This window comes from Erinaceus europaeus, chromosome 11 (genome assembly GCF_950295315.1).
Source record: "Erinaceus europaeus chromosome 11, mEriEur2.1, whole genome shotgun sequence".
In the NCBI taxonomy this organism is placed as follows: domain Eukaryota; kingdom Metazoa; phylum Chordata; class Mammalia; order Eulipotyphla; family Erinaceidae; genus Erinaceus; species Erinaceus europaeus.
The window spans coordinates 63,828,652-63,900,740 of record NC_080172.1 but is presented as its reverse complement, the minus strand read 5'-3'; the positions used below and the strand labels follow the sequence as shown (position 1 = coordinate 63,900,740).

Sequence of the window (72,089 nt, the reverse complement as noted above, 5' to 3'; positions counted from 1 at the left end):
CAGTCCCTCATTTATTTATTTATTTATTTATTTTTAGATAGACACAGAGTGAAATTGAAAGGGAAGGAAGAGATAGAGAAGGAGAAAGAGAGAGACACCTGCAATATTGCTTCACCACTTGTGAAACCTTCCTCATGTAGGTGGGGACTGGGGGCTTGAGCCCAGGTCCTTGTGCACTGTAATATGTGCACTCAATTAGGTGCATCACCACTCAGCCCCTCTCTTTTGTTTTTAATTGCTTTTAATGTTATATTTTTATTAGTTATTTAACAGTATTCTATGAGATTATAAGATTTCATGGGTAAGATTTCACAATATGTAAGTCACTGCATCTTCCACCCATCTTATGCCCCACCTTCCAGTTTCCAGATTACAAAGGCTGTATCATTAATCAGTTTCCTAGCTCCAAGTACAACACCTCGTTCCTGGCCTAAGCTCAGTAAACGTTTAGTCAAAGCATGAATGAGTGAATGAATGAATGAATGAATGAATTACTGAGGTCCCCTAGATAAGAAGTAGTTGAGTTCTATGGAAAAAGGGCACTAAAATTTACAGATCGGCCCACTGCACCAGTAAATTTGAGTTTCCACTCCTGGACTAATGGCTGCTAGTCTGTAGTCCTCCCTGCATGCTCCCCTCCACGAGCCCTGATATCCGACTCTGATTGATGAAATGTGGATTATTAAAGACTCCCATTCAGCTTGTCCTGATAAATCTACCTCCCACAGCTGTCTATACTTCTTCAGAGGTGCTTAGGACCTTTTTCTGTGATAGCTGAAGCCATATTTAGAGTGAGGGCTCCATATGGGACCTTGCAAACTGCAGCAGTCTCTCAGCAGACTCATTTCTAGCCCCTCCCACTGCCTTATTTCCAGGCATGAAGACAACAGATGGGAGCCACAGAGGGAGTCAGGTTAAGGGAGGGCCAAAGACTCATTACATCCTTTCAGCAAAAAATTAATTAGACCCTAACTCAAACTTTATTGGAGGGACTAGAGACAGTGGAAGGTATTTAATGTGAAAAGTGAGAGACCACCTAGAAACATGCCTAAAATGAACCTTGGAGCTTTTTTCCAGCCCAAGATCCTAATCTCACCTGCTGTGTTCCTACTTCTTGGTTCCTGTTCATTAACCATTTTGTTTCACTTTATGCCCTGCCACCTTCCAGACACCAAGTTTTAGATGCTACCATGATTCCACCCTGACTTCTCTGGGCAGATGTCCTCACCAATGTATCCTGGAACCTCACCTTTCCAGAGCCCTACCCCACTAAGGAAAGATAGAACAGGCTGGGGGTATGGATTGACTTGCTAAGGCCGAAATCCAGTACAGAAGCAATTACAGAAGCCAGAACTCCTATCTTCTGCACACCAAAAACAACTCTTAAACATACTCCCAGTGGGAGAGAAATGATAAGATGAAGAGGATAAGAGGACTCTGAATTCCAGCTCCATCAGGTCCCAGAGAGGACGAAAACAGGAGAGATATTTGGATGTAGTAATAGGGTTGTGTGTGACTTGGATGGGAAGAAAGGATTGGACCTGGAATAAAAAGGGGACAGTTTATGTACAAATGTAGACAGATAGTTGTAGAGATGACAGTTAACCCATGTCTGCAACCTTGGAAGAACTGCTGTGGTTTATAGTGGAAGGACCTGGGACTCAGAACTCTGGTGCTGGGAACAGTGTAGAATTATACCCCTGTTGACATGTAACTTTGTAAGTCAATATTAAATCGCTAACAAAAAACTTTTTTAAAAAAAAGTGAAGTTTAGGCCTAGAGACTTCCAAGTTTAGTTGTCTAGTGTGTGTACTTTTGTTGCATGAGGGCTTTGCTATATGAGGGTCTGCTGTAGTGTCCAAAGGCTACTTTATATACTCAGAGGCCCAGTTGACTTCCTTTATTCATCTTTTTTTTAAAGATCTATCTATCTATCTATCTATCTATCTATCTATCTATCTATCTATCTATCTATCTACCTACCTACCTACATGTGAGAGAGAACCAGAGCACCACTCTGGCACATGTGAGTACCAGGATCAATCTCTGGATCTCATGCTTGAAAGTCCAATACTTTGGGCAGGGGGTAGATAGCATAATGGTTATGCAAAGAGACTCTCATACTTGAGGCTCCAAAGTCCGAGGTTCATCCCCTGCACCACCATAAACCAGAGATGAACAGTGCTCTGGTAAAAAAAAAAAAAAAAAAAAAAATTGAAAAACTGAAAAAAAAAAAAAAAGAAGAAAGTCCAATATTTTATCCACTGAACCACCTCCTGGACCTGGCCTCCTTTACTCTTTTTCAACTTATTTTTATTCATTTTTCTAGAGACAGAGGAGTTGATATAGCAGGTCAAATGGTGGCACACCAGGTTAAGTGCATGCATTACAGTGTTCAAGGATCCTGGTTCAAGCCCCTGGCCCCTACCTGCAGAGGGAAAGCTTCACAAGTGGAAGTAGAGCTGCAGGTCTCTCTCTCTCTACCTCCCCTCTCAATTTCTCTGTCTCTATCCAATAATAAATAAATAAAAGTTTTAAAAATGATATAAAAAGGGGACCAGGTGGTAGCGCATTGGGTTAAGCGCATGTTGTTGCAAAGTGCAAGAACCAGCAGAAGGATCCCGGTTTGAGTACTGGCTCCCCACCTGCAGGGGAGTCGCTTCACAAGTGGTGAAGCAAGTCTGCAGGTGTCTATCTTTCTCTTCCCTTCTCTGTCTTGCCCTCCTCTCTCTATTTCTCTCTGTCCTATCCAACAGCAACAACATCAATAACAACAATAATAATAACCACAACAAGGATAAAGCACTGAGCCCCAGTAATAACCCTGGAAGCAAAAAAAAAAATATATATATATATATATATATAAAAGAAAAGCTGAGATTGAAGGGAGAAATAAAGAGAAAGAGAAACACCTACATCTTTGCTTCACCACTTGATGAAGCTACTCCCTGCAGCTGGGGACTGGGTCCTTCCTTGCACACTACAACATGTGTGCTCAACCAGGTGCACCATCACTTAGCCCTGACATCCTTTATTCTTCACTCTGGTCAGCTCAGTGATTGGCATAGCATTTGGGTAGATGATGATTTGAAGCCAGGATGGGAACTTCCTGTGGGTTCTGGTTGGGTGGTAACTCTGGGCAAGTCAGCCCTTTTCTCTGGGCACCATTCCAAACTAGAAATCATGAAATGGCCTTCACACAGCATGGTTAAGTGCAGTGTGATCTCAGAAATGACTTGTTTGCATTTCTTTCTTTTTTTTTTAAAATTTATTTCTTTATTGGGGAATTAATGTTTTACATTCAACAGTAAATACAATAGTTTGTACATGCATACCATTCCCCAGTTTCCCATTTAACAATACAACCCCCACTATGTCATTTATCTTCCTTCATTTGTTTGCATTTCTGACATACACACACATACCCTTAATACTCCATGGGGTGGAAATGTGTCTTTTCTGTTCATCATTGTGTTTCTAGCACCTGAAGAGCACTGGTACAGGAGTATAATAAAGCATGCTGACCTGCAGCTGTCAAACACCATCATACAGAATTGTTTTTACTGCTGCTCATCCTGATTTATGGTTTCTTCAGCCACACTGGTGATTTGATGACAAAGAGAAAGGAAGATGAAAATCGTGCTGCCCCTCTCCCATCACTGCTGTCTTTCCCAATAACTAGGTGAGTTCTTCAACCTTCCACATTCCAGAATCTTGTACTTTCTTTTTAAAATGCATTTGTTTATGAGAGAGAGAAGGAGGGAAAGCAAGAACCAATGTTACTCTGGCACATGCAATGCTAGGGATTGAACTCACAGACCTCATGCCTGAGATTTCAACAGTTTATCCACTGTGGCTATACTTTTTTTTTTTTTTATCCCTGGGACTGTACTTACTGTTTGAAAAGATTATTTATTATTTGCTTTAAAATTATAGTTATCATTACTATTATTAATGAGAGAGAGAGACTAGAGTACTACTTATCTCCAGTTTATGGTTGTTCTGGGGACTGAACTTGGGACTTCAGAGTCTCAGGCATGAACTATTTCTTTTTTTTTTTTTTAATTTAGAAAAAGGAAGCATTGACAAAACCATAGGATAAGAGGGGTACAACTCCACACAATTCCCACCACCAGAACTCCATATCCCATCCCATCCCATGCCCTGATAGATTTCCTATTATTTAACCCTCTGGGGGTATGGACCAAGGGACATTATGGGGGTGCAGAAGGTGAAGGTCTGGCTTCTGTAATTGCTTCCCTGCTGAACATGGGCATTGACAGGTTGATCCATACTCCTAGCCAGGCATGAACTATTTCTCACTATCATGCTGTCTCCCCAGCCCTTAAGATTCATTTATTTGTTGACAACAGAGAAAGAAGAACATCACTCTGGCAGATGTGATGTGGTGGCTGAACTTGGACCTCATGCTTTTAAATTCAACACTCCAACCACTATAATACCTTCTGTCAGCTCAAAGTATATTTTACTATAGCATACTAGATATCTTGGTTTATATCACTATATTCTCTTCATCTGCCCTCTTGTGTGTGTTTATTGACTATTGCAGAATGGAGACACTAGGGACTGGGCATTGGACATGTTATTTAAGCCTGTAGAGAAAATGCCAGAGCTTGAGAACCTACCTACAAAGGTAAGTGATGACCACAGTCCCCTTGCTGAAGCTGACTGGGCCAGGTTACTCTCTCTGGGTGCTGCACATCACAGGGCAAGTAATGGATGTTTGGACTGTGACCTGTAGCCTGTATGATTCCTGAGTTTCTCAAACCCTTTTAGCAGAGCAAGGGGAAAGGACACTAATGGCCTGAGGTTTTGCACACTGCACAGTAGTTTCATGTGTGCCTCACTCTACCCAGACCCTGCCTTGTCAGCCCTGGCTATGTCCTATTGGGAGCTCTAGAGAAACCCACCAACCACCATAGCCACTGTAGTCTCAGGAGTTAGCACACTAAAAACTGAAATGGCAGCCAGGGAGGTGGCTTAAAGGATAAAGTGTTGAACTGTCAAGCACGGAGTCCCAAATTTGATCCCTATCATCACATGTATCAGTGATGCTCTGGTTCTCTCTCTCTCTCTCTCTCTCTCTCTCTCTCTCTCTCTCCTTCTCTCTTCATAAATAAATACTAATGTAGTAGTAGTAATAAAAATGGTAAATAATTGGAGTGTCTTGTCTTGGTTTGGGGTTTCTTGAAGCAAGACCTCAAGAGGAATGTGAGTCCAAAGTATTTTGGGAAATGATCCCCCAAAACAACTATTGGGGTGGAAATGTGAGATAGGGAAAGGAAGGAGATCAGTGAAAGAGTTAAATCAAGGAAGGTGTCACTGAAGGCAACTACAGCCCAAGCCTGCTGGGGATTTTAGGAGATGGTGTGGGGAGGGCCATACAGTTAATGCACCTGAGGACCTGGAAGCTATGTATTCATGTTCTGCTCTGCTGTTGTTTGCTGAGGGCTGCTCCTGAGGCCTTTAGCCCTCTGGTACTTCTGCTGTGCTTCATATGCAGTGTCTTGGTGGCAGCCATAGTGTGCAAAGGTGAACACCCAGGGCATAGACAAAGTCCTTGTGGGCTCATCTGGATGGGGTTTCAGCCTGACTTAGTGACTTGTCTGACCTCCAGCCTCTGTGTAGAGAGATAACAGCAGACGCACACACACGCACACGCACACGCACACGCACACGCACACGCACACGCACACACACACACACACACACACACACACACACCAGCTGTGGTGAGGCTAGAGGAGACAAGGTGAATGTTGCCACTTGGTGAAGTGGCGGGAAGTGATGATGACTGGCAGCCATGACTAATAGCGGGTTCTGGCACAGTAAAGAGATTCTGGAGAGAAGGCAGTATGGATGTCTCCAAGGGGCAGTGTCTTTAGATTTAGGTCTTGATTACCTCTCTGAGCCAGCCCTCCCAGGCTGTGCCCAATTACTGATCACTTCATATCCGCTCTACGCCCACAGCTCTGGAAGGGAACCTTGGGTTGTATTATTACTCCCTAGTGAACAGGCACTGGGAAGAGAGGACCAAGCTTCTCAGAGAATGAAGGGCTTCTTGTTATTTGGTAAGAGGGAAGGACAGAGAGGGATACTGTGGGGAACAGATGAAACCCTGCCCCAGCAGGTGCCAATCAGCAGATGAGTGGTGTGTGTGAAAGACAAGCTCTCAGTCCTGCAGAAGTAGAAGTTTCAGTGAGCAGAGAGACTAAAAGAGAATGGAGAAAAAGTTAAAAACAAAACAAAAAACCAAAAAACAGAGATCTCTGTTTGTTCTGCTCTTTCCCGATTACCAGCCAAGATTGCTGGCAACAAGTTCAGCAAACCTGTTTGATACTAAGCTTGTTGGAAGAACTTACTGTAATTTGGTTTACTGGAGGAATAATAAGATTTATGTAAACTTGTATAATAGCCTGGGGAAGGCTTACATCTTGATGGTATTTAAAAATGTCTGTGCTTAGTCTGGGAGGTTGTTCAGTGTTGGATCCTTAAACATGAGGTCCTGATTTTGATCTCTGGCATCAAATTTGCTGGGGTGATACTCTGGTGTTCTCTCTCTCTCTCTCTCTCTCTCTCTCTCTCAAAATAAATAGATCTTTTAGGGAGGGAGATAGCTTACTTATTATGCAAAACGACTTGCATGATTGAGACTCGAAAGTCCCAGGTTCAGTCTCCTATTCAATACATTGAGTATGTACTCAATGCAATTTTTGTACCTAAACAACTAATCACCTAAACAAAGTGAAGAAAAACAAACAAAAATACTATAAGTATAATGACTATAATAAGTATAAGATGGAATTGGGGAGATAGCAGAATAGTTACGCGAAAGACTCATGCCTAAGGCTCCAAAGTCCCAGGTCCAGTCCCCCACATGACCATAAGCCAGAGCCAAGTGGTGCTCTAGGGAAAAAAAATAATCCTGGCCTTTAAACCTGGGAGGTTTGGGAAGTGGTGCAGTGGATAAAGCATTGGACTCAGTAGCATGAGGTCCCAAGTTCAATTCCTGGCAGCACGTGTACTAGAGTGATATCTGGCTGGCTCTTTCTCTCTCTCTCTCTCTCCTATATTTTTCATTAATAAATAAATAAAATCTTAAAAAAGAAAAGAAACCTGGGAGGTGGCACAGAGGCTAGAGCTTTGATCTTAAAAAACACAAGATCTGAATTTGATCCCCAGCATTGCATGTGTCAAACTGATGATCTAGTTCTCTCACTCTTCTATCTCTATAGTGTCAATAAATATTTAAAACAAATAAAAATATTTGTGGTTCTCACATGATCCAGGTTCAAGTCTGGTTTTCACCACAGGGGATAGAAGCTTCAGTGCTTTTTTTTTTTCCTCCTCTTTCTGCCTTTGTATTTTTTTCATTAAAATTTTTTATATTTATTTATTTTTCCTTTTGTTGCCCTTTTTTTATTGTTGTAGTTATTATTGTTGTTGTTACTGATGTCGTTGTTGTTAGATAGGACAGAGAGAAATAGAGGATGGGAAGACAGAGGGGGAGAGAAAGACAGACACCTGCAGACCTGCTTCACCACCTGTGAAGCAACTCCCCTGCAGGTGGGGTTCTAGGGGCCTCAAACTGGGATCCTTCCCCTGGTCCTTGCACTTTGCACCACGTGCACTTAACCCACTGCACTACCGCTCGACTCCCTGCCTTTGTATTTTTAAAATTATCTTATTAGAGAGGGAAATTATGATTTACAGGACAATTATTGTCATGTCAATACAATTTCTTATCTGTCTGTTATGTGTGTCACCACTCCCATCACCACTGTACAGTGTCCCTCACCACTGTCCTTGGCTTTGCAGCAACAGTCCTCCTAGTTTCATCCTGTGTTTTGTCTTTCCTTCCAGTTTAAGTTCTGTCTATGAGTGAGATCATCTATCACTGAGCTTTCTCCTTCTGCCTTAGTTCATGGAACATGATTCTTCTATATTCCATCCAAGATGAGACAGAAGAGGTTCTTCACTTACAGTTGAGTAGTCTTTCTTGTTCATATACTAACATGAAAAATCCATAGGCAAAAGAATGAACGAAAACTGCTGTTGGTGGACTCTCACTTCTACTGTTCCAGTATCCTGAGTGGTGTACTAATTGTAACCAACCTGTTCTCACTTTTATTATCAGCAGCTTGATGGACTCTGTAACCAATCAGCTTATGCCTCACCCAGCTTGAAGAAGGATAAAAGCTGGGTGCTGAGGTACAAACTTGTTCAGGTTTGGTAGAAATCAACCTATAACCCGTTAATGCAAAATTAACATAACTCCCTGCCCTCCTTGTGGCCTTAGTCTTGTTCTTTGGTTACTTTTGAGTTGTAACACTGGAAAGCAATATTATGGAATTTTTTTTTATAACAATACCACAACCTTCTTAACCATTCATCTGTCTTTGAATATCTGGGTTGCTATCTCTCTATCTCTCTCTCTTTTTTTTTTTTTTTTTTGCCTCCAGGGTTATTGCTGGGGCTGGGTGCCTACACTAAGAATTCTCTGCTTTTGGAGGTTACTTTTTCCCTTTTGTTGTCTTTGTTGTTTATCATTGTTGTTGTTATTGCCGTCATTGTTGTTGGATAGGATGAAGAGAAATCAAGAAAAGAAGAGAAGACAGACAGAAAGGGGGAGAGAAAGACAGACACCTGCAGACTTGCTTCACCGCTTGTGAAACGACTCCTCAGCAGGTGGGGATCCAGGGGCTGGGATATTTATGCCGGACCTTGCCCTTGGTGCCATGTGTGCTTAACCTGCTGTGCTACTGCCTGCCCCCCGTCTTTATCTTTCTATTTGAAAAAGTCAGCCCATCTCAGTGAAGTCCCAGTGACAATATAATAATAAAAATTATTATTATTAATATAAAGTAAATGCCTATGTTTTCATCTTAGGACAGAAGAGACTGATTTTGTGAGTAGCGCTCTGGTGAAAAATAAGATCTTTTTTAAAGTCATAGAAATATGTTTCCAGCAGGGATATATGGCATAATGATTATGCAAACAGACTCTCATGCCTGAGGCTCCAAAGTCCCAGGTTCAGTCCCCCATATCACCATAAGCTAGAGCTGAGCAGTGCTCTGGGTAAATAAATAAATAATAAAAATAAAAAGTGAACTTAAAAAAATTTGTATGCCTAAACAACTTTCTACACACACATACAAAAACTACTAACAAATACAATGAGCATGAAAGGTGTGCATGCTATCTCAGAAATAGTAGTTTGTTTGTTTGTTTATAATAAAAACTGAATTATTCGGAGGTCGGGCGGTAGCGCAGCAGGTTAAGTGCAGGTGGCGCAAAGCACAAGAACCATCATAAGGATCCCAGTTCGAACCATGGCTCCCCACCTGCAGGGGAGTTGCTTCACAAGCGGTGAAGCAGGTCTGCAGGTGTCGGTCTTTCTCTGTCTGTTTTCCCCTCCTCTCTCCAATTCTCTCTGTCCTATCCAACAACAACGACAACAATAATAACTACAACAATAAAACAACAAGGGCAACAAAAGGGAATAAATAAATAAAATAAATATTTTTTAAAAACTGAATTATTACAGAAAATGGTAAGAGGTCAGACATGAAAGGCTGAAATCTGTGATTTGGGAGGACAGCTGGGACAAGTGAATCCCTCCTAGCCTGGCAAGGTCTACAGGGCATGAAATCCTATTTGTAATGACATGAAACCACCAGTCTCCTCTTCTTAAATAAACAAAGCATAGACCCTGAGGAATGGGTGGTGGCACACCTGGTTAAGTGCACATGTTACCATGTGCAAGAACCTGGGTTCAAGCCCCTGGTTCCCACCTGCAGGAGCAAAGCTTCACAAGTAATGAAGCAGTACTGCAGGTATCTCTCTGTCTCTTCCTCACTTTCTATCCCCCTTCCCTCTCAATTTTTCTCTGTTTTATCAAAGTAAAGTTAAAAAAATCTTTAAAACACAAAAATAAAAACATGGACCCTATCTCCAATATAACTCAAGTACAAACAAAAAAACTTCTGTGTCATAAAGCGCAATGCTAGGGGCTGGAAGATACCTCACTTTGCCACATATGTGGCTTGGGTTTGAGCCTCAGCACAATATGGTAGCACCAGAGGAAACTCTAGTATTATTTTCTTCCTCTCTGACTCCCGCTCCCCCATCAAACTAAAAAAAAAAAAAAAAAAAAAAAAAAAAAGCAGGGGCTGGGCAGTAGCACAGTGAGGTAAGCACATATGGCATGAAGCACAAAGACCAGGACAAGGATCCTGGTTGGAGCCCACGGCTCCCCACCGGCAGGGTGGTCACTTTGCAAGTGGTGGAGCAGGTCTGCAGGTGTCTGTCTTTCTCAACCCCTCAATCTTCCCCATCTCCTTGTTATTTCTCTGTCCTATCCAACAACAACTATAATAACATTAACGACTACGACAAGGGCAACACAATGGGAAAAACGGCCTCCAGGAGTAGTGGATTTGTAGTGCAGGCACTGGACCCCAGAAATAACCTTGGAGGCAAAAAAAAAAAAAAAGGAAAGAAAAAAGAAAAGAAAAATTTGACTCATGAGTTCATGAGTGCCAATCTGTGTTATGTCCAAGACCCTGGTACCACTAACACACACACATACACACACACAAAACTCTATGATTATATAATCAAACTCTATGACTTTGGGACTGTTGAGGCTAAGGATCTTAAAAGCCAGGGAGAATGTCATTAGGAAGATGGACTCTGAAAGTGAACCCTGCATTGGTCATCAACTTGGGTGAAGAAAGCTAAGGTCAGAGTGACTTCATCCTTGCAGAAAAGATGTAAATCCAAGAATCGATCTGTGTGGGAGCAGAATAGGACACCTCCTGAATACAACACTCTGGTCGTTGGGTTATTTTTATCTTTAGGCTCTTGGGACCTAGCAGACTCAGGAAGGTTATTCTTGACCTCTCCCTTAACTGCCCAAAGTAATTTAGACAGAGACTTTCTCCAGGAAGGGAATTATCGGCAGAGCTAACGACAAAAGAATATAAATAATCTGAATGGAGTAGACTCGGGAAATTAACAACGGTTATTCAAATTTCTCTGCATTCCTTTCAATGGTGTGACAAAGGTTGGTTTATCAACCTCTTTATTCTTTTATTTTATTTTATTGGACAGAGACAGCGAGAAGTAAAGCAGCACTGCTTCATTGCTTGTGTCATTTTCCTCCTGCAAGTGGGAACCAGGAGCTTAAACCTGGGTCCTTGTGCATGGAATGTGTGCACTCAACTGGGGGTGCCATTGCTTGGCCCCCCAAAACATTTGCTTTTGCCATCTTTCTTCTGAAGTCCCAGACTCCAAGCTTAGGGCTAGATAAACCTGACTGCTGGAGAGCTCCTTGTCTTTGTGGAGTTAGCCTACACACAAAATTAAATGCTTTTTCTTCTATTAATCTGTTTTATGTCATTTTAGTTATCATACTGTTGTTATTAAACTTTAAAAAGAAGTTAGGAGTGCTGGTGGCTGCTTGTGGTGTGTAAAAGGATTCACAGCAGGAGCTGGGAACTGGTTTAAACAATACAAGGTTTATTAGGGTGAAACAGGTAAAAGGCAAATTAATCACTTATCATCAAGGATTAAGAATATACTAGGTCCATAAAATATGAATATAGTTATCAAAAGTTTAGTCCCATAAAATAAACAATTATAAGCTCTGGTAAATGTTGCTCATGGCTGTAGAGGGGTCTAAAAGTTTACCAACTAGCAGAGTCACATGTGTTCAGTTCCCAGGAGAAGTAGCCATGGCGCACCTCCGCTGAGATGCTTCTGACCAGGAGAAGAAGTAGCAGCCAAAGAGAGTGAGAGTTCTGACTGGCTGTCCTTTTAAGTCTATTCAGCCTACCCACAATGCTTAGCACACCAGCACAGTCTGGATCCACCTATAGTCCATCATGTGCCTGTGCAGATCACTGCATACTCTGTTACCCTTCTGTCGCCAAGGCTGACGTCAGCACTGTTTCAGGGCTTCCGTCCATGGTCACCAGCATATTGTGTCACCACATCATACCAACTGAAGAGTAGAAAGGTAGAAGTAACAAATTTCCTCTGAGCAACAGCTTCAAAGACTAATGTGATCAAATTTGATGTCAGATTAGGTGTGAGGTTGGGGTGGGAGGAATGATTTGTGCAGAAGACCTGTAGGATTATCATTTTGGGGACTGGGAGATGGTGGTATCTGAAGAGAAATGAGATCACTGGGAAGAAGGATTACTTAAATGGAGAAGATGAGCCCCATGCTGCACATGTTGAGTAGAAGTAGATTTAGGACAACTCGTGAAATGCCCTCTATCAGTGGGATACATAGGACTGAGTGGCACAAGCAGAACACAGATTTGGAAATTATTGACACAGATGTTTATTGGCACGGGAGGAAACTCTTCCTCCTAATTTCTTTCTGTTGACTCAAGGTCAACACCTTGGGTGTTATGGGATAAACACACAGACAATGGGTTAACCCTGTGAGTATGGGTGAATATAAAGCAGAAGAGAGGGGGCCAGGCAGTGGCACACCTGATTAAGCACATACACTACTATGCACAAGGACTTGTGTTCAAGCTCCTGGTCCCCACCTGCAGGGGGAAAGCTTCACAAGTGATGAAGTAGGACAGAGAAGTGTTTCTCTCTCTCCATCTCTATCTCCCCTTCCTCTCAATTTCTTTCTGCCTTTATCCAATAATAAATAAATTAATTAAAAAAATAAAGCAGAAGAGAGGTGATTACTTGGTTATTTACAGTTCTTAAGACTAGTGAAGAGGGACTGGACAGTGGCACACCAGGTTAGGTGCATTTAGTATGAAGCCTAAGGACTCTGGTTCAAGCCCCCAGTTCCCCACCTGCGGGGGGGGGTCACTTCACAAGTGGTAAAGCAGGTCTGCAGGTATCTATCTCTGTCTTGCCCTCCTCTCTCAATTTCTCTGTCCTATCCCCCACCCCCCCAAAAAATTTGGGAATCAGGTGGTAGCACAGCTGGTTAAGAGCACATGGCCCAAAGTATAAGGATCCCGGTTTGAGCCCCCGGCTGCAGGGGGCTCAAACCCTGCAGGGGTGTCGCTTCACAGGCAGTGGAGCAGGTCTGCAGGTGTCTATCTTTCTCTCCCCCTCTCTATCTTCCCCTCCTCTCTCCATTTCTCTCTGTCCTATCTAACAATGATGACACCAACAACAACAATAATAACTACAACAACAATGAAAAACAACAAGGTCAACGAAAGGGAAAATAAATATATAAAAAAAGTTAAAGACTAGTGAAATAATATGCTAAATAAACACAAAAAATAATAATAAAAGAATCTGCTATGTGCTCTGCATTCTTCAGAGCAATGCAAAAACCAACCAAACCAACAAAACAAAGCTTTGTAACAATAATATGACTTCTCTTTCTGCTCCCCTATCTACCTAGCTAGCCTGTGACACTCTCTTATGGCAGCCAGGGTTTTTACATGGAGAAAAGTGTGTGCTGTATAAGGTGAGCCATCTCCCAACACCCCCACTCCTCACCCCACGGTAGGAGCCTGGCCCTATAGCTTTCTGGGTGAGACCTGAGTCTCCCAGTCATTTGTCATGGTGTAAGAAGCAAAATTAGAACAAGACATGGACATCACAGAGTTATTTGAACTTTTTGTCATTTGGACTATTTGTTTTTGTTTCTCCCAGAGAAGGAAGAAAAGGGAAGGGCATCGGGGAAATAGTAATTGTTATGGGATAGATGTAAGTGTGGCTTAGAAAGGAAAAAGAATGTGGGGCCTTAAAAAGTCTCACCTGAAGGACAGGACCAATAGAAGAGTCAGGTCACTTAAACAAACCAATGAGATGTTCGTTCTAGGTAGACAGATTAGATATAAGGAATCAAACTTAAGTCAATTGGTGACCATTTCTGTCTGGATGACCCTTTTGTGTCTGTACATGTGTCTTCATTTTCCTGAATAAAGTATATGATGTCTGATCACAGACTCCCTAATTCTTTGTGAAACCTACAAACCTGAAACTATGGGGGAGCCATTGGGTCTCATTCTCCCACAACAATGGTAGTCACAACAAAGAACTGGGGACTCTGTGAATCTGGCAAAGTGAACTTTATTCAGAGGAGAGAGACACAGCTCCCACACTGACATGCAAGGGTTACTAGAGAAGGTGGCACTCTGCTGGTTTCCACTCACCTCTTATATTTTCCATTCATCTTTTATATTTTGTTCCTCCCACCAGGCGCTTTACTTCCCCCTCCCTGCTAGGTGCTGGTGGGTAACTAGAAACAGCCCAGGAATGTCCGGGGACAAAGACCAGGATCCTGCAGGTAACTTGAAACTGTCCTGATTCTGTCACTGCTATGGAATGTCCATGTGACTGAATCCTGGGCCTTTCTAGCCCCTGTCTAGCCCTAGTCTCTCCCTTACCTCCCTTGGTTCCTTTTCTTTCTGTGTCCTGAATGGTGTTACCAAGGAGAAAATAAAACTGAGGGCCCAGGAATAGGGTGCTGAACATGGAAGCATGAGTTTTTTTTTTTTTTTTTTTTGCCTCCAGGGTTATTGCTGGGGCTCGGTGCCTGCACCATGAATCCACTGCTCCAGGAGGCCAGTTTTTTCCCTTTTGTTACCCTGGTTGTTTTTATTGTTGTTGTGGTTATTATTATCGTTGCTATTGATGTTGTTTTTGATAGGACAGAGAGAAGTGGAGAGAGGAGAGGAAGACAGAGAGGGAGAGAAAGATAGACACCCACAGACTTGCTTCACCACCTGTGAAGCGACTCCCCTGCAGGTTGGGAGCCAGGGGCTTGAACCGGGATCCTTATGCTGATCCCTGCGTGTGCTTAACCCACTGTGCTACCGCCCAACACCACATTTCTTTTATTTTTATAGAACAGAGAGACTGAAAGGAAAGGGGTAGATAGAGAGGAAGAGAGAGACACCTGCAGCACTACTTCATCATTCAGGAAGCATCTACCCCACAACTGGGGACTCAGGGCTTGCACCTGGGTCCTTGAGCATGGTGGCACGTGTGCTCTGCTGGCTATGCCGCCGCCCAACCCCTGAGACCCGTGACTTTGTGTATTTTCCTTTGTACTGCCAAGCACACAATTCCCTCCCTAGACTCATGTTTAGGCTGCAGTGGTAATAACCATAGCTTGTGTACAGTGCTTGACGATGTGCTAGGAAATGGCAAACACACTCTCATCAATCAAACTTTAGTGACTCTCCCTCCAGACTAGGGCCATGTCCTGTATCCTGTTGTGATTTTCCCAGCTCCCTCTTAGCAACAAAAAACAAAAAAAACTCTGCCAAGTCAGTTTGGTGAGAATCCCCTCACCCAGTTAACTGCTCAAGCTGCCCCTACCTCATTTGATATAGAAGTCTTTGATTTGCCTTCAACGAGAGTCATGTTAAATCTGTTTAATAAGAATCATCTTACTCTTAATGTCTCCTTTTAATAATTTTCTACCCAGGGGACCGGGTGGTGGTACACCTGGTTGAGCACACATGTTGCAATGTGCAAGGACCCAGTTTTGAGCCTCCAGTTCCCACCTGCAAGGGGCTTTGCAAGTGGTGAAGTAGTGCTGCAAGTGTCTGTCTCTCTCCCTTCTCTACTACCTCCTTCCCTCTTGAATTCTGGCTGTCTCTATCCAATAAATAAAGATAATTTAAAACAGAAAAATTTAGAAAAATAATTTTCTACCCACAAACACCCCCCTCTCTGTCGGGCTGCGCCACGGAGAAGAGAGAGAGGAGATCCGGAACAAATGGTGTACACAAATCTTTATTATTGGATCAGGAGGGGGTGTCTCAGGCCACGTGGAGTCAGCCAAAAAATATGGCCGTCCCTGCTACCTCACCACTGGGCAAGAGAGAGAGAGTGAGAGAGTGAGAGCGAGAGAGTGAGCGAGAGCGAGAGAGAGAGAGAGAGAGAGAGAGAGGGCGGAAGTGGGAGGGCTTTATTGGGCAACCATCAGGAGTGACGTGTCGGGACAGGAATGGTTGAAAAGGGCACTGTGAGGAATCGCAGGGAGTGGAAAAGCCTGCATCTGTATAATTCTTCAACATCTCCTCCTATTCCTTTATATCTAATGGACACAGTAAGGAAATATAGAATGGAGCAGGCTTAAATGTTTTTAAGGAATGCTGTGCTCAGGTGGGAAGATGTAGGATGTTTCTGTGGGGGAGGGAAGGCTTAAATGGCCACCAACCTTGTGAGATTTATGTGTCCCCCCTGTGCTCAACCCCTCTTTAGAGAGAGAGACTTACCTGGAGGGACTCATCTCATAGGTTAAGTGCTGCCTGCTCAACCATCTCCTCACAATATCTCTACATCTTTTTCTATCTTTCTATCTAGTCATCGCATAAGATGGTTCAATGTCTGTAAAAGACTATCTATGACAGAGGAATAGTAGTGGAGGGGTGAACAGAAACCTTTTGGGCATAAACCTAAATGATATAACAAAACAGGAAGGGACAAGTAGGGGAGTAGTAAAAGCCAGTGTGATGTCAAGGGAAGGATTGGTGCGTAAAGGAACATTCCCTGTTTGGGGGGGGGGCAAGGGTTCGTAATGAGGGGGCGTTTCCTGCCTCAAAAAGGCAGGACCTGTCAGAGGGGCTATTTGGCATTGTATAGTCCTCAAGGCAACAGTCTGTAAAGTCTATGAACTACTCAGGGTCAGTCTATGAAAAACAGCAGCGTGAAGGGAAGGAAGCTGCTTTAAAATTGTGTAAAGTGTCCAAAGGATATACCAGCAAGTCCGATAGATGTCTCAGTCCAAAGTAGATGGCTAGGGGAAGAAATGGCAGGGGATGAAATGCTTCATGAGGAAGGTCAGCTGCTGGAATTCTGCTTTTCTGTAGAGAGCGAGCTGGAACTGCCAAAACGTGACAGTCAAAGCAGAAGTAGAAAGGGCAGACAGGCAGTAAAAACATTCTGTCCTTGGAGTCTGTGAATCAGGTTCTTCAGATCACATCAGGTGACATCTACGGGTTCGGGGGGTGTGCCACTGTAGTCGTGCTGTCTAGTGGGTGACGTCAGGGTGTGCAGGGGTTCAGATGGTTTTTCCCAGGATTCCTGTGAAAGAAACACAAACAATCTGCTTCTCGTGGTTAGCAGGGCATCTGATTTGAATTTTTTTTTTTTTAATATATAGAAAAAGAGGTTTGGTGTCTTAGCCAACTGAGTATTGGGGGATGAGATACATCAGTTAAGTGTAAAAGAATATGTAAATGTTGTTAATTCACATAGGTTGTATATGGAAGAATTTTTATAGTTTAATACCTTACCATATGAACAGATGATTCTTCATATGAAGGTTTGATAGTTGTAATCACTCACTTGTGAAAAAAATAAACTTGTAACAAGTTAGAGGTTTACTATAGTTGATACCTTGATGATTCTAATTGGTTTAAATATCTTTATGATTTTGTTTAAAGGTCATCTAATGTGACCTGTTGTAGTAGTCTCTACAGCAGGATCTTTAGACCAATTTTAGTTAAAATATGTATTTTTATTTTTAAACTATTGTTACTTTGGACTATAAACAGACTCAGATTACTTAGAGAGTTAAGGCATTTTGGTGACAATGGTTTTAACATTTACAGTGCCAGATTGATGCCAGATCTGTTGTGGATTAATTTCCACAAGATAGTTTACAGGGAACTTTTGGGGGCCCTCCAAAAGCGCCCTGTATAGAGAATTTGCATTTTAGTTTTGGGGATATATTGTCACGTTAAATATTTAGACTTTACCTTAAATAGTTAGTTACTTTAGCAATTAACTTTACCTTGCCTGGTAGTAATATAGCTTCAAGGTTACACTTTCAACTGTTAAGTTAATGTTTACCAAACTTGAAACATACATATAAACATTTAGTTATAACACACAGGAGGAAAAAACTTCTGTTATAAAAACATATCATTTTAAAAACAAATTTATATGTGTCATTACTCACACAGTTTAAGACTACACTTACATATACCAAAACTTATATATAAAAATCAAAAGAGGGAGAAAAAAAAATTTTTTTGCAGAAGTACACTAGAGTTTGCAGCGAGTACCCCCCTAACACTTCCTCTCCACTATTCCAAGCTTTGGGTCCATGATTGCTCAACAATTTGTTTGGCTTTGTATGTTAACTCACTTTTCAGTCACCAGGTTCCAGATGCCATCAGGATGCCGGCCAGGCTTCCCTGGATTGAAGACCCCCCCAATGTGCCCTGGAGCTCTGCTTCCCCAGAGACCCCCCCCTACTAGGGAAAGAGAGGCAGACTGGGAGTATGGACCGACCAGTCAACGTCCATGTTCAGCGGGGAAGCAATTACAGAAGCCAGACCTTCCACCTTCTGCAACCCACAACGAGCCTGGGTCCATGTTCCCAGAGGGATAGAGAATGGGAAAGCTATCAGGGGAGGTGGTGGGATATGGAGATTGGGTGGTGGGAATTGTGTGGAGTTGTACCCCTCCTACCCTATGGATTTGTTAATTTATCCTTTCTTAAATAAAAAATAAATTAAAAAACAAAACAAAACAAAACAAAAAAAGCAGAATTTATTTCTTAGTAACTAAAAAGGCAATTTGCTTGGTGTGGGAGATAGCATAGTAATTATGCAAAAGATTTTCATGTCTGAGGTTCAGAGGTCCCAGGTTCAGTCTCTAGCACCACCATAAGCAAGAGCTGAACAATGTTTTGGAAAAAAGGAAAGAAAGAAAGGAAGGAAGGAAGGAAGGAAGGAAGGAAGGAAGGAAGGAAGAAGGGACAGAAGGGAAGGAGGAAGGGAGGAAAGGGAAAGGAAACATGAACAACCAAGGTACCTTATTTCCTTCTCTTGCTTCAGTTACTTTCTTGGTATTAACCAATGACGCTTTTGAAAATGATAATACTGAAGGAAAGCAGAAGACTGGAAATTTCATTGTTCCTTTTTCCCCCAGTTATTTAATTGCCAATAAACTGAAAGTAGAATCTATTGGCAAGGTATGCACATATCAAGATGCAAAGTAAAAACAGCTGAGTTCATTCTGTGCATTTCTACCAAGAAAATATTTTAAAAGTACAAATACAAATTAAGGACTTTGGAGATTCTGCATATGAACTAAATGAGCTCACTGCAGTTGTATACTATAAAAATGAACAGTAAAATTTACCCTAATAATTAAAAATTCACTTGGGATGATGATATATATATATATTTCCATAACATGCCAAAAGCAAAGTTGTGAAAGAAAAGAGGTTTATATTACAGTAACATTAATGGCACAATTGCCTCTTCTTTTTAAAAAAGTCACACCCTTGTTAATGTTAATAGACTGGACTTGAAGGAGTGCCTGAACTTGGCAGGAAGAAGCACAGGGGAGTGACCAGAGCAAGGCTGGGTAAGCAGGCAGATGCAATGTACCAGGGAAATTGTAAGCAGAAGAAATAGTAAAATGTTCCTGGGAAATTATTTCATTTCACCCCCTTTATGGGGGGGTTAATGTTTTACATTTGACAGTAAATACAATAGTTCATAAATGCATAACATTTCTCAGTTTTCCACATAACAATACAATACACTAGGTCCTGTCATCCTTTTCTAGGACCTTTACTCCCCCTACCCCCAACCCACCCTAGAGTCTTTTACTTTGGTGCAATATACCAACTCCAGTTCAGGTTCTGCTTGTGTTTTCTCTTCTGATCTTGTTTATCAACTTTTGCCTATGAGTGAGAACATCCCATATTCATCCTTCTGTTTCTGACTTATTTCACTTAACATGAATTTTTCAAGGTCCATCCAAGATTAGCTGAAAACGGTTTAGCTGAGTAGTATTCCATTGTGTCTGTATACCTCAACTTGCCACTCATCTGTTGTTGGACACCTGGGTTGCTTCCAGGTTTTGTCTATTACAAATTACGGTGCTATGAACATAGGTATACACAAATCTTTTTGGATGGGTGTATTGGGTTCTTTAGGATATATCCCCAGGAGAGGAACTGCAGGATCATACAGTAGGTCGGTCCATTTCTAGCCTTCTGAGAGTTCTCCAGACGGCTCTCCACTGAGGCAGGACCAATTTACATTCACACCATCAGAGCAGGAGTATTTCTTTGACTCCACACCCTCTCCAGCATTTGTTGCTGCTACCTTCTGATGTATGACATTCTTACAGGAGTGAAGTGGTATCTCATCATTGTTTTTATTTACATTTCTCTGACAAAGACTTGTAGCACTTTTTCATGTTTCTCAGCCTTTTGGATCTATTCTGTGGTGAATATTCTGTCCATGTCCTCTCCCCATTTTCGGATGGGGTCATTCGTTTTCTTGTTCTTGATTTGGCAAGCTCTTTATATATTTTAGTTATTAAACTCTTGTCTGATACATGGCAAGATCTTCCATTTTATGAGGGTCTCTTGGATTGGGTAGTGGTTTCTTTTGCTGTGCAGAAGCTTTTTAATTTGATGTAGTCCCATAGGTTTATACTTGCCTTAGTCTTCTTTGTAATTGGATTCATTTCATTGAAGATGTCTTTAAAATTTATGTGGAAAGGAATTCTGGAACTATTCCTCTAAGTATCTGATAGTTTCTGGTCTAACATCCAAGTCCTTGATCCATTTTGAATTTACTTTTGTGTTTAGTGAAATATAGTGATTCAGTTTCATTCTTCTGCATGTTTCAACCCATGTTTTCCATCACCATTTGTTGAAGAGACTGAGCACCTTTGTCAAAGATTAGATGTACATAGGTGTGGGAGCTTAATTCCAGGCTCTCAGTTCTATTCCAGTGGTCAGTGTGTCTATTCATGTCCCAGTACCAAGCAGTTTTGAACACAATGGCTCTATTATACAATTTGAGATCTGGGAGTGTGATGCCTCCAGTTCTGTTCTTTCCGTGTTCAGTGTGATGCCTCCAGTTCTGTTCTTTCTTCTCAAGATTGTTTCAGAAATTCTAGGTCTTACATGATTCCAGATAAACATTTGTAGCATTTGTTCTATTCTCCTAAAAAATGTGGTTGGGATCTTGATGGGTATAACATTAAATTTGTAGATGGTTCTGGGTAGTATATTCATTTTGATGATATTAATTCTTCCAACCCATGAACATGGAATATCTTTCCACTTCTTTGTGTATTTTTCTATTTACTTTAGTAGTGATTTATAATTTTCAGTATACAAGTCTTTCACTACTTTGGTTAGGTTTATTCCTAGATATTTTATTTTTTTTGTTGCTATAGTAAAAGGAATTGATTTATGGATTTTATCTCCTTCTAACTTAGTGTTTGCATAGAGGAATGCCACTGACTTTTGAATGTTAATTTTGTAGCCTGACATCTTACTGTATTGCCTGATGATTTCCAAAAGCTTCTTGCTGGATTCCTTAGGATTTTCTGTGTATAATATGATGTCATCTGCAAATAAGGAGAGTTTGACTTCTTCTCTTCCAATCTGTATCCTTTTAAATCCTTGCTCCTGCCTGATTGCTATGGCAAGAACTTCCAACACTATGTTGAATAGTAATGGTGATAGTGGGCAGCCCTGTCTAGTACCTGATCTGAGGAGAAATGCTTCCAGTTTTTCACCATTGAGTATGATGTTGGCTGCAAGTTTGCTATATATAGACTCCACTATCCTGAGGAATTTTCTATCTATTCCCATTTTTTGTAGCTTTTTGATCATAAAGGGATGTTATATTTTGTCAAAGGTTTTCTCTGCATCTATTGATATAACCATGTGGTTTTTGATTTTGCATTTATTGATGTGGTGGATCACATTGATTGATTTATATATATTAAACCAACCTTGCATGCCTGGGATAAACCCCACTTGTTCATGATGAACAATCTTTTAACATACTGCTGTATCCAGTTGGCTAGAATTTTGTTCAATATTTTCGCATGTATGTTCACCAGAGATATTGGTCTATAGTTTTCTTTTTTGGTTGTGTCTCTGTCTGCTTTTGGTATCAGAGTGATGTTGGCTTCATAGAAGCTGGAAGGGAGTATTCCTGTGTCTTCAATCTTCTGGAAGATTTTTAAAAGCAGAGGTATTCTTTTAATTTAATTTTTTAATTTTTCTCTCTCATATTAATTAGTGACTCATATGACTCAAAATCAATAGAAGTGTACATAAACACCATTACCTTTACCAAAAGACTGTGTCCCATCCCATCCTCACCGCCTGCCCAGCCCTGCCCCATGAAGCCAAGTATCAATTCTTCCTTGAAGGTTTTGTAGAATTCATTTGTAAAACCATCTGGTCCAGGACTTTTATTCTTGGGAAGGTTTTTGATAACTGTTTCAATTTCATTGGCTGTGATAGGCCTGTTCATATTATTTAGTTCCTCTTTATTTAATTTTGGAAGTTTGTAGCTATCTAGGAAATCGTCCATTTCTTCCAGGTTCTCCAGCGTGGTGGCATATAGTTGTTCATAGAAGTCTCCCATGATATGCTGAATTTCTGCAGTGTCTGTTGTGGTATCTCCTCTTTCATTTATGATCTGATTTATCTTGGTCTTCTTCCTTTTTTGCTTTGTGATTCTGGCTAAAGGTTTGTCTATTTTGTTCACTCTTTTGAAGAACCAACATTTACTTTCATTGATCTTTTGTATGGTTTTCTTATTTTCAATGTTACTGATTTCTGCCTAACTTAAGTGATGTCTGTTCTTCTGGTTGCTTTAGGGTTCCTTTGTTCTTGTTCTTCTTTTTCTAAGTCTTTAAGGTGTGCAATCAGTTTGCTTATTTGAGCTTTTTCTTGTTTCCTAGTGTGTGCTTGTATGGCTATGAACTTCCCTCTCAGTACTGCCTTAGCTGTGCCCCAAAAATTTTGATAGCTTGTGTCTTCATTTTCATTGAACTCTTGAAACATTTTGGTTTCTTCCTTTATTTCCTCTTTGACCCAGTAGTTGTGAAGGAGTGTATTGTTGAGCTTCCACATTTTGGGACTATTACTAATCTTTTGTTGATTGTTAAGTGTTAGTTTCATTCCACTGTGGTCTAAGAAGATGCTTGGGATGATTTCAATGCTCTTAAATTTGCTGATGCTGTCTTGGTGGCCTAACATATGGTCTATCCTTGAGAATGACCCATGTGGACTTGATTAAAATGTGTATTCCAGTTTCTTGGGATGAGTGACTCTGAAAATGTCCAATAGATCTAGTTTATCTATCTTCTCTTTTAGTTCCCTCATGTCTTTATTAATTTTCTGCCTAGATGACCTGTCAAGTTGAGAGAGTGGGATGTTGAAGTCCCCTACTGTTACTGTGTTGCTGTCAATATATTGCTATAGCTCTTTCAGTAGACATTTGATGTATTTAGATGGCTTCTCACTGGGTGCATAGATGTTAATAATTGTTAAGTCCTCTTGATTGACTGATACTCTTAAGCATAAGTTGTGTCCATCCCTATCTTTTTAAATTTTATTTACTTTAAAGTATATCATGTGAGATATGAGACTAGCTGTTCCTGCCCTTATTTGTGGGCCACTGGCTTGTATGATAGTTTTCTATCCTGTCACTTTGAGTCTGTGTTTATCTTGTTGAGTTAGGTAGGTTTCCTGTAGACAGCATATTGTTGGGTTGTGTTTTCTGATCCATCTTCCTACTCTGTGCCATTTAATAGGTGAATTCAGGCCATTGACATTTATTGACATCATAGATTGAAGATTTAAAAAAATATTTATTTATTTATTCCCTTTTGTTGCCCTGTTTTATTGTTGTAGTCTTCTTCTAGCGTTTGCCCTTCTTCCGTAGCCAGTCAACAGCATCAGGTTGAGCCTGATGTAAAGTTTTGAGACCTCCTTTGAATCTGGAGAGGTGCAGTCGTTGACTATGTGGGTCATAGTCTGTCTGTAGCTGCAGGGGCAGTTCGGGTAGTCTCTGGCTCCCCAACGATGGAACATAGCGGTGCACCGGCCATGGCCTGTTCGATACCGATTGAGGAGGGCCCAATCATAACGTGCTAGGTCAAAGCCGGGTTGACACTTGCAGGGGTCTGTGATGAGGGGTTTGTTCTTTACCTCAGCTGACTGCCAGCTCTGTTTCCAAGAGACTGGAACAGAGAAGTTCAGTGTAGGCGTAGGGGACCAGATTGGGTGACGAGACGTCAAGCGTTGAACAGGGTGGGCGAAGATATCCGCGTATATTGGCAGGTCGGGTCGAGCGTAGATGTGGGAAATGAACTTAGATGATGCCGCATCCCGACGAATATCTGGCGGGGTGATGTTGCTAAGAACTGGCAGCCATGGAACCGGGGTGGAACAGATGGTTCCAGAAATTATCCTTATGGAGGAATATAATTTGGAATCGACCAAGTGGACATGGGGGCTACAGAACCATACTGGGGCACAGTATTCTGCAGTGGAATAGCATAATGCCAGAGATGATGATCGTAGTGTGGAAGCGCTCGCGCCCCATGAGGAGCTGGCCAGTCTTGCAATGATGCTATTCCTCGCACCCACCTTTGCTGCAGTTTTTATGAGATGTTTGTGAAATGACAGAGTGCGATCCGGAGTAACGCCAAGATAGACTGGCTGGGCTTCATGCCGGATTCTCGTATCGCCAAGCTGCACATTAAGCTCACGCGAGGCCGAGGCATGGTGTAGATGGAAAACAGATGATACCGTTTTTGCAGTGCTAGGGATTAGTCGCCAGTTTTTACAGTAATCAGATATCAGAGACATGTCTTTCGTGAGTGTTTCCTCGAGGATGTCGAACTTGGATGCCTGAGTTGCACAGCAGATGTCATCGGCGTAGATGAACTTCCTTGAAGAAGTTTCTGGGAGGTCATTGATGTAAATATTAAATAGCGTAGGAGCCAGAACAGAGCCCTGGGGGAGGCCACTTGAGACAAGTCTCCATCTGCTAGACTTGTCACCCAGATGTACCCGGAATCTTCTGTTTTGGAGAAGAAATGATATAGTGTTGGCCACCCATGGAGGCAGGCATCTTGAGATCTTGACCAGGAGACCACGGTGCCAGACCGTGTCATATCTGCAAACTCAGTAGCCAGTCACCTAACTCAAGTTGGACGTGGTAAGATTGACCCAGTCTGGAAAAGAGAAATTTCCCATGAGTGGTCATCCCACTTCCGGTTATCTTGTCCATCTCCAAAACTCTCTCCCTTTACACTGTCTGAACTGGAAGACGCTTTGAAGAGGGTTAAACTGGGAACAGCTGCTGGCTATGATAGCATCACCCCAGAACTCATTCTTAACCTGGGCCCCGCGGCAAAGAAGTGGCTCGCTTCATTCCTGTCCCACATCTTGGAATCTGAGTCTATGCCCAAAGTTTGGTGTCGTGTGAAGATTATAGCGGTTTTGAAACCAAAGAAAGACCCAACACTGGCCGCCAGCTATAGACCAATTTCTCTCCTCTCCGTGTGTTACAAACTCCTTGAGAGGCTGCTTCTGTCACGTATTTCTCATCTTACAGAGAAATTCCTATCACCTGCCCAGGCTGGTTTCCGCCCAGGAAGATCTACCTGCGAACAAGCCCTGGCCCTCTCAACTTACATTGAAAATGGATTCCAGAAGAATTTAAAGACGGGTGCTGTCTTTGTTGATCTCACAGCAGCCTATGACATGGTCTGGCACTGTGGTCTCCTGGTCAAGATCTCAAGATGCCTGCCTCCATGGGTGGCCAACACTATATCGTTTCTTCTCCAAAACAGAAGATTCCGGGTACATCTGGGTGACAAGTCTAGCAGATGGAGACTTGTCTCAAGTGGCCTCCCCCAGGGCTCTGTTCTGGCTCCTACGCTATTGTTGTAGTTATTATTGATGTCATCATTGTTGGATAGGACAGAGGGAAATGGAGAGAGGAGGGGAAGTCAGAGAGGGGGAGAGAAAGATAGACACTTGCAGACTACCTTCACTACTTGTGAAGCGACTCACCTGCAGGTGGGGAGCTGGGGGCTTGAACCAGGATCCTTAGGCCAGTCCTTGCGTTTTGTGTTACCTGTGCTTAACCCTCTGCCCTACACCCTGACTCCCATATTGAAGTTATTTTAATGCCACTGTTGTAGATATTTAGAGTGTTCTGTTTTATGGCATTTTTATGGTAGTCTGACTGTTTATAGGATATCTTTCAGACCTTCTCTCAGGGCAGGCTTGGTGATAGTTGATTCTTTCAGCTGTTGCTTGCCTGAGAAGCTTTTCATGCCTCCATCTAATTTGAATGACAGTCTAGTAGGATACAGTAGTCTTGGTTGAAAGACTTTCTCATTGAGTACTCAATAGCTATCTTGCCATTCTCTTCTGGCCTGTAGTGTTTGTGTGGAGAAGTCTGCTGCTAATCTTATGGGTTTTCCTCAATAGGTAACTCTTTGTTTTTCTCTTGCAACCTTCAGGATCCTTTCTTTATCCTTATTTGTTTTCATTCTAACTATGATGTGTCTTGGCGTCTTTAAGTCCAGGTGAATTCTGTTTGGGACTCTCTGGGATTCTTGCATCTTTATGTCTTTTATGTTGTCTAGACTAGAGAAATTCTCAGCTACTATGTCCTATAGAATGCTTTCTTGCCTTCCCTCTCCTTCTTCCTCTGGTAAGCTAATAATGCATATATTCTTTTGAAGTTATTCCAGATGTCTGCATTGTTGTTTTCAGTATCTCTTCATCTCTTCTTGAGATCTCTTACTTCTTTTCAGTTGTCTCTAATCCATCCTCTATCTTGCTAATTCTGTCTTCAGGTTCATTTATTCTATTCCCTCTCCCCTTTACTGTTTTCTGTAGTTCACCTATTTTGTTACCCTGTCCTGATACTGTTGTAGCTTGTTCATCTAGTTGTATTCTTAGCTCAGCTATTTCAGCTTTCAGCTCTCTAATAACCTTGAGATAATTAGTGTTTTCTTCCAGAGTCTCATTTGTTGTTTCTGTATTTCTGATGACAATTCTTTCAAACTCTTTATTCACTCCTGTGACTATTTCCTTAACTAGCATTTGGATACTGACCTCATTATTCTGTGCTTCATCCTTTGGGGCTTTTAGCTGGATTTTTGTCCTGCTTCATTTCTCCAACATTTCTTCCTGGTTTAACCATTCTATATAGTATGTTATATAATATGTTATATAGTGTAGTCTGTTATGAGTTCCCTCTCTCAGTACTTTTCAAATTACTGATAACTCTTGTCTGGATTGGCTTGTGTCTAAGTAAGAGCTCATAGTTGTGGAAATTAACAGTTGTTTCAATATTATTTCAATTCCTGAGTTCGAGCACAGTGGCTGTTAAAGCTTTTGTTCTTTTTCTTCCCTGTAGGCTATGGAAGCCTGAGGGCTTTTAAACTATCTGTAGGCTTCTTAGCTTAATTACTGACTCCTGACCAAGAAATAAATCAAGGTGGGGCAGAGATAATCCAGTGGTTATACAAAGAGACTTCCACATCCCAAGGACCCAAATCTCTGGGCTCAATTCAGCTTCTCTGTCAAGCTAGGCAGCACTGCTGGGCTCTGTAGGATTCTAAACAAGTCCTTTTTATAGTCCATGGGTTCTGTGGCAATTATTCACCATCCTCTCATCAGGAGAATAATGTGGAAAGGCTCCCAGTATACAGCCCCACTGCTAGGCCACCAAGGTGTAGATCTCCTCCTGAGTTTCCTGGTCAGTTCTTGCTCCCCTGATGTCAGAACAGAGCCTGCCCCCTACTGCTCCAACCTCTGAGGGCAGTAGCAGTGTATTTGGTGAGTTTTACTATCTTCAGCAGTATTTTTGTTGTTAAAACAGACTGGAGGTGGTGTCTCAACCGGTAAACTGCTGGACTGTTATCAGCCACTGGGGAATAGAAATGGGCTTTAGCCCCATGAATCTCTCCTTAGGCTACTCTCTGTCTGTGAGCCACATGTGTTTGCACTCACTGATGACTTGGTGGGTTCCCAAAGTTGTTCTAGTCCTGTATTGTTGAGGTCCCAGGTGATCTCCTTTGTTATTTCTAGTTGACCCGGAAGAGGAGAGAAACACAGTTTGCTCCATAGCCCCACCTCTGGAAGTCTGGGAAAATTATTTCTAATTTTTTCCCAGTAGACTTGAAGGGCCATAAACTTATGACTTTTTTTTTAACCAGAGCACTGTTCAGCTCTGGCTTATGGTGGTACAGGGGACTGAACCTGGGACTTTGGAGCCTCAGGCATGAGAGTCTGTTTGCATAACCATTATGCTATCTACCCTCTGCCCAACATTTTTTTTATACAACTAAAATTTTTTTTCTTTTTTTCCAATATGTTTTACATTGATTTGGTTTCAATATTTTCTTTTAAATATAATTTTAAAGATTTCTTTATTAATGAGAGAGAGGGAAAGAGAGAGAGAAGAAATCAACATATCACTCTGGCACATGTTATGCTCTGGATTTAATTCAGGACCTTATATTTGAGAGTACAACACTTTTCCCACTGCATCGCCTCTTGGGCTACAATATTTTCTTTATTTAATAATAAATTAACATCTGCATGACTATAAAATAAAGAAGAGATAACTTGAATTGATAGTTTTAATGGGTCATTTGGGTGAAGGTCTATGAGTTACTTCTGGAGGCTTTGCCTAGAGAACACTCTTCTGGGCCTTGGTGGTGGCACATCTGGTTTACTGCACACATTATAATATTGGCACAAGGCACAAGGACCCCAGTTCAAACCCTTACTCCCCACCTGCGGGGGAAAGCTTTGCTAGTGGTGAAGCAGTGCTGCAGCTGTCCCTCTGTTTCTCTCCCTATCACTCCCTTCCCTCTCTATTTCTGACTGTCTGTATCCAATAAATAAATAAAGATAATTAAAAAACTAAAATAAAGAGAACATGCAGGGCTGAATGGTGGCTTACCTGTTTGAGTGCACATGTTACAATTCGAAAGGACCCGGGTTCAAGCCCCCAATCCCTACCTGCGTAGAGAAGCTTCACAAGTGATGAAGCAGGGATGCAGGTGCCTCTGTGTCTCTCCCTTTCTAGCCCCCCTTTCAATTTCTGTCCATCTCTATTCAATAAATAAAATAATAATAATAATAAATAAAAAAGTGAACACTCTTCTATTTTGTAAGTGCTTAGCACTCTGTATTACATTTCTTTTCCTTTTTTCTACAAGGGTTATCACTGGGACACAATGCCTGCACAACTCCATTGTTCCCTGTGGCCATTTATTTTGATAGAAAGTTAGAGAGAGAGTGAGAGAGAGAGAGAGAGAGAGAGAGAGAGAGGAGAAGAAGGAGGAGGAGGAGGAGGAGGAAAGACACCTACAACACTGTACTATTGCTTATCCCCCCTGCAGGTGGGAACCAGGGGCTTGAACCCTAGCTTTGCACATGATGACATGTGTGCTATACCTAGTGTGCCACCCCCAGCCCCTGTATTACATTTCTTATGACTTAAAAGGGCTACAATGGTAATGATATATCCTGAATGATGAATGAGTTTTAGAGCCCAGGCCAAAGGGAGCAGTGTCAGAGACTCAAGATGATGGAAACAGCAGTCCTGCAAGAGAGAACAGAGCTGCTCATTGCTGCAAGATTTTCATGTCAACCAAGTTCCCCTCTGATCAGTTACTACCACTTACTCCTTTGGTATCTTCTGTACAAAACCAGAAGAGCTAGACATCAGGCTCCATTTCAAACACAGGAGAATTAATATCTGCTGGAGAAAGCTGTGAGTCAGCTTGGTCTGCTGGTGTCTGGGAGAGGGTGGTGAGATGCCCACTCAAATGGTGATTTAAAGGGCCTCCTGAGGAGTCTAGTCTAGTCTTCCAGAGGTTTTGACAGAAGCGAGAGTGAAGGTGGATATCACCACTAGGCCCTACCTTCCATCCATGCAAGATAGATTTCAAAGTACCAAGGAGACCAAAAGCTTCCTTAAAGCTAATTTCCTATTGGCTGACACTGAAGTAAAAGGTATTAATACCCATGATGGGTGATCAGGCTTCAATAAATAATGCTGGTAGTTCTAATGCACCTGGCATGAAATATTCAGAGCTATTAATGCATTTTAGTTTACATAGTCACTGAGGCTTTTGTCCAAATCACTGGTAAGCTTAGATTTAAAAAAATTTTTTTCAAAGCATTTTTTAATTTATTTTCTTTTGTTGCCCTTGTTGTTGTTTTTTTTGTTGTTGTAGTTATTATTGTTATTGATGTCATTGTTTTTGTATAGGACAGAGAGAAATGAAGAAAGGAGGGGAAGACAGAGGGGGGAGAGAAAGATAGATACCTGCAGACCTGCCTCACCAATTGTGAAGTTACTCCCCTGAAGGTGGGGAGAAACACTGAATAAACCATAGGATAAGAGGGGTACAACTCCACACAATTCCCACCACTAGAACTCTGTATCCCCTCCCCTCCCCTGATAGCTTTCCTATTCTTTAACCCTCTGGGAGCAGGGACCCAAAGTCATTGTGGGATGCAGAAGGTGGAAGGTCTGGCTTCTGTAATTGCTTCCTCACTGAACATGGGCATTGACAGGTCGATCCATACTCCCAGCCTGTCTCTCTCTTTCCCTAGTAGGGTGGGTCTCTGGAGAAGTGGAGCTCCAGGACACATTGGTGGAGTTGTCTTTTCAGGGAAGTCCTGCTAGCATCTGGAACCTGGTGGTTGAAAAGAGAGTTAACATACAAAGCCAAACAAATTGTTGACCAAAAGGCTAAAGGCTGAAATAGTGCAGATGAAGTGTTGGTGGGGGGGTCCTCATTTTGTAGATAGCTAGCAGGCATATTTCAGTTATATTCCAAAGGGCCTATGGCTATACTAGGTTTTTTTCCCCTTAGCCTGAAATCTGATATGCAGGTGGATCCAAGTTACTGTCTGGGGAGATGATGTCATGGCTGAAAAAAGGACCAGAAAGCTGGATCAGGGAAGAGAGTAGCTCCCTAATATCGGAAAGGGGTATACATATTGTTGACTGTTGTCCCCATTGATTTGATCTGATCTGGGGCCCATATTCAGCTTAGGAGCCTATGTGACCTCTGCATCCCTGTAGATCTGAGCTCACATTCTGTGGTCATGAGTAGGAACATTCCATACTGCCCCAATATTGACCCATCTTCCTCAGGTGGAGCATAGAGTATGCTGTCCATCCTCCCTTCAGAGGATGGAACATTCTCTACCATTGTTGATTCAAGTTGAGGGCAAGGTCCTATGGGGGCACACAAAGAGGTCTATTGTGTTGTTCCTGATCGAAATGATAGACATCTGCAGACCTAGATTACACTTTATTTTAAACAGGAGCATTTCTCATTTCTGGCTGTAGTGGTCTTGGAATGGAACCTGGGTCTCTCACATTCAGGTCTTTTGAGCTCCTATTGTGGTTTGTGTTGTTGTTTTGCTTATGATGACTGAGTAACAATGGAGAGAGAGATTTATTCAAGGTCTAGGCCCATCATGTCTGTTTAGAAATCTCAGGCTTTGGTGCCGTAGTCTCTTTCATTCTCTCTGCCTCCGTGTTTCTATCAAAAATAAGAAGAGGAGGAGGAGGACAAAGAGGAGGAAAAGAGAATAAAAGAAGGAAGGAAGGAAAGAAGGAAGGAAGGAGGGAGGGAGGGAAGGAGGGAGTAAAAGAGGGAGGGAAGGGAGGAAGAAAGGAAGAGAGGAAGGAAGGAAGGAAGGAAGGAAAGAAGGGAGGAAGGAAGGAAGGAAGGAAGGGAGGAAGGAAGGAAGGAAGGAAAGAAGGGAGGAAGGAAGGAAGGAAGGAAGGAAGGAAGGAAGGAAGGAAGGAAGGAGAAATCACTGACTGGCTGCCCTGTGCAAAAGGCTGTGAACTATAGAAAGATGCAATGGAGGAATGACCAGAACCCTAGCTTGGAGTCCAGGACTCCTGTCCTTAACCTGTCATCAACTAAGTTAATGTCTTGAGGCTTCTCTGATTATGGAAAGCCAGACTGGAGCATAGTGAGTATCTTCCTCAGTCTTTGATTGCAGTGTTTAAAATGCTTCCAGTCTCTCGAGATTGTATTGATAGTGTGTGTGGGTGATAAGGTGGGGGAGGAGTGATCTTGGTGACCTTACATACTGATAATAGGAACTCAAATTACCAAGCCTTAGAGTCTCTTCAAGAAATGCTGGGTTACTGTAAATCTGAGAATGTTAAATGCAGATAGCTTTTCAATATTGACATGACTGATAGGTCTATAAATCATGTTTACTCAGGAGCTGTGCTTCTGACTGACAGGTGATGATGGAAGAATCTGAAAGGTCAGAAGACAGAAGCAAGACCCTTTGGAGCAGCAATGTTTTTTTTAAATTTTATTCATTTTTAAAATATTTATTTTATTTATTTATTCCCTTTTTGTTGCCCTTGTTGTTTTATTGTTGTAGTTATTATTGTTGTTGTCATTGTTGGATAGGACAGAGAGAAATGGAGAGAGGAGGGGAAGACAGAGAGGAGGAGAGAAAGATAGACACCTGCAGACCTGCTTCACCGCCTGTGAAGCAACTCCCCTGCAGGTGGGGAGCCGGGTGGAGCAGCAATGTTTCTCATGCCTTTTGTTAAGGGCATTAAGTTAAAGGTTGGCAGGGAGCAACCCTCCAGATAACAACCAAATTGCCTAGGCTCCATCATCACCATGCCCTAGTAGGGTTCATAAAGAACACAATCCAAAATAATTAGAAAGGGCAGGGAGTGGTCTGGGAGGTGGTGCAGTGGATAAAGTATTGGACTCTCAAGCTTGAGGTCCCAAGTTTGATCTCTGATGCACATGTACCAGAGTGATGTCTGGTTCTTTCTCTCTCCTTTTTTCTTTCTTATTAATTAATAAATAAAATCTTAAAAAAAGGAAGGGCAGAGATAGCTGGACTGTGGTGCACCTGGTAGAGTGCACATGTTATCATACATAAGAACTCAGGTTTAAGTCCCCAGTCTCCACCTGGAAGGGGAAGCTTCATGAGCAGTGAAGCAGTACTACAGGAGTCTCTTTTTTTAATCACCCTTTCTATCTCCTATTTTCTCTCAATCTCTCTATGTCAAAAAATAAACATTAAAAAAGGAAGGAAAAGAAAAGAAGAAAGAAAGGGTTGGTTCTATCAATAACAAGTCTTCTGTGCTTCTTTCTGGTTCTTAACAGAGATAGATGTGGAGAGAAGAGGCTTCAGAGATATAACCAGGCATTTAAGCTTTACTCTCTGCATCCCAGAAGAGAAATATACATATACATATACATATACATATACATATACATATACATATACATATACATATACATATACATATACATATACATATACATATACATATACATATACATATTTAAACTTATATATTTATTAATTAGTAGGAATGGGGAGGAGAGAGATTGAGAGAGAGAGAACCAGAACATCACTCTGGCACATGTGATTCCAGATACTGAACTTGGGACTTCATGCTCAAGAATCCAAAGCTTTATTCACTGTGCCACCTCTTGTATTGCATATATATATATATATATATATATATATATATATATATATATATTTCCTCCAGGGTTATTGCTGGAGCTCAGTGCCTGCACTACAAATCCTCTGCTCCTGGAGGCCATTTTTTCTTTTGTTGCCCTTGCTGCTTATTGTTGTTATTACTATTGTTGCTGTTACTATTGTTGCTATTGCTTTCATTGTTGTTGGATAGGACAGAGAGAAATGGAGAGAGGAAGGGAAGACAGAGAGGAGAAGAGAAAGATAGACACCTGCAGACCTGCTTCACTGCCTGTGAAGCGACTCTCCTGCAGGTGGGGAGCTGGGGGCTCCAACCAGGATCCTTATGCTGGTCCTTGCACCATATACGCTTAACCCGCTGTGCTACTGCTTGGCCCCTAAATATGTATTTCTCAAAGATTTTTTTTTATGAGTTAGGGAGATGGAGGTAGAGATAAAGACAAAGCAAACAAAAAAACAATCAAACAAAAAACAGAGCATTACTGATATATTTATTGCCAGGGGTGAAACTGAGTCTAAGGCCTTATCTACAGCGCCTCCTCCTGGTCAGCTGAAAGCCTAATTATATTCTCTTCCCTGGGAATGCTGACTGCCTCACTGTCCATCTTCCCTTAGCTTAGACCTTTTCTCCTCTGGGTTTCTTATACTGCCAGTTTCCAGCAGTTCCATTTTGACCTCAGTGATAACAGACTGATGTACTTTCTCTCAGATGGCATCTCTCCCAGTCAATGCCTGTATCTCCTAAAATCTTTGCTTTACTACCTTTTAGCCCCCCGAGGCCACAAGTAAGCACAGGAGAAAGCCGTGCTCAGCCACCTTAGGCAGCCAGCAGGCATTTTCATATCACCTCCAGCTTCAGACATACATCTTGCAGTCTGCTTAGTGATACTGGGGTGAGAAATTTGAAAACTACATCTCTGGTCAGCTATTTAGCCATCTTTTTAGTTCTACCAAGAGAGGTAGCTAGAGGCAGACTGGAAGCCTGGAACAAAGGGTGAAGCCTCCTCTGGGTTTCCCTGTTTCCCGTTTCCTGTCAGCATCATGCCACTTGCTTCTTGTCATCAGCAGAAGCAGCTCATTCCGAGAGCTGTAGCTTCCAAATTGCTGTTGGTTCACCCCTGCCCAGCTTACAAACTCTGGATGCTCAAGACCAGGAGCCATTCCTGCATGCTTATCGCTTCACTATTAAACACTGTCTGTAAGTCATTTCAGTCAGTTTGTGTATCTATTGGCCATCTAGCCTGATGCCCCGTCAGGTTAGCGTCACTGGAGAGAGAGGAGACCAGGAACTTGAGACTTAGCAGGAATGCAATATGCCCTCATTTATTAATCAGATACATCACCTTTTATGTATCTCTTCATCGGAAGTGGCCAGGGGAAAGGAAATGACTAGGCGCGCGAACAGAACATAGAAAGCTTCCATCTAACCAGTAGGGATTAAACCAATCCCCTGCAGGCAGGGCGGGTCTCAGGCAAAACATAAGTGATTTACATAAGTGATTATGTAAATAGACCACAACATCAAGCAATGCAGCAGACCTGGCATAATGAACAACAATGCCCCTCAAGTCTCTATTTCTAGTCCTGACCCTTCCCTGTACTCTGTGTCTGAAATCTTAGACAACTGGGGCTAAGAGAGTTATTATCTTCTTCCTTTTAAAAAAATTATTTATGTAGTCCAGGAGGTAGCTCAGTGGATAAAATATTGGACTCTCAAGCATGAGGTCCTGAGTTCCATATCTGGCAGCACATGTACCAGAGTGATGTCTGGTTCTTTTTCTCTATCTCTCTCTCTCCTCCTTTCTTATTAATAATTTTTTTAACCAGAGCTCTAGCTTATGGTGGGGTGAGGGATTGAACCTAGGACCTCAGAGCCTCAGGCATGAGAGCCTATTCGCAAAACCATTCTACTGTCTCCCTCTCCTAATAGCCATCTTCACTTTAACTTGACCTTGCATCATTCTAAATCCCCACTCTTCCATACACACTTCTCCTTTTGTCCCTCCACCTCAAGGAGTGTGGCTACCAGCCTTCCAGAGGCTCAAACTGAAGCTCTTCTAAATCTCTTTCCCCCTCACCACTTCCCCTCCCATGGGCTAGTCCAACCTGACCACATTCACCCTCTGTGCTTCTTCCCCCAAGTCTGAGCATCCAGGGTGAGTTGGATGAGAGAAGGGGAAAGCTCTGTAAGGGAACGAGAACTGAGTACTTCCAGGCAGTCAGCTGCAGAATCCCAGCAAACAAATAACTTCTCCCTTAGCAAAAGGAAACAGGATAAGAAACCTATTGGGGGTGAAACCAGAACTATAAAATAGAGCAGTGGGGTAGGGACTCATGCAAAGGAGCAGGAAGGAAGAGAATTAAAGATGGAAAGTTGCCCTTGGTGGTTGGGGAGATGGTGCAGTGGATAAAGCATTGGATTCTCAACCATAAAGTTCTGAGTTTGATCCCTGGCAGCACAAGAGTGATGTCTAGTTCTTTCCTCTCCTCCTAGCTTTCGCATGAATAAATAAATAAATTCTTTAAAAGAGAAAGAAAGAAAGGAAGAAAGAAAGAAGGAAAGAAAGGAAGGAAAGAAGGAAGGAAGGAAGGAAGGAGGATAGAAGAAAGGAAGGAAGGAGGAAAGAAAGGAAAGAAGGAAAGAAGGAAGGAAGGAAGGAAGGAGGAAAGAAAGGAAAGAAGGAAGGAAAAAGGAAGTTGCCCTTGTATGACGACTTCCACTTCTCTGCCTGGCAAGGCAGCTTGTGCACCCCCTCACTACTTGTTCCTCATTGAGGCTCTGTACTGAGGCAACAGCCCATAATTACTCACAGCGACTTTGTCAGGCTGAGCTCTGCGAGGCGCTCAGACATTTCAAGAGAAAGGCTTTACTTCCCTTTTTGTTCTGAGTGTGTTAGCTCCCTGCATGAACTGAAAGATCCTTATTAACACAAGTACCTTTGATAACTAGGTTGGTCCTGGTTTCCTTAAATACTGATGAGGCTACTGTTTCTGTGTCTAGGCAAGAATAGGAACCAAAAAACTACGTTCTCTTTTATTTTTTGTTTATTTTGGCTTGCCAATTTGTTTTTCTTTATATATTTTAATTTCTATGGGGGATTTTTGACTTACAGTCAACAGTAAATACAGTTGTTGGTACATGTACAATATTTTTCAGTTTTCCATAAAACACTCTAACCCCCCCACCTAGGTCTTCCTCCACCAATGTACCTCACCCCCCAACCCCAGTCCTTTATATTGGTGCAATACACCAAACCCAGCCCAAGTTCTACTTTGTGTTTCCCTTTTCTGTTCTTATCTCTCAACTTCTATGAATGAGATCATCCCATATTCATCTTTCTCTTTCTGACTTATTTCGTTTAACATGATTCCTACAAGTTTCATTCAAGATGAGGTGACAATGGAATATTACTTAGCTGTGAAAAATAATAGATTTACCTTCTTCACCTGGGTTTTCTTTTAAATGAGTCTCTAGGCTATCAAAACATATAGAATTTTGGGTTGTGGGTGGGGAGGCTTCCTTCCTGCTCCTGGATTGAACTGAGGGAAGTGGAAAGGCAAGAGGTGGGGAAGGGGGGCATGAGAAGAGGCCTTTCCCACATTATTGCCACCTGAAAACTGAAACAAACTGAGTTTTTGTTCTTGTTTTGCCACCAGAGCTCCAAGTCAGCTTTTTTTTTTTTTCAGATAGAAAAAGAAAGACAGGGAGCCAGGTGGTGGCGCACCTGATTAAGCACACACACTACAGTGAGTCAGGACCCATGTTCAAGCCCCTGGTCCCCACCTGCAGGGGAAAGCTTCACAAGTGGTGAAATAGTGCTGTGGTGTACCTCTCTCTCTCTCTCTCTCTCTCTCTCTCTCTCCTCTATCTACCTTCCCTCTCAATTTCTCTCTGTCCTATAGAATTAAATAAATAAAGTTAAAAAATGGAAAGAGAAACAGAGACGGAAGGGCAGGCATACAATGAAGCTATAGCTTCCCTCAGTGAGGATCAAACCTAGATCATGCACATGACGAAAACCAATGCACTGTCCAGGTGCACTATCTCGACAGCCATAAACTGAGTCTGGATTTCTTTTCTTTTCTTTTAAAATTATTTTTATTTATTTATTTATAAAAATATTTTTAAATATTTATTTATTCCCTTTTGTTGTCCTTGTTGTTTTATTGTTGTAGTTATTGTTGTCATTGATGTCGTTGTTGGATAGGACAGAGAGAAAGGGGGAGAGGAGGGCAAGACAGAGAAGGAGAGAAAGACACCTGCAGACCTGCTTCACTGCCTGTGAGGTGACTCCCATGAAGGTGGGGAGCTGGGGGCTCAAACCAGGATCCTTCTGCCAGTCTTTGCGCTTTGTGCCACCTGTGCTTAACCCACTGCACTGCCGCCCGACTCCTATTTATTTTTATTTTTAATAGTGAGTTACAAAATTATAAGATAACTGGTGTATAATTCCACACTATCTCTACCACCCAAGTTTTGTGCCCCCATCCTCCTCTAGAAGAAATTGCCACACTGACTATCTATCCCTATCTATCTATCTATCTATCTATCTATCTATCTATCTATCTATATTTTCTCCCTATTTTTATCTACTTCAGCCCTGCCTTCACCTCTTCTCTAAGTCACACTTACATTTGTTACTACTTCTGAGTGCTCTTTCTTTTTCTTCTTCCCTCTCAGATAAGAGAAATAGTACCTGACTTCCTCTGGTGTTTTCCAGATTCTCCTCCCTTTCAGTGATGATGTAAAAACAAAGACTCCTGGTGACAAATGTCTTGGGTCCTGGTGAAATTGGGGTTCAGAGCCCTCTGTTCATCTTCCACTAATATTTCCACCCTCTGGAAGTATGTACTAAAATTCTTTTTTGGGTGCAGCAGAAAAAAGTTCTGGCATAATTAACTTCTTCTCCACTGGGCATGGATATTGACCAGTTGACCCATACTCCCAGCCTGTTTCTATCTTTCCCTAGTAGAGTAGCGCTCTGGAGAGGTGAGGTTCTGAGTCATATTGGTGAGGTTATCTTCCTAGGGAGGTCGGGATGGGATTGTAGTAGCACTTGCAAATTACTGGCTCTCTTAGAATGTGTTAGAAAAATAAAAAGATGAAAGCTATATATATCATCACTATGGCTCATGGGGATTGAATTTGGGAGCCCATGCGTTTAGATCCAGCATTCTAGCCGTTGCCCCACCTCCTGGTTTTTGTTTATTTATTTTGCTTTGTTTTTTAAACCAGAGCACTGATCAGTTCTGTCTTTGTGCTGGGAATTGAACCTGGAAACTCAGAGTTTCAGGTTGTTGTACTACTAATGAAACTATTTCCACTGCCCACCCACCCCCTTGTTTTCGATAGAGGCAGAGAGAGGGAGAGGGAGATCCAAGAAGCCTATTAGGTTGCACTGCAGGCTGGCTTGTGCTCGCTGGCTTGGCTCCCAAGGATGTTGCTCCTAGTTCGCCAGGCATCAGCAACAGCCACTTCTCTACTTGCTTTCTGAATAATTTAACCCCCTCCCCCCCCCATGCCTTCCCAAATAGTAAGCCTTTAAGTAGGCCTGGACCTCAGAGTATAGGCCTGTACATCTTAACTTCCTTGCCACCCTCTCTGTTGTTGGGACCCAGGCATCTGGGAAGCTGAGGAGGTTCAGCTGCATGTAGATAGCCGCCTTGGCCAGGGCTCCCTCCTGGCATTGCAGTCTGCTTGGGTCCTAATTCAGCAAAAGGCCTGACCTTCTGCCCCACCCTGGGCTCAGTCCTTGCCATGGGTTCTTACATCTGTCTGTGCTGAGCACTTGCTGAATATTTAATATCCTTTATCCAGCTAGCCAAGCCAGCCCCAGGGCTAGGGGCTCCCCAGGAGACCATTTGCCCCTCCCCTGATCTCAAGCAGACTGAGATATGGATGTGGATCTGTAGCTCAACCAGTGTAGACAGATGGCAACATCTAAATAGAGTTCTGACTCATACTTCCCCAACTCTTCTGGCCAGAAGGGTTCTTTTCTGAACCTGGAGAAATCGTTTTTTTCTTTCTTTCTTTTTTAATATTTTATTTATTTATTATAATGAGAGAGATAGAGATAAAAATAGAGACCAGATAACTGTTCAGCTCTGGTTTATAGTGGTGCTGAGGATTGAATCCAGGACTTCAGAGACTCAGACATGAAAGTCTTTTGCATAACCATTATGCTTTGCCCCAGCCCAGAAATCTTCTTTCTTTTTTCTGTTCTCTTATTTCTTCTTCTTCTTCTTCTTCTTCTTCTTCTTCTTCTTCTTCTTCTTCTTCTTCTTCTTCTTCTTCTTCTTCTTCTTCTTCTTCTTCTTCTTCTTCTTCCTTCTTTTCCTTCTCTTCCTTCTCCCCTTTCTCATTTTTCTCACCCAGATCCTGGGTGAGGGAAATAGTATAGTGAGTGGTTCTGCAAAAAGACTCTCCTGCCTGAGGCTGTGAGGTCTCAGGTTCAATCTCCAGCACCACCATAAACAAGAGCTTGGTAAATGAACAACAAAAATAAAAACAAAAGTTAAAAATAAATAAAACTGGACGCTGTTAACTCGCTTGCAGATCAGTTTTGTAATGCCATTGGAGTGTTGCAGCAGTGCTAGCCTTCTGCCTCTTTCAGCAACATCCAGACATCAATTAACAAAGACCAGTCAGCCAACCTGACAGAAGAATATGCCCAGCTTTTTGCAGCACTGACTGCAGGAACAGCAAAAGACATCGATGTTTTTTTTTAATACACCTTTTAAAAATATTTATTATTGGATTGAGACAGAAATTGAAAGGAGAGGAGGAGATAGAGTAGGAAAGAGACACCTGCAGCCCTACGTCACCACTCATGAAGCTTTCCCCCCGTAGGTGGGGACCATGGATTTGAACCTGGGTCCTTGTGCACTGTGATGTGTGCACTTAACCAGGTGTGCCGCCACTTGGCCTCTAAGACATCAATGTTTTGATAAATTCCTTACCCAGTGAAGAATCTACAGCTGCTTTATAGGCAGCCAGCTTATATAAACTGGATGAAGAAAGCCATGAGGCTGCTACATGCCTGGGGGACATCGTTTATCGCAGGGATGTGCTTCTGGAAAAGATACAGAGTGCACTTGCTCACATTGCACAGTCGCAGCTGAAGACATGGAGCAATGCCCATCACCAGACCCTTGCAGACTCGTAGTGCCCAGAGTCCACATGCAGCCGAGGAAAGAACTGTTTCAGTGCTCATTAGGGATTCTGCATCAGTGTTAGATGTAAGCCTTATCTTATCTGTCAACAGTTACGGCAGTGGGAAGCACTATAACATAGGCTAACTTTTTAGCTTTTGGCTTTGTTTTTAACTAGTCTTTTATTGTCACTCTTGGTAAGTGTCACTCTTCACTGGGTAAGGAATTTATCAAAACATTGATGTCTTAAAGGCCAAGTGGCGGCACACCTGGTTAAGTGCACACATCATAGTGCACAAGGACCCAGGTTCAAATCCATGGTCCAGATTTAAGCCATCATTATACGCTCTTTTTATTTTTATTTTATTTTTTTACTTTTTACTTTTTTTTACTTTTCTGAATGAAGAGATTGATGCAGATATTACATTAATGGTCAGAATTGTTAGCGAGCATAAATCAAACCACCATCCACTGTAAGGAAGCAAAGATGTTTATTGACGAATTGCAATCCGGGCCGAGATGGTGACTGGTGTTAGTCTACCAAGCTCGACCCCGAACAGGGCTCAAGCCACACAATTTATAGGAATTCAGACTACACTCAGGGAGGGGAAGCACATCACCTTAACAACCTACATCTAATAACAGGCTATAGCAAACACAAAATCTAATCATTTCAAACTTAGCAAAAAGCGGGGTCCATACAAAGCAAAGCGCGGGCTATTTTCAAATATAGTAAGATCACACAACCAATAGAATTCAGCCAGGCAGAGTCGCCACATCCTCCTGCCATCGGCTATGACCACCCATCCGGTAGACAGCACACCACAAAGTCTGTGCAAAGGTCCTGATAAGGCTTGTCCCCAGGCAGGGTCCTTCGAACAATGGGTGGCCTTCACTGATTAGGTCCTGCTTATTCAAGGGGGAAGGGGCAAGGAATTTTTCTACTTCACTCAGCAAGACATACTAAAAGCATTTAACAAACAACTGCATAAAAAGGGAATTTCAAGGCTACTGCCTTTTACAAGAATAACAGATGTACTTTGGAGTTCTTTTGATGATATAATTTTTTGTCTCTATTAAAATAAATAAATAAATAAAACCAAGGCCTGTGAGAGTCAATCCTTGGCACAATAAGTCTGAACTAAGCAGTGCTTCAGTAACAAAAATCTAGAAAAAACCAAACAAACAAGGCCTTGGCTACAGTCTGTTTCATAACCCCCGTCAGTTTTTCCTTCAGATTGGAGAGAGGGAGGAGAGGGAGAGAGAGAACTTTCCCTGTTGCTATGACACTCCTATGGTCCTAGGACTCAAATCTAGGCTGCACACATGACAAGGCATGTACCTGGACTGATGAGTTTTCTCCCTGAACTTGGAGAAACTTGTGTGTAGATTACCTGGAGGTCCAGTGTAGATGCTGCAGAGGAACAACCCAGAGAGGAATGGGTGCTGTGGATTGGGGGGGGGAGAATAATTAGCTTTCAGAACACAGGGGATGATGTGTTCTACTGTGGGGACTTCAGGAGACTTCGGCTGTATCTAAAGGACTTCTGTCTGCTTCTCTGTATCCTCCCCCCCTTTTTAAAAAAGATGTATTTATTTATGAGAAAGGAAAGAGGAGAGAGAGAGAGAGAGAACTAGAACATCAATCTAGTGTATGCAATTCTAGGCATCAAACTTGGAACTTGAGCATGAGAGGCAAAAACCTTATACATTGTACTAACCCCCACACCATCTTTTCAGCTGCATGTCTTCAAATTAATCTGTGTGAAACTTGGTGAATGTAAGAAGTAAAAATTGCTTTTTTATTTTCATTAAAAAGGATATATATATATATATATATATATATATATATATATATATATTCAGAATAGAATTGTTATTTTAGTGTCTTACACCTCCCACCCTGAAGGCCTTTCAGGAAGAGAGTTCTTGACTGAGTACCTACTGACAGTCTGTAGATATAATTCAGCTGCTTATCTTAGCCTGCTAAGAAGTCCCATACAACTATGTAAGGAAGGTCACATCTTCAGAATAGCACCTGACCCAAACCAGGGCCCTAACATAGACAAGAAAGAGTTCTCTGACACGCCACTCTCTCTTCTCTTAGCCAGATAAGATTGTGATAAGATTGTGAATCTGTGTATGCAATCCATGGAGAATAAGGCAGTTTCAAGCCATCATTATGGAATAAATACTTGGTAAATTTGTTTCTAACAGTGAAGGCCCACTTCTTGGCAACATGGAGGCCTGGCCCTGCACAGGGCCTCAGTCACATGCTGATTGTTCTGCAGCTTGATGAGGATGGACAGGATGATCTGGCCAATGTGGACCCTGGTCTCTATGCGCTGGAACTTTCTAAAGACACCAGTGTACCTATTTGGAGTCCAGCACTGGGGACAGCAGGTGTTCAGGTATGAAATGAATATTCAATGGAAAGAGCTGTCTCTAAGGCCCCTTAAGGCAACCTGTACAGGCAACTGATGGCAGACCTACCGAAGAAGCTGCTGTTTGCAGCCAGTGCAACCCTTTCTCTAAACCAAGCCAGCAACTAAAATAAAGATTTCTTACACACACACACACACACACACACACACACACACACACAGAGAGAGAGAGAGGGAGAGAGAGAGAGAGAGATAACCAGAGAATCACTCTGGTACTTGTGATACCAGGGATCAAACTTGGGACCTCAAGCTTTTTAGTCTAGTGTTTTATCCATTGTCCCACCACCTGAATTTCACTCACACATATTTGTACATCTCATCTTCCTTCCTCTCTTTCTTTCTTTCTTTCTTTTTAAATAACTAGAGCACTGCTCATCTCATGCTTCGTGCTTATGGTGGTGCTGGGGATTGAACCTGGGACTGCAGAACCTCAGACGTGAGAGTATTTTGCTTAACCACTATGCTACCCCTACTCCTGTCCTCACCTGCACACATTAGCCTGTGGGTCTCCTAGCCTGAACAAGCCAACAGTCCTGTGCTTCCTCACCCCACTGTCCACCCAGCAGGAGGAGGCAGTGATCTGCCTCACACCCCTCTGTCTCCCCACCACCAGTGCTAGTCTTACTCTAGGTGGCTCTGAGCCCTCCCAAGTGCAGGGCACAGTCACTTTCTCTTACTTTCCCCCTCGTTTCTGGGGGTTTCTCAGGGCAGGGTGCTTGGGGGTGGGAGGGTGTCCAGCATCTCTCTTCACACTATCCTTCATCCTATCCTAATGTTTTTGGGACACTGGATGAGAGTGTCAGCTGACATTTATTTCAATCTACCGTTAGTGGGGCTGCCTGGTCTCCTGCACCTGGAGCCCGTGCATGTGGCATGAACTCAGTAACTGCTTGTTGCGTGAACATGTGGAGCTCCAGACGGGAGGGACGATATCTCCAATGTCGTGAGTGTGGCCTCTAGTTAAGGCCAAAGGCTGGCCCCAGGCAGTGTGTGGACCCCTGGGCGGCCAGCAGTCACCAGGGAGGGTGAGTTGGCTGCGTCAGCCCTGGCAGGTGTCAGCCTGAATGGATAGCGCCATCTAGTGGCGCCAGGGAGCAGAGCGGCAGTAGTGCCCCAGAGCGGGTTTGCAGTGGCCTTTTCTGTCATACAGATGTGTGTATGTGTGTGTGTGTGTGTGTGGGGGGCAACACACAATCTCAGTTTCTTTGGTTCCCTGTTTGGGGGCCTGGGCTAGAACAGGGGAGCTCAGGCTGAGGCTGCAGACGCCCCATATGGAGAACAGACTTTCTTTCCTTTCTTTCTTTCTTTGTTCCTTCCTTTCTTCTTTTCAATACATTCATTTTTTTGAATAAGAAAGATACACAGGTAGACCACACTGCTCATCTCTGGCTTATAGTGGTGTTGGGGAATGAACCTGGGGTTTCAGATCCTCAGGCATGGAAGTTTTTTACATTATCATTATGTTATCCTCACTATTTTTGTTTTTGTGACCAGGCTGCTTACAAAGCAGGGTGTCTCAGCATGACTGTACCCTGTGTGCCTGTGCTTCACTAGGAGTTGGGGTGGGGGTGGGGAATGAAGACGTGTGCAGCAAGTGCAAGACCTGAGGACTACAAAGGGGCCTGAGCCCGAGCCCTGCCCATGGGCTCACTGGGAACCTGGTCTGTGCCCAGGGCCATGGCACAGAGTCTGCACCGCCTGCTTTTCCTCCCCACCTGGCACAGCACTGCTGCCCAAGCAATCCTGTGCTCCACCTTTCTGCCCACTGGAGCTGAGTGCCATGTGAACTTTCTAGCAGACCGACCTGTCCAGCTACCAAAAGGGCTGCTCTGTGAAGTGAAGAGTTCCTGTCATAGTTAGGGTTCAAGTTGAGGTTTTAAAAAAGGGGGGGTTCGAGCGGTAGCGCAGCAGGTTAAGCGCACATGGCGCAAGGCGCTAGGACTGGCATATGGATCCCAGTTCAAGCCCCCAGCTCTCCACCTGCAGGGGAGTCTCTTCACAGGCAGTGAAGCAGGTCTGTAGGTGTCTATCTTTCTCTCCACCTCTCTGTCTTCCCCTCTTCTCTCCATTTCTCTCCTATCCAACAACAGACGACATCAACAACAACAATAATAACCACAACAAGGCTACAACAACAAGGGCAACAAAAGGGGAAAAAAATGGCCTCCAGGAGCAGTGGATTCATGGTGCAGGCACTGAACCCCAGCAATAACCCTGGAGGCAAAAAAAACAACAAAAACCTAGGGGGCCGGGCAGTAGCGCATCGGGTTAAACACACGTGGCACAAAGCACAAGGACCTTAAGGATCCGGGTTCCAGCACACGGCTCCCCACCTGCAGAGGAGTCAAGCAGGTCTCTACCCCTCTGTCTTCCCCTTCTCTCTCAATTTCTCTCTGTCCTATCCAACAACAATAATAGTAACTACTACACTGATGATCAACAAGGGCAACAAAAAGGCAAAAATGGCCTCCAGGAGCAGTGGTTTCATAGTGCAGGCACCAAGCCCCAGCAATAACCCTGGGTCGGGGGGCCCTGTGTGGGGGGGATAAAACCCAAACATATTTCTGCTTTGAGAGGGACTAGATGCCTTCTGAGGTGCTGTCATGTGATGACTCTAGAAAATATACAAGGCTGCATGGTGGTGCACCTGGTTGAACACACATGTCACAGTGCACAAGAACCAGAGTTTGAGGCGCTGGACCCTGTCTGCAGGGGGAAGGCTTCAGGAGCAGTGAAGCAGGGCTGCAAGTGTCTCTCTGTCTTTCTATCTTCCTGATTTCTCTTCTCTCTTGATTTATGACTGTCTCTATCCAAAAATAAATCAAGATAAAAAATTAATAAGAAATGTTTAAAACATATATATACATCTTTCCCTTTCTCATTTTTGTATAGCAGTAAGAGACAGAGAGGAAGAGCAACAGAGGAGAGGTGCCTGTGACTACAGTGCTTATGAAGCTTCTTCCCACACTGCAGGCTGCAAATGGGGGCTTGAACCCTGGTTTTCATGCATAATGTGTGCCCTCTGCTGACTGTGCCACCACCCAACCCCCCAAAAGTACAAATAAAGTACATAATGATTATGTCAAAAGTCTTTCGTGCCTGAGGTTCTGAGGACCCAGGTTCAGTCCCCCACACCACTATAAGCCAGAGCTGAGCAGTGCTCTGGTAAGAAAAACAAAACATACATACACATAAGTGTGTGTGTGTGTGTGTGTGTGTGTGTGTGTGTGTGTAAACAACAACATGAGAAAGAGAGAGAAGGAGAACTGAGGGATATGAGACTGAGGATTGAAGTTGGGACTTCATAGAGGGGTTTTTTTCCTTCTAATTTCAATATCACTTTATGAGGAAATGTTACTTTACAGTATTTTTGTTGTTACAAAGGTACATTTCCAGTTTTCCCCAAGAGGGACATAATGATTTTAGAAAAAAAACTATATATATTATTGGGTGGTAGCACAGTGGGTTAAGCACACGTGGCACGTAGCACAAGAACTGGTGTAAGGATCTGGGTTTGAGCCCCCAGTTCCCCACCTGTAGGGGAGTCGCTTCGCTTCACAATCGGTGAAGCAGGTCTGCAGAAGTCTGTCTTTCTCTCCCCCTCTCTGTCTTCCCCTCCTCTCTCCATTTCTCTCTGTCTTATCTAACAATGACGACATCAATTACAACAATGATAACTACAATGATAGTAAAAAACAACAAAGGCAACAAAAAGGGAAAATAAATAAATATAAAAAAGTTTAAGAAATATTATTTTTAAAGTTTTATTTGATAGGAAAGAAATTGAGAGGGGGAGGGGGTAGAGAGGGAGAGAGGAAGAGAGACATTTGCAGCACTGCTTCATTGTTTTTGAAGCTTCTGCCCTGCAGGTGGGGACCAGGGGCTAGAACCCAGGTCCTTGTGCATGGTAATGTGTGCACTCTGCCAAGTGAACTATCACCCTGGCCCCAACCTCATGCTTTTAAAGTCTAACACTTTATCCACTCCACCACTTCCGGGGGCAAGAAATGTACTTTTTAAAAAAATATTACTTAACATAAATCTTTGTCACAAATTGGAATGAACAAGAAGCAAATTCTGAGATAAATATTGGTGTGCAGAACATTTGTTAGGGAGTTCTCAGGGCACTATCCTGTAAAACAGGGGGCAGCTGCAGGCCTGGGGGTGGGGGGAGACGGTAAATTACAATCTGAATAACTTTCTTCCTTTTGACAGAGAAGGCAGAAAGCATGAAAGAGACCACAGCACTGAAGCTTCCTTCAATGTAGTGGGGTCTGGGCTCCAACCTGGTGGCAAAGAAGCGCACTAAGTGAGCTATTTGGTTAGCTCCTGGACATTTCTGTTAATCTTGCTGGAACACAAGGGAAGAAACGACCTTTAGGGTGACTGAAACTGAGGTGAGGACAAAGGATATTTATACCCCCTACTGACATGCCCTGGGTGCAGCTTGGCCTGGAAAGGCTGTGTGGCCTGAAGCATCCTGGGAGGGAGGAGCATTGAGTAGTCCCCAGGGCTGAGGAATGTGCTCTGTGCAGAGGCAGAAACATTTCTCTTCTTCCCCTCTAGCCTCTTTGGCTGGCCTAATAATGAAGTCAACATAAGACAGATCGACAGAAGAAAAACAAATTAAATTGCCTAGGCACAGAAGAGCCATAAAAATACAAGACTTGGACGCCGGGCGGTGTCGCAGCGGGTCAAGCCACAAGGCGCCAAGCGGAAGGACCAGTGTAAGAATCCAGGTTAAAACCCCCGGCTCCCCACCTGCGTGGGGGGTTGCTTCGCGGGCGGTGAAGCAGATCTGCAGGTGTGTTTCTCTCCCCCTTTCTGTCTCCCCCTTCTCTCTTGATTTCCTTCTGTCTTATCGAACAACAATAATACTAACAACAAATAATAACAACAGCAACGATAAACAACCAGGGCAACAAAAGGGAAAAAATTGGCCTCCGGGAGCAGTGGATCCGTAGTGCAGGCACCGAGCCCCAGCGATAATCTTGGAGGCAAAAAAAAAAAAAAAAAATCACAAGACTCAGAGGTGGTCATGCAGTTGGGACTTACATGTTATCCTGAGCAAAAAAGGGAGCAGGTGTTTCTGGAAGACCATTCACAGGAAGAGGAGATGTTTCGTAAATGAAATTTTTTTGGTAAACAAATATTTGGTAAATGAACAATTTCCAGGCTTTGCAGATAAGTCTAATATAGAATGTTTTTCCCAGGGTTGGGAGCATAGTTCACATGGATAGTGCACTGCTTTGTTATGCGTATGACCCAGGTTCCAGCCCGGGCCCCACTGCATTGAAAGAAGTTTCTGTTTTATTATGTTTACTTCCACTTTTCAAAAGAAGGAGCTGCAGCCCAGGAGGGGGCAGAGGGAAGAAAGGAGAGATGGATGCACAGTGGATTCTCCATGCCACCTCCCCACCCCAGGTCTTTTGCTCTCAGTAGTATCTCTCGCTTCCCCTCCCCCTCTCTCCTCCCTCCTTCCTTCTCTCTCTTTTGTCTCTATCTTAATTTTTAAAAAGAATTTTATTTATTTATTAATGAGAAAGATAGAAGGAGAGAGAGAAGGAACCAGACATCCATCACTCTGGTATGTGCTGCTGGGGATAGAAGTAGGGACTTCGGGAGTCAGGCGGTAGCACAGCAGGTTAAGGTCACCTGGCACCAAGCGCAAGGACTGGTGTAAGGATCCAGGCTCGAGCCCCTGGCTCCCCACCTGTAGGGGGTTCACTTCACAGGCGGTGAAGCAGGTCTGCAGGTGTCTTATCTTTCTCTCCCCACCTCTATCTTCCCCTCCTCTCTCCATTTCACTCTGTCCTATCCAACAATGATGACATCGATAACAACAACAATAATAACTACAACAATAATAAAAAAAGAACTAGGGACCTCATACTTGAGAATCCAATGCTTCAGCCACCGCATCACCTCCCAGACCACTGTCTCTATTTTAGATAGAAGTTCATAGCTGGAGAGACAGACAGAGAAGAGGCACCACAACACTGCTTGTGAATGCCCCCACCCCATCCCACCCCCAGTTTTGCAAGGAGCTCACAGGTAATGGCCTGGGAGTTCAAACTCCTAGCTTGTAGTAATGTGTACACTCTCCAGGGTGAGCTATCTCCTGACCTCCTGAATTCTTTGTGAGAACTCTGTGAAGTCCTTACAATGAAGAGAGCATGTGTCATTGTCTCAAGATCAATAGAAACAGCTGGCATAAAGGTACTCTTCTTACCCTTTTGCTCAGGGCCATGATACCAGCAGGAAGGGCAAATGTTGAGGTCTTTGTACTTCCAGGAAGCTCCGTAGCCACTGAGGAGACTGGAAGTAGCATGATAAGCAGTGCAAGAAAACCCATTTGGGTACAGCTCTGAAGGCTAATTCTTTTGGAGATTCTTCCTGTACAAAGGGGATTGTGCCAGGAAAAGTAGGGGTTGAAGACAAACAGTTCAATTCTGCTCTCAGGAGGTGTGTCAGATCAAGAATAGCAAATAAATCACAGCCTTTGTACCCAATGGTGGCTACTTGAAAAAAAAATTTTTGAGGAAAATGATCATGCTCTGGTTGCTGGATTTAGTTGTAAAGGTCATGTTGTTGGTGACATTCCTCTAATCCAATTTCAAGTTATCAAAGTAGTCAGTGTCTCTCTCTTGGCTTTATACAAAGACAAGAAGGAAAGACCAAGATGATATATTTGATGTTGAAAGTGTGGTAATAAATTTTCATAAGGCCAGAAAACAAACAATAAAAATGGTATACTTCTTTAAGTGAGACTTCCTCAGGAAGAGTGAGCCAAGTGCTTGGTGGGGTGGGGTAGCAAAGGGGCTGGAGTTGATGGGTGTGTGGGTCTACCCACTGTCAGTTTCTGTGCTGCTCAGCCTCTCTCGCCCTCTAGTCCTTTGTTCCACCTTCCCACCATCCACAAGAAGAGGATATGGAGTAATTGGGTTCTTTATATGTCATAAACAAAAGTGTGAATTGGTGCAACCACTTTGGAAAGCAAGTTGGTTTTATCTTATTAAATGAAACACCTGCCTATGCTAGGACCCAGCTTACGTGTACAGGTGAAAAAGCTTGTGTGTGTGGAGTGGCAGACATGTGTAAAGAGCCTTTGCTTCATTACTCACATGACAAGGGGGTGAGAACATCCATCCACAGGAGAATGGATACAATACACCAAGGTAACTTAAAAAACAATCAGCTACCCCTCCAGAGTAGGGGGTGATAGGAAAAAAGTTTTCTAGGGGTTCAGGAGGTTGCACAGTGAGTAGGGAGCTAAACTTGGAAGTATAAGATCCTATATTTGATCCCTGGTATTGTGTGTGTGCCAGAATGATGCTCTGGTTCTCTTTATCTCCATCTCACTCTATACCTTTTGTTAATGAATAAATGAAACTTTTGAGAAATAAATTAGCATTTAAAAAAAGATTTTATTTATTTTTGAGACATCACTCTGGCACATGTGCTGCTAGGGATCGAACTCGGGACCTCATGCTTGAGAGTCTAAAGCTTTATCACTGTGCCACCTCCCAGATGACAAAATAAGTTCGCATTTTAAAAAGAGTTTCTAGAAGCTTGAAGCTTGGAGGAGGGAATATCACATAACTATATAGAGTGGACCATTTATATGAAGATCAGAAATCAAACTATTGATTTCTATGGTACTATTTAGACATATGTACCTACAGGGCAAAACTTTTTTTTTAAATTTATTTCTTTATTGGGGAATTAATGTTTTACATTCAACAGTAAATACAATAGTTTGTACATGCATAAAATTCCCCAGTTTCCCATTTAACAATACAACCCCCACTATGTCATTTATCATCCTTCATGGACCTGTATTCTCCCCACCCACCCACCCCAGAGTCTTTTACTTTGGTGCGATATGCCAATTCCATTTCAGGTTCTACTAGTGTTTTCATTTCTGATCTTGTTTTTCAACTTCTGCCTGAGAGTGAGATCATCCCATATTCATCCTTCTATTTCTGACTTATTTCACATAACATGAATTTTTCAAGGTCCATCCAAGATCGGCTAAAAACGGTGAAGTCACCATTTTTTACAGCTGAGTAGTATTCCATTGTGTATATATACCACAACTTGCTCAGCCACTCATCTGCTGTTGGACACCTGGGTTGCTTCCAGGTTTTGGCTATTACAAATTGTGCTGCCAAGAACATATGTGTACACAGATCTTTTTGGATGGATGTGTTGGGTTCCTTAGGATATATCCCCAGGAGAGGAATTGCAGGGTCATAGGGTAGGTCCATATCTAGCCTTCTGAGAGTTCTCCAGACTGCTCTCCACAGAGGTTGGACCAATTGACATTCCCACCAGCAGTGCAGGAGGGTTCCTTTGACCCCACACCCTCTCCAGCATTTGTTGCTGTTACCTTTTCTGATGTATGACATTCTCACAGGAGTGAAGTGATATTTCATTGTTGTCTTTATTTGCATTTCTCTGACAATCAGAGACTTGGACCATTTTTTCATGTGTTTCTCAGCCTTTTGGATCTCTTCTGTGGTGAATATTCTGTCCAAGTCCTCCCCCCATTTTTGGATGGGGTTATTTGTTGTCTTGTTGTTGAGTCTGGGAAGCTCTTTATATATGTTGGTTATTAAACTTTTATCTGATGTATGGCATGTAAAGATCTTCTCACAGGGCAAAACTTTAATAACAAGGGAATGGTTTGTCACACAGTTTAAGATGGTGATGACCTCTTACTCAGGGAGGTAGGATAGGTGAAAGGAAACTCATGATGTTTTAGTTCTATGTGGGTTGTGGGCTTATGAAAGTTGATTTTATTTTTGAACTAACATTTAAAGCATTGTGTTTTGTGGGAGTTAGCCTGTAAGAAGAATCCCAGTGGTCCCTGACTCCTGGAATTCACATTACTGCTCCATTGTGACTTGGCCTTGTAGGGAAGGAAGACAAATTCCCCCACATCCCTCGGGGCTCTTCTCCAGCTGGTTGAGCAGTCCAATTAACATCAGAGTAATTGGTTAAGCGCATGTGGCACAAAGCACCAGGACCTGTGGAAGGATCCTGGTTCGAGCCCCCGGCTCCCCACTTGCAGGGGAGTTGCTTCACAAGCAGTGAAGCAGGTCTGCAGGTGTCTAACTTTCTCTCCCCCTCTGTGTCCTCCCCTCCTTTCTCTATTTCTCTCTGTCCTATCCAGCAATGACAACATCAATAACAACAATAACTACAATAAAAAACAACAAGGGCAACAAAAGGGAATAAATAAACAAATATTAAAAAACATCAGAATAATTGAAGAAAACACAAAGTTAGTGGCATACATACTGAGAAGCTACAGGGATATAGACTAGAAAGCAAAAGGAGGGGCTGGGGAGATAGCATAATGGTTATGAAAAAGACTCATATTTGAGGTTCTGAGGCCCTAGGTTCAATCCCCAGTGCCACCATTAGCCAGAGTTGAGCAGTATGCCAGTAAAAGAGTAATAATAAATCAAATAGAGCCAAGTATAGATATATCCTAAGCCAAGGAGTGGGTAAGGCGTCTAAGGCTTCAAGGAGGGGTGCTGACATTTATTACAAGGAAAAGATGACTCACTTATAAGTAGTTAAAGTGAATGGATGAAGTCTTCTAGGGCCAGCAAGACAGCTCACCTATATAGTGTGCTTGCTTAGCCATGCCTCTGACCCAGGTTCGAACCTGACCCCCACTGCACTGGGAGAAGCTGTACTACGGTGTCTTTCCCTCCCTTCTTTTGTCTCTGCTTCATCTGAGAAAGTCATGCTGAAGAGGTGAAGCTCAGTGACAACAAGGGGGAAAAAACTGGTTTTGGTGATGATGGAACTTAGCTCAAAATCATTAAGACAATCCAAGTGCCAAAGTGACACATCTTGAAAAAGATTGATGTAGACAGACATCTTGGAAGAAGGGGGTCATATCCTTCAGTTTGTGTGACAGCCAGAAGTGGCAGATGTGAGGTGGGTTCTTATTCAAGAAAACAGGTCAGAAGACACTGCAGCCTCTGCTTTGGTTTATCTTGCTTGCTTTCTCTGGGGGCATCTGTTCTGGGGAAGGTAGCTGCTTTCTCCTTAGAAGCTGTAGGGGGAGGCCCCAGTGACAAGGAACTAAGAAATCCTGCCTCATAGGTAGTTAGTTACACGTAACAAGTTTGGAAGTGACTCCATCCCAGCTTTCTGATGCCTGCAGCCCCAGTCAGCATCAGGCAAATGCCGAAGAGCCTGAAGTCACAGCCACCCAATTCCTGGATTGCCAGCCCTAGAAAAAATTCAGATGAGAAATACCTTTGATGCCCATACAACACTGTGAGAACGGAGAGACTCCAATCTGGAATCAGACCAGAGGGTCAGAGAGGTGCACTGGGCGCAGGCTCTGGGAGGGGCGCATGAGCAGGTACGCGTGGCATGCAAGCGGTGAGACTGCAGGGCCGCTCTGTTCCACACGGGGGCGCCCCCACACTGTCGCATCCAGCCTAGGGTGGCTGGGATGGAGGGAGGGACGTTGGGAAAGAGGCCTCTGCGAGAGAGGAAGGAAGGGCGGAGAGGTCCTGCATGTCTACAGACTGGCCTCTCTTCCAGGCTTCCTGAGTGGCTCAGCCTTAAAATTGAGTGTGAGGTTCCTGTGGCATCTGGGCTGTATAGCCGGCTTTCAGGCCCAGGAGTCCATGCGCATGGGAAGCGGGGCTGCCTGGGTAGTGATTGTGATGATGGTGTATGTGTACAGCAAGTGACAACCAGGGTGGGAGTATGGTCCAGGACCTTAAGGATTTTCTCAGTTGTGTACTGACTTGTGATTTTAAATTCATACTTTTGTTATTTTTACTAGAGCACTGCTCAGCTCTGGCTTGTGCTGGTGCTCAGAGCCTCAGGCATGAGTCTTTCTTATGACCATTGTGCTGTTTGCCCCACCCTGAAATCCATGTTTTGAAAGCTGTAGACAAATAAAGCACAAGCCATAAATGAAAGAATGAAGCCTTTGTGAGAATTATGGTGGTTATTGGGAGACTGAGAACACAGAAATTTGGTTGTAGGTGTGATGTGAAACTGTACCCTTGGAAACCAGTGTTAGCCACACAAACAAAATAACTTGACAAGAGTCCACTCCAGAAATTTCAAGAGGCTGGGTGGTGGCACACATTGTTGAAGGCATATATTACACTGCATAAGGATCCTGGTTAAAGCCCCTGGTCCCCACCTGCAGGGGAAAATATTCACAAGTGGTGAAGCAGGGCTACAAGTGTCTCTCTCTACCCATCTCTCCCTCTCTATCTGCCCCATCTCTTTAAATTTCTTTTGTCTCTATCCAATAACTAAATAAAAATGTTTTTTAAATATTTTTATTATTTATTTTTTAATTTTTTATTTATAGAAAGGAAACACTGAAAAAACCATAGAAGGATAAGAGGGTACTACTCCACCCAATTCCCACCACCAGAACTCCGTATCTCATCCCCTCCCTTGATAGTTTTCCTATTCTTTAACCCTCTGGGAGTATGGACCCAAGGTCATTGTGGGATGCAGAAGGTGGAAGGTCTGGCTTCTGTAATTGCTTCCCTGCTGAACATGGGTGTTGGCAGGTTGATTCATACTCCCAGTCTGTCTCTCTCTTTTCTTAGTGGGGTGAGGTGGGGTGGGGTGGGGTTCTGGGGAAACGGAGCTCCAGGACACATTGGTGGGATTGTCTGTCCAGGAAGTCTGGTTTGCATCCTGCTAGCATCTGGAACCTGGTGGCTGAAAAGAGAGTTAACATATAAAGCCAAACAAATTGTTGACTAGTCATGAACCTAAAGGCTGGAATAGTGCAGATGAAGGGTTGGGGGTCTCCATTTTATAGATAGCTAGTATGCATATTTTAGTTATATTCCAAAGGGCCTGTGACTATATTAGTTTTTTTTTTCTTTTTCCTGAGCCTGAAACCTTATATGTAGGTGGATCCAAGTTATTGTCTGGGGAGGTGATGTCATGGCTGGCAGAAGGAACAGAAAGCTGGATCAGGGAAGAGAGTAGCTCCCAAATATGGGAAAGGTGTATAAATATTGTTGACTGTAAATCCCATCGATTTGATGTGATCTGGGGCCCATATTCAGCTTAGGAGCATATGTGACCTCTGCATCCCTGTAGATCTGAACTCACATTCTGTGGTCATGAGTAGGAACATTCCAAGCTGCCCCAATTTCGGGACCCATCTTCCTCAGGTGGAGCATAGAGTATGTCATCCAGCCTCCTTTCGGAGAATGGAACAAATAAAAATGTTTTTTAAAATTTCGAGAGAGAAAGAAAGGGAGATAAATTGGTTTAGCCACCTACTCAGACAGCATAGGCAAGAGGCTAACCACATAAGGCACACTGGCTCTCCTGTTTCATTTTCCTCAGTACAGGTTAGGTCTGCCTATCACAGGTACACAGCTCACATGTGTTCCTAGAGAGGAACTTCTTTAATTTTTTTAAATTAATTTATTTTTTATTTCTTTATTGGGGAATTAATGTTTTATATTCAACAGTAAATATAATAGTTTGTACATGCATAACATTCCCCAGTTTCCCATATAACAATACAACCCCCACTAGGTCCTCTGTCAGAGAGGAACTTTTTAAAAAACCAGTGCACTGCTCATTTCTGGCTTATGGTAGTATGGCAGACTGAACCTGGGAACCTCAGGCATGAGAGTCTGTTTGCGTAACCATTATGGTATCTCCCCCAGCTGGGTCTTTTCTACCTGGGGAAAAAAATCAACCCAGAGCAGAAAAGTCCTGGCAAGGGAAAACAAAACAAATGAACAAACAAAAACACTGAAACAAAACAAAACAAGAATCACAAATCCAGCTGGGGCCCTAATCAGGGAGTCCTGAGTCTCCCAAACAGACTTGATGGGCCTAGACCTCAAATAAATCCCTCTCTCCATTGTTTCCGGTCAGCTCTATCAGGAACAACAAAATAGACCCTTTTGTGGGCCCCCATAGGACCTTGCCCTCAACCTGGATCAACAATGGTGGAGAATGTTTCATCCTCTGAAGGGAGGATGGACAACATTCTAGGCTACACCTGAGGAAGATGGGTCGATACTGGGGCAGCATGGAACGTTCCTACTCATGACCACAGAATGTGAGCTCTAGAGGGATGTAGAGGTAACACATATTAGGGAGCTACTCTCTTCCCTGATCCAGCTTTCTGGTCCTATTCCCAGTTATGACATCATCTCCCCAGACAACAATTAGGATTCACCTGCATATCAGATTTCAGGCTCAGGCAAAAAACAAAAACAAACAAAAAACTAGTATAGCTACAGGCCCTTTGAAATATAACTAAAATATGCCTACTAGCTATCTACAGAATGGAGGACCCCCCCAGCGCTTCACCTGCACTATTCTATCCTTCAGGTCCATAATTGTCCAACAGTTTGTTTGGCTTTGTATATTAACTCTCTTTTCAGCCACTAGGTTCCAGATGCTAACAGGATGCGACCAGACTTGCCTGGACAGACAACCCCACCAATGTGCCTTGGAGCTCCGCTTTCCCAGAGCCCTTCCCCACTAGGGAAAGAGAGAGACAGGATGGAAGTATGGTTCGACCTGTCAATGCCCATGTTCAGTGTGGAAGTAATTACAGAAGCCTGACCTTCCACCTTCTGCATCCCACAATGATCTTGGCTCCATACTCCCAGAAGGTTAAAGGTTAAAGAGTAGGAAAGCTATCAGGGGAGGTGTTGGTATACAGAGGTCTGGTGGTGGGAATTGTGTAAAGTTGTACCCCTCTTATCTTATGGTTTTGTCAATGTTTCATATATATAGATGAATCACAAATCACCTTACAGCAATACAGTGGCTTAAATGTTGGTTTGAAAAGCATGAGGTCTTGAGTTCTAGCCCTGACAACACATCTCCAGAATGATGCTCTGGTTTTCTCTCCTCTTTTGCTCTCATGTTAACATGTAAATACATCTTTAATTTTAGTGGTCCAGGAAGTGGCACAGTGGATAAAGGATCAGACTCTCAAGCATGGGGTCCTGAGTTCAATCCCCCGCAGCACATGTACCAGAGTAACATCTGGTCCTTTCTCTCTCCTCCTATCCCACTCATTAATAAATAAATAAGGGAGTCGGGCTGTAGCGCAGCGGGTTAAGCGCAGGTGGCGCAAAGCACAAGGACCGGGCGTAAGGATCCCGGTTCGAACCCCGGCTCCCCACCTGCAGGGGAGTCGCTTCACAGGCGGTGAAGCAGGTCTGCAGGTGTCTATCTTTCTCTCCCTCTCTCTGTCTTCCCCTCCTCTCTCCATTTCTCTCTGTCCTATCCAACAACGACGACATCAATAATAACTACAACAATAAAACAACAAGGGCAACAAAAGGGAATAAATAAATAAATAAAATAAATATTAAAAATAAATAAATAAATAAATATTTAAAAATATAAATGTTTAATTAATTTTTTGTGAGTAAATCTTTAAAAATCATATTATTAATTCTAATGTCAAGGGAAAGGATTGTAAATTAGATTGTCAACTCTACTATTATTATTATTAATTTTATTTATTTATTCCCTTTTGTTGCCCTTGTTGTTTTATTGTTGTAGTTATTATTGTTGTTGTCGTCGTTGTTGGATAGGACAGAGAGAAATGGAGAGAGGAGGGGAAGACAGAGAGGAGGAGAGAAAGATAGACACCTGCAGACCTGCTTCACCGCCTGTGAAGTGACTCCCCTGCAGGTGGGGAGCCGGGGTTCGAACCGGGATCTTTATGCCGGTCCTTGTGCTTTGCGCCACCTGCGCTTAACCCGCTGCGCTACAGCCCGACTCCCTTGTTATTTTTTTATTTTATTTTTTATATTTATTTTCTCTTTTGTTGCCCTTGTTGTTTTTCATTGTGGTTGTAGTTGTTGATGTCGTTGTTGTTAGATAGGACAGAGATGGAGAGAGGAGGGGAAGACAGAGAGGGGGAGAGATAGACACCTGCAGACCTGCTTCACCGCCTGTGAAGTGACTCCCCTGCAGGTTGGGAGTCCGGGGCTCAAACCGGATCCTTATGCCGGTCCTTGCGCTTAACCCGCTGCGCTACCGCCCGACTCCCTATATACTTCTTTTTTCACCAGAGCACTGGTTGGCTCCAGCATATGGTGGTGCTGGAGACTGAACCTGGGACTTCAAAGCCTCAGGAATGAATATCTGTCCGTCCATGCAATGTCTTTCAATATTAAGCATTATGCTCTAAGCTGAAATTGAGGGAACATAAAGATCTGTACCTCTAAGCATTTTGCTTCAGTATTTCACAATTAGTAGTGCAGATACCAAGATGACTAGAAAGAATTAAGAAAAGCAAATTAAAGGAAAGTTGAGTTCCATAGTTGTTTATTCATTATTTTTGGGAGAGGTGGTAATGGCTTACCCTAATTACCTTTCATTCTCACAGTATTTGCCCTTGTTAAAACCCTACACTCCTTTCAACACTACACGAAATTGGATTCAGTGAAAATGACAAAAACCAAGCTTAAAAACCACTTAACCCGGGTCGGGCAGCGGGTTAAGTGCACGTGGCCCAAGGCGCAAGGACCTGTGGAATTTGAGCCCCAGTTCCCCACCTGCGGGAGATTTGCTTCAGAGGCGGTGAAGCAGGTCTGTTGGTGTCTATCTTTCTCTCCCCCTCTCTGTCTTCCCCTCCTCTCTCCATTTCTCTCTCTGTCCTATCCAACAATGAATAATATCAACAACAAAATAATAACCACAACAAGGCTACAACAAGGACAACAAAAGGGGGGGAAAAGGCCTCTAGGATCGGTGGATTCATGGTGCAGGCACTGAGCCCCAGCAATAACCCTGGAGGCAAAAAAACAAACCAAAACAAAACAAAAAAAAAACCTACTTAACCCAACACATGCAAAACGGTAATCCTCAGGACCACCACGGAAATGTAAGAGCTGGTAGTGGGGCACCTAGTTGAGTGCATGCTACAATGTGCAAGGACCTGTGTTGTTCCCCACCTGCAGTGGTCTTTCTCTGTCCCTCTCTATCACCCCCTACCCTCTAGATTTCTGGCTGTCTACATTCAATAAATGAAAACAATAAAGTTAAAGAAATGTAAAAAAAACTATTCATAAACTATGTTACATACTTTTTTTTGTCACTAGGTTTATTGCCAGTGCTTGCTGCCAGCACCAAATCCACTGCTCCCAGACTGGGCCATTTTTCCTTTTTTCTTTTCTTTCTATTTATTTGATAAGCCAGAGAGAAATTGAAAGGGGAAGGAGGAAATGAGAAAGAGAGAGATACCTACAGACCTCTTTTACCGTTTATGAAGTGTTTCTCTTGCAAATGGGGTAGGGCTGGGGCTCAAACCCAGTTCTTGGCATGATAATGCGTGTGCTCAACTGAATACACCATCACAGTTGTCACTAAGACTTTCTTTCTTTCTCTCTCTTTCTCTCTCTCTCTCTTTTTTGCCTCCAGGGTTATTTCTGGGGCTCAGTACCTGCACCATGAATCCACTGCTCCTGGAGGCCATTTTCCCCCTTTTGTTGCCTTTGCTGTAGCCTTGTTGTGGTTATTATTGTTATTGTTGTTGTCGTCATTGTTGTTGGATAGGACAGAGAGAAATGGAGAGAGGAGGGGAAGACAGAGAGGGGGAGAGAAAGACAGACATCTGCAGACCTGCTTCACTGCCTGTGAAGCGACTCCCCTGCAAGTGGGGAGCTGGGGGCTCGAACTGGGATCTTTATGCAGGTCCTTGTGCTTTGCACCACGTGTGCTTAACCAGCTGCGCTACTTTCCAACCCCCATCACTAAGACTTTCACTGTTCCCATCTGACTTTTATTTTTCCTTCCAAATAAAGGGGAAGACACAACAGCACCAAAAACTTATTCCAGTGTAATGGACACAGAACTTGAAACTGGGTCATGTATATGGCAAAGCCAGTGCACTATGTACGTGAGCTATTATTATTATTTTTTAAATTTTTTATTTAAGAAAGGATTAATGAACAAAAACATAAGGTAGGAGGGGTACAACTCCACACAATTCCCACCACCCAATCTCCATAACCCACCCCCTCCCATGATAGCTTTCCCATTCTCTAGCCCTCTGGGAGCATGGACCCAGGGTCGTTGAGGGTTGCAGAAGGTAGAAGGTCTGGCTTCTGTAATTGCTTCCCCGCTGAACATGGGCGTTGACTGGTCGGTCCATACTCCCAGTCTGCCTCTATCTTTCCCTAGTAAGATGTGTCTCTGGGGAAGCTGAGCTCCAGGACACATTGGTGGGGTCTTCAATCCAGGGAAGCCTAGCCAGCATCCTGGTGGCATCTGGAACCTGATGATTGAAAAGAGAGTTAACATACGAAGTCAAACAATTTGTTGAGCAATCATGGATCCCAAGCTTGGAATAGTGGAGAGGAAGTGTTAGGGAGGTACTCACTGCAAACTCTAGTGTACTTCTGCTTTCAGGTATATATTTTGCAGTAGTTTATGGATACGTGTGCACATAAGCTCTCTCTCACAGAAACTGGTGTATATCTAGGTTATGGGACTTTGTTAGAAAGTGAACTACCTGAGATGAAATTAGAGTGTACTATAAAAAGAAAGGTCTCACCCGAGTAATGAAGCTGAAGGGTTGTCGTTCCACACGTGAAGTCTCTGGACGGTCCGAGTGAAGCATGTTGAGGTGGCAATCGTTGTGTTGGTTAGGTTGTGATCGGCGGATGCAATATTATTTGGTTTGGATTGGGAGATGCATACGGGAAAGTGGGCCCTATCCAAGGGTTCCAGGACTGGGGGAAGTAGGGGTTCTATAGTGGAGATGTGAGGTTCCTGCTGTCTTAGGGTTCAAAAAGACAATCGATAGTTAATGTTATCATCACATTATTTGTTAATTGGGTTAACTTTGAAAAGTCCTTTTGTTATGGTTTGCTCTATAGTATCCAGTATCTTGTATATAGCTGTGCTATTGGATGCTTCTAATCTACTTGGTCTAGGCTTTAGAGAGAGTCCGCATATCAAATACACAGCCTATATATTAAAAGGATTCAGTTTGTGTTTTGAGAAACTTTGAGACATACAATTGATTTTCCCCCTCTCATATTAATTAACTACTGATTTATATGTCTACATTTTGCTAGGAGTGTACATAAACACCATTCCCACCACCAAAGGACTGTGACCCATCCCTCCCGCCCACTCCCACCCCCCACTGGCCCAGGAAGCTGCATGTCTACCCCTCACCACTGGGTTTTTACTTTGGTGCCCTACTTACAATTTGATCTGGTCCTGCTTTTAGTTTCCCTTTCAGATCTTCTTACTCAACTTCTGTTGATGAGTGGGATCATCCCATACTCATCTTTATCTTTCTGACTTAGTTCACTTAACATAATTCCTTCTAGCTCTGTCCAAGATGGGTCAGAGAAGGTGGGTTCATTGTTTTTGATAGCTGCATAGTATTCCATTGTGTATATATACCACAACTTTCTCAGCCACTCATCTGTTGTTGGGCACCTGGGTTGCTTCCAGGTTTTAGCTATTATGAATTGTGCTGCTATGAACATAGGAGTACACACCTCTTTTTGGTTGGGTGTTATGGAGTCCTTGGGGTATAACCCCAGGAGAGGAATTACTGGATCATATGGAAGGTCCATGTCTAGCCTTCTGAGAGTTTTCCAGACTGCTCTCCACAGAGGCTGGACCAATTTACATTCCCACCAGCAATGTAAAAGGGTTCCTCTGTCCCCACATCCTCTCCAGCATTTGTTGCTGCTGTCCTTTTTGATGTATGCCATTCTTACAGGAGTGAGGTGGTATCTTAGTGTTGTCTTAATTTGCATTTCTCTGACAATCAGTGACCTAGAGCAGTTTTTCATATGTTTGTTAGCCTTTTGGATGTCCTCTGTAGTGAATGTTTTGTTCATATCCTCTGCCCATTTTTGGGTGGGGTCATTTGCTTTTTTGGTGCTAAGTTTGCTGAGCTCTTTATATATTTTGGTGATTAGTTTCTTGTCTGATGTCTGGCATGTGAAGATCTTCTCCCATTCTGTGAGGGGTCTCTCTGTTTGTTTAATACTTTCTTTGGATGTGCAGAAGCTTTTCATTTTGATGTAGTCGCATTGGTTTGTTTCTGCTTTAGTCTTCTTTGCAATTGGGTTTGATTCATCAAAGATGTCCTGGAGGTGTAGGTGGGAAAGTGTTTTACCAATGTTTTCCTCTAAGTATTTGATTGTTTCTGGTCTGACATCTAGGTCTTTGATCCATTTGGAGTTTATTTTTGTTTCTGGTGAGATAAAGTGGTTCAATTTCATTCTTCTGCATGTTTCAACCCAGTTTTCCCAGCACTATTTATTGAAGAGAGCCTCCTTTTTCCATTTAATCCTTTGGGCCCCCTTATCAAAGATTAGATGCCCATAGGTGTTGGGATTTACTTCTGGGCTTTCAATTCTGTTCCACTGGTCTGTGTGCCTATTTTTGTTCCAGTACCATGCTGTTTTGATGATGATGGCTTTATAATATAGTTTAAGGTCTGGGAGTGTGATGCCTCCATTTCTGTTTCTTTTCCTTAAGATGGTTTTGGCAATTCTAGGCATTTTCAGGTTCCAGATAAATGATTGTAGTGTTTGTTCTATTCTCTTAAAGAAGCTTGGTGGAACTTTGATGGGTATTGCATTAAATTTGTATATGGCTCTGGGGAGAATATTCATTTTGATGATATTTATTCTTCCAATCCATGAGCATGGGATATCTTTCCATTTCTTGGTATCAGTTTCTATTTCCTTGAGTAGCAACTCATAGTTTTCAGCATACAAGTTTTTCACTTCTTTGGTCAACTTTATTCCTAGGTATTTGATTGATTTTGCTGAAACAGTAAAGGGGAGTGATTTCTGGATGTCTTCTTCTCAGATTTAGTGTTTGCATAAAGAAATGCCATTGATTTTTGTACATTGATTTTGTAGCCTGACACCTTGCTATATTGCCTAATAACTTCCAGTAGTTTTCTGCTGGATTCTTTAGATCTTTCTATGTATACTATCATATCATCTGCAAATAGTGAGAGCTTGACTTCTTCCCTTCCAATCTGTATTCCTTTGATTTCTTTCTCTTGCCTGATTGCTATGGCAAGAACTTCCAATACTATGTTGAAGAGTAACGGTGACAGTGGACAGCCCTGTCTAGTCCCCGATCTGAGGGGGAATGCTTTCAGCTTCTGTCCATTGAGTATGATGTTGGCTGTAGGTTTGCTATATATAGACTCCACTATCTTGAGGAATTTCCCATCTATTCCCATTTTTTGTAGAGTTTTGAACATGAATGGTTGTTGGATTTTGTCGAAGGCTTTCTCTGCATCTATTGAGATAATCATGTGGTTTTTGGCTTTGCTTTTATTGATGTGGTGAATGACATTGATTGACTTATGGATGTTGAACCAGCCTTCCATTCCTGGAATGAGTCCCACTTGGTCATGATGAACAATCTTTTTGATGTGTTGCTGTATCCAGTTGGCCAAGATCTTGTTTAATATTTTGGTATCTATGTTCATCAGAGATATTGGTCTGTAGTTTTCCTTTTTTGTTCTGTCCCTATCAGCTTTTGGTATCAGAGTGATGTTGGCTTCATAAAAGGTGGAAGGGAGTATTCCTGTTTCTTCAATCTTATGGAATAGCTTAAGAAGTATGGGTATTAACTGTTTCCTGAAAGTTTTGTAGAATTTGTTTGTGAAGCCATCTGGTCCAGGACTTTTGTTGTTGGGGAGATTCTTAATAACGGTTTCAATTTCTTTGTCTGTGATTGGTGCATTTAGATTTTGTAGTTCTTCTTGGTTCAGTTTTGGAAGTGCATAGGTTTCTAGGAATTGTTCCATTTCTTCCAGATTCTCTAGCTTGGTGGCATATCGTTCTTTATAGAAGTTTCGCAGGATTCTCTGGATTTCTGTGGTGTCAGTTGTGATATCTCCTGCATCGTTTACAATTCTATTAATTTGAGTCTTCTCTCTTTTTTGTTTGGTGAGTCTGGCTAGGGGTTTGTCAATTTTGTTTAATCTTTCAAAGAACCAACATTTGGCTTCATTGATCTTTTGTATGGTTCTTTCATTTTCGATGTTGTTTATTTCTGCTCTAACTTTAGTGATTTCTGTCCTTCTGGTTGCTTTAGGGTTCCTTTGTTCCTCTTCCTCTAAGTCCTTGAGGTGTGCAGTAAGGTCGTTCATTTGAGCTTCTTCTTGGTGTTTAATATGTGATTGTATGGCTGTAAGTTTCCCTCTCAGTACTGCTTTAGCTGTGTCCCACATATTTTGATAGGTTGTGTCTTCATTTTCATTAGTTTCCAGGAACATTTGAATTTCCTGTTTGAGTGAGTCTCTGACCCAGTGGTTCTTAAGGAGCATGTTGTTTAGTTTCCAAATTCTGTGACTTTTAATAATTTTCCGTTTGTTGTTAAATGTTAGTTTTACTCCACTGTGGTCTGAGAAGATACTTGGGATGATTTCAGTGCTCTTGAATTTATTGATGCTGTCTTTGTGGCCTAACATGTGGTCTATCCTTGAGTATGTGTTATGTGGATTTGAAAAGAAGATGTATTCCAGTTTTTTGGGGAGGAGGAGTCTGAAAATGTCCAAGAGGTCTAGTGTGTCGATCTCTTCATTCAATTCTCTTGTATCTTTATTGGTTCTCTGCTTTGTTGATCTGTCTAAGTGTGAGAGTGGGGTATTGAAGTCTCCCACTATTATTGTATTACTATTGATGTATTTTTGAAATTCTTTCAGTAGATGCTTAATGTATGTAGATGGTCCCTCGTTGGGTGCATAGATGTTAATAATTGTTAAGTCTTCTTGGCTGATTGATCCTCTAATCATTATGTAATGTCCTTGCCTATCTTTTATTACTTTATTTAATTTAAAATCTATCATATCTGAGATGAAAATGGCTGTTCCTGCCCTTTTTTGTGGACCGTTAACCTGTATGATAGTTTTCCATCCTTTCACTTTAAGTCTGTGTTTATCTTGTTGTGACAGATGGGATTCTTGCAAGCAGCATATGGTTGGGTTATGTTTTCTGATCCATCCCCCCACCCTGTGCCTTTTGATGGGTGAGTTTAAGCCATTGACATTTATTGATATTATGGATTTAATGTATTATAGTGCCATTGTTCTAAAAAAGAATTTGTTTGCTCTGATGTATTGCAAGTATTATAGTGATGTTCTTGTTTATAAGAGGTCTTTTAGTGATGGTTGCCTCCTTTAACTGTTGTTTATCTAAGAAGGTTTTGATCCCTCCATCTAGTTTGAATGAAAGTCTAGCAGGATATATTATCCTTGGTTGAAACCCTTTTTCATTCAGGGCTCGATAGATATCTTGCCACTCCCTTCTGGCTTTTAGAGTTTGAGTGGAGAAGTCTGCAGATAATCTTATGGGTTTTCCCTTGTATGTGACTTTTTGTTTCTCTCTTGCAGCCTTTAGGATCCTTTCTTTATCCTTCTTCTCATTGTGACTATGATGTGTCTTGGTGTCTTCAGGTCTGGGTTGATTCTGTTTGGTACTCTCTGGGTCTCTTGAACCTTGATATCCTTTCTGTTATTCAGGTCTGGGAAGTTTTCTTCTATTATTTCCTCTAGAATTTTTCCTTCCCCTTCCTCTCTCTCTTCCTCTGGCAGGCCAATTATACGAATGTTACTTCTTTTGAGATCATCCCATATGTCTCTGTTGTTGTTTTTAGTGTCTCTCAATCTCTTTTTAAGCTCTTTCACCTCTTTCTTAGTTTTCTCTAACTCATCCTCTGTCTGACTAATTCTGTTTTCTGCTTCTGTTAGTCTGCTTTCCCTTGCCTCAGCTTCTTTATTACAGCTATTTCAGCTTTCAGTTCTCTAATTGCCTCAAGATGATCAGTATTTTCCTTGGGGGTCTCAACTGTTGTTTCCCTAATACTGCCATTCCTTTCCTCCAATGTTGTTTTCATTTCTGTGATTAATAAGTTTATTATTGCTTGCATACTTTTCTTATCTATGGTTACTTCTGGCTGATTTGTAGTTTCTTCTGGGCTCTTGTCTTCATTCATTGGAGTAGCAGTTTTATTTGTTTTTGATCGGCCCATTTTTTTTATTTATGTGTTTCTTCTTCTTTTTTTTATGCTCTGTTGTTCCTCAGTTGTTGTGTCTTGAGTACAAGTAACACTGTACTAAATACCTTTATGACAATCGCACTCACCAACCTCCGGAATTACAGTAGCAACTGAAGTAAGTATTGAAGTAGTTTAATCGTTACCAGTTAGCCAAACAATTTCTCCAGTCCGTGAAAAAAATAGTAACCAAATCCCAGTGAAGAAAGAGAAAAGAAAGAGAGGATAGCAAGAATAGACAGTTATGCAAATCTACTATCCACTGTATATTCTAGGGGTAACAAGAGGGAAAAGGGAAGTAGAGCAGAGATACACACATAGAGAGTCCGCTCTGAGTCAGATTTCTTCCCCAAAGTAATTCACAAATTCAGAAAGGCAAAGAAGAAGGAATAAGTGTATGACAAGATTAAAAAAAAAGAGAGAGAGATAGAGAGAGAGAGACAAGAGAGAGAAAAGGGAGAAGATAACAAAAAGAGTTGTAATTAAAGAGCAGTGCAAGGAACTTCCCAAATGTGTATCAGTGAATTCAAAAAAGCACCCTGTTTGGTGGTGTGGGGTATCCTGCTAGGAGCTGGTCCCCAGGGACTGCTTGTGGTGGGGGGGGGGAAGGAGGTATGCTTGAAAATTAAAAGGAAGAAAAAAGAATTTTTTCCCCTACTCTAATTCTTAACCCAAATTACGTTATAGTCATCTCCTTGTCACCGCTATGACACCTTATTGGCTGGCCTGCTAAAGGCAGAAAATCCTATTGTTTCCAGGGGGTGTGTTTGGAGTACAGCGGCTAGCAGCTTCTCAGTCCACCATCTTCCGGGAAACCCCCCCTCCAGACTTTTTTAAAGGATTTTTCGAAAATGAAAACTAGCTCCAAGTCCTTTGATCCAATGAGAGCTATACTTAAGAAGTCTTTGGATCCGCCCTCAGGGTCGCGGTGGTCCCTGGAGACTCCCAAGAGAAAGCCCCCGAGCTACAGTGCTCCCTCCGGGTCCTCTGCCCGCCGCTCAGCAGCGCTCTGCAACCGGCGGAGGAGCCGCCTTCCCGGGTGGAGGACAAAGACCGGCGCACCCGCCTTGCCCGGCACCGCCTGGGAAGTCTGAAGCAGCCCGCCCGCTAGTCCGTGCCACCTTTACTCTAATTCTTAACCCAAATTAAATTATGGTCACCTCTCTGGTGACTATAATTATTGACTGGCCTGCTAACGGCAGAAAATCCTACCGTTTCCAGATGTGATCAGAGCACACGCTGCTAGCAGCTTCTCAGTCCGCCATCTTCCCCCATCCCAAAATTTTTTATTCGCTATTATTTTTATGTGCCTTCATCGTTCTGGAATTTTTTTCTTTTTTTAAATATTTATTTATTTTCCCTTTTGTTGCCCTTGTTGTTGTATTGTTGTAGTTATTATTATTGTTGTTGTTATTGATGTCATCGTTGGATAGGACAGAGAGAAATGGAGAGAGGAGGGGAAGACAGAAAGGGAGAGAGGGGGAGAGAAAGATAGATACCTGCAGACTTGCTTCACTGCTTGTGAAGTGACTCCCTTGCAGGTGGGGAGCCGGGGGCTTGTACCAGGATCCTTATGCTGGTCCTTGCACTTTACACTACTTGCGCTTAACCTGCTGCGTTACCGCCCAACTCCCAAAATTTCTTTTTTCTGTTAACTAGAGCACTGATCAGCTCTGCTCTATGGGGCTGGGGGATGAGGGCTGGAGGGAGGTTGAACTTGGGACCTTGGAGCCTCAGGCATGAGTCACTTTGCATAACCATTGTGTTATCTACCACTAACCCTACTTTGGTCTTTCTGGAGTTCAGTCCTCACCCTGAAAGTAAGAGGTCCCAGACACTGGTCATTTAACTAGCAAATTAAGACACTCACACTCATCTCTCCAGATGTTCCAAGAATTCTAGCACCACAAACTAGGAACAAAGACCAAATACTTATTTCTCATTATGTCAGTGATAAACTGTGTATTTCTATTTACTCCATTCTGGAAAGGACAAAAAAACCTCAGGGTCTGAGCAGTAGTGCAATGGGTTAGGTGCAGGCGGCGCAAAGCACAAGGACCTGCCTAAGAATCCCAGTTCAAGCCCCCTAGATCCCCACCTGCAGGGGAGTCGCATCACAAGCAGTGAAGCAGGTCTGCAGGTATCTATCTTTCTCTCCTCCTCTCTGTCTTCCCCTCCTCTCTCCATTTCTCTCTGTCCTATCCAACAATGACAGCATTAATAACAATAGTAACTACAACAATAAAACAAGGGCAACAAAAGGGAATAAATAAATATAAAAAAAAACCTACAGGGGTCAGAGATGGTAGATAATGGAAGGCAATTGACTGTAAAAGGGCAGTAGGGTAATAATTTTACCCCTTTGAAATATTCTATTTGGGGGTGGGAGAGATAGAATAATGATTATGTAAAAGTCTTTCAGGCTAGAGTCTCTGAAATGTCCCAGACTAAGCCTCCTATCCTGACAAGCCAGAGCTGAGCATTGCTCTGGCTAACCGCAGGGCAGACTCTGGTTTTCTTTCTCCCTCCTTAACAATAAAGCAGAGACTCAACCCCTGACATTGTATGTGCTGCCATGATGCTCTCACAATCATACATCTTTAAAAGAGACAGATGGGTAGGTGAAGAAAAGAATTTATCCTGAGGCTGGGGTCTTTTTATTTTTTCCTTTTCCAAATCACTTTATTTGTATGGATGGGACTGGGGGTGGGAGAAAGAAAGTGATGACCTACAATAAGACAGCAGTCACATAGATACAATCTCCTTTTAGAGCTAGTTTTTTTTTTATTGTTTCTTTTCCCCCCTCCAACTCTAGCATAACTTTATTGAGAAAATGTTGATTTGCAGGTTTGTTGTCACAAAAGTATATTTTTACATTTCCCCAAGAAATGAGTAGTTTCTTATCCTATAATAAGTGTCTGTGCCCCTATTCCCATGGTCTAGTGAAATCATCATCACCATCGTATAGTCAACATCAAGATCTCAATATCCCCTGGCCACCACCTCCCTTTAGAGCCTTTGGCTCTGCTGCAATAGACCACAACTAGTCTCAACTTTCACCAAGTATTTTCTTCCTTTATTTAAGCCCTACTTATAAGTGAGATTAATCTATGATTGTCCTTTTCCTTCAGGATTATCCCACTTCACATGATTCCTTCAAGTTCCACCCAAAATATAGCCAGAGGTTTTATCATTTCTTACAGGTAAGCAGTATTCCATTGTGTATGTATACCACAACTTCCTTAACCATTCATCTGTGAACCATTTGTTTTAGACTGCTGTAAAGAAATGAAGTAAAAGATTCCATCAATGAACACCTGGTGTAACTTCTATACAAAAATCCACTGTCAATGGTAAATACTACAAAAACATGGCTCATGAAATAGCTGCTTCCAGGTATCTTTGGTCCAAAGCTTCTCTGTCTATCCATTATTTCAGACCAAACAGTTATTTTCTTTGGGATTTCCTTCTGTGTTTCTTCTATGGAGAGTCCACTGCTATAATAACTTCTCTTGGCTCCTCTTCTTGGTCTTCATTTTTCTGCTTCTCTGCTTTTTGCTCTTTTGTCTCAAGTTGATAATTGATGCTCATGCCAATGAAGAGATAGATGCCTGTAGAAATTAGGATCATGCCACATGCCCAGTATGTGTATTTGTAGTCTCCATATCGGTCTTTGAGCTTACCTGAAATGTTAAAAAATATATAGGTAAAAATAAACAACCTTACCCTTCCCCAAATAAAACTCAAGATCCACTCAGAAAGATGTCAAATCAGTCCTTAAGGAGTCAGAGTGTGATATTAGTATACAAGGAGCTGCTGAAATTATCTGATCTTTGCTGTATGACAAGCAAGAGATTATATTCTGTATTTTCTTAATCTTGAAAATAATTAAATCATAGCATGTTTGAATTGAGAAAGATTATCTAGAATCAATTCTCTTACCCCACCTGCAGGGCAGTCGCTTCACAGGCAATCAAGCAGGTCTACAGGTGTCTATCTTTCTCTCCCCCTCTCTGTCTTCCCCTCCTCTCTCCATTTTTCTCTGTCCTATCTAACAATGATGACATCAATAATAATAATAATAACTAAAACAACAATAAAAAACAAGGGCAACAAAAGGGAAAATAAATAAATATTTAAAAATATATTAAAATAATAAGTAAATATTACTACTGAGATGCATCCCACAGTGATAATGTATCACTAACCGTATTTTAAGGATAAAGTGTACATACCTTTTTCTACAATAAATCTCTTATGATCATAAAACATTTTAATAAATGCTTAAACTTGTGATTATTCTTTTTGTGTGGTTATTCTTAATTCCTCTTCAGATTGATGACTTGCTTTATTGATTTAATTTTTGGTGGAGCAAGGACCTCACACATGAGTGATTTCACTGCTCCTGCACTGCCTGTACCTTAACACTTCCTATGTATTCCCAGGGCTCATGACTGTGCCACACTTATGGTAGTGCAGGTGTGTGCTTTACACATTGAGATTTATTTTGGCACTTGATGGTCTGTTTTAATCCAGTGCTTAAGTATCTGACCAATGATGCTGTACTAAGCTTTTTTTTTTTCCTGCACTGAGGCCACAGAAATGAGAAAGACTTGTCTTCTGCCATCAAGCAACTCACTAATCTGTTTTCTGTACCTTCCTAATATTCATGCCTTTTTTTTACTATTTTTTTGGTGGGGAATTAATGTTTTACAATAGTTTGTACATGCATAACATTCCCCAGATTCCCATTTAACAATACAACCCCTAGGGTCCTCTGAATCCTTCTTGGACCTGTATTCTCCCCACCCACCCACCCCAGAGTCTTCTACTTTGGTGCGATATGCCAATTCCGTTTCAGGTTCTACTTGTGTTTTCGTTTCTGATCTTGTTTTTCAACTTCTGCCTGAGAGTGAGATCATCCCATATTCATCCCTCTGTTTCTGACTTACTTCACTCAACATAATTTTTTCAAGGTCCATCCAAGATTGTCATGCCTTTTTTTTCCCCTCTTTCTATGACTTTAAAAAATATTTTACTTTTTTTAACAAGAGCACTGCTCAGTTCTAGCCTATGGTGGTGCTGAGCATTGAACATGAGACTTTAGAGTCTCAAGCATGAACGTTTTTATTTATTTATTTATTTATTTATTTAAGGAGACATTAACAAAATCATAGGATGGGGGGGTACAACTCCACATAATTCCCGCCACCTAATCTCCATATCCCAGTCCCTCCCCAATAGCTTTCCCATTCTCTATCCCTTTGGGAGCATGGACCCAGGGTTGTTGAGGGATGCAGAAGGTGGGAGGTCTGGTTTCTGTAATTGCTTCCCCGCTGAACATGGGCATTGACTGGTTGATCCATACTCCCAGTCTGCCTCTCTCTTTTCCTAGTAGGGTGAGTCTGGGGAAGCGGAGCTCCAGGACGCACTGGTGGGGTCAGTTTTTTTTTTTTTTTTTTTTTTTTTTTTTTTTATTTAAGAAAGGATTAATTAACAAAACCATAGGGTAGGAGGGGTACAACTCCACACAATTCCCACCACCCAATCTCCATATCCCACCCCCTCCCCCGATAGCTTTCCCATTCTCTATCCCTCTGGGAGCATGGACCCAGGGTCATTGTGGGTTGCAGAAGGTAGAAGGTCTGGCTTCTGTAATTGCTTTCCCGCTGAACATGGGCGTTGACTGGTCAGTCCATACTCCCAGTCTGCCTCTCTCTTTCCCTAGTAGGGTGGGTCTCTGGGGAAGCTGAGCTCCAGGACATATTGGTGGGGTCTTCAATCCAGGGAAGTCTGGCCGGCATCCTGATGACACCTGGAACCTGGTGACTGAAAAGAGAGTTAACATACAAAGCCAAACAAATTGTTGAGCAATCATGGACCCAAAGCTTGGAAAAGTGGAGAGGAAGTATTAGGGAGGTACTCACTGCAAACTCTAGTGTACTTCTGCTTTCTTACTTTGGTGCCATACTCCAAACTCAGTCAATTTCTGCTTTGCGTTTCTACTTCTTCTTCTTCTTCTTTTTTTTTTTTTTACATGCATAACATTCCCCAGATTCCCATTTAACAATACAACCCCCACTATTTCATTCATCATTTTTCAT

General features: G+C 42.5%; 1 protein-coding gene and 3 pseudogenes across 1 annotated transcript in view; 2 read left to right on the top strand and 2 right to left on the bottom strand.

Annotated features, from left to right (window-relative positions):
* The first annotated feature begins 18,781 nt into the window (after nucleotides 1-18,781).
* On the top strand, nucleotides 18,782-40,499 carry LOC103119873 (mediator of RNA polymerase II transcription subunit 21-like; annotated as a pseudogene).
* A 2,251-nt stretch (nucleotides 40,500-42,750) lies between these two features.
* LOC107522899 (small ribosomal subunit protein uS12-like) lies at nucleotides 42,751-49,607 on the top strand (annotated as a pseudogene).
* LOC132541615 (small nucleolar RNA SNORA70) lies at nucleotides 42,915-43,025 on the bottom strand (annotated as a pseudogene).
* Nucleotides 49,608-69,419: 19,812 nt separating the features above from the next.
* Nucleotides 69,420-72,089, bottom strand: part of LOC103119872 (monocarboxylate transporter 1-like) — an 11,798-nt gene continuing 9,128 nt past the window's right edge. Inside the window, 2 exon segments of the mRNA XM_007530199.2 lie at nucleotides 69,420-69,468; nucleotides 69,470-69,668. Coding sequence (XP_007530261.2) covers nucleotides 69,420-69,468; nucleotides 69,470-69,668 — 248 coding nt within the window.